Source organism: Parus major, chromosome 14 (genome assembly GCF_001522545.3).
Source record: "Parus major isolate Abel chromosome 14, Parus_major1.1, whole genome shotgun sequence".
Lineage (NCBI taxonomy): Eukaryota > Metazoa > Chordata > Aves > Passeriformes > Paridae > Parus > Parus major.
This window is the reverse complement of record NC_031783.1, coordinates 381,467-450,802: the sequence shown is the minus strand read 5'-3', so window position 1 is coordinate 450,802 and position 69,336 is coordinate 381,467. Positions and strand designations below refer to the sequence as shown.

The 69,336-nt window shown below is 48.5% G+C and overlaps 3 protein-coding genes across 30 annotated transcripts in view; 2 read left to right on the top strand and 1 right to left on the bottom strand.

Annotated features, from left to right (window-relative positions):
- Positions 1 to 5,242, top strand: part of ATP6V0C (ATPase H+ transporting V0 subunit c) — a 10,618-nt gene extending 5,376 nt beyond the window's left edge. Inside the window, exons 2-3 of the mRNA XM_015642871.1 lie at positions 3,141 to 3,324; positions 4,410 to 5,242. Of these exons, the coding sequence (XP_015498357.1) occupies positions 3,141 to 3,324; positions 4,410 to 4,614 (389 nt within the window). The 3' untranslated portion in view covers positions 4,615 to 5,242. The remainder of the gene's footprint in view (positions 1 to 3,140; positions 3,325 to 4,409) is intronic.
- A 5,578-nt stretch (positions 5,243 to 10,820) lies between these two features.
- Positions 10,821 to 45,468, top strand: AMDHD2 (amidohydrolase domain containing 2). Of its 24 annotated transcripts, XR_004499461.1 has the most exons (21): positions 10,845 to 11,232; positions 11,824 to 11,960; positions 12,638 to 12,777; positions 13,123 to 13,177; positions 13,594 to 13,806; positions 14,840 to 14,928; positions 15,859 to 16,003; positions 16,246 to 16,353; positions 17,045 to 17,113; positions 17,553 to 17,654; positions 23,485 to 23,616; positions 23,802 to 24,484; positions 25,925 to 26,012; positions 26,124 to 26,270; positions 26,390 to 27,139; positions 31,726 to 31,908; positions 32,074 to 32,771; positions 35,549 to 35,857; positions 36,303 to 36,528; positions 41,533 to 41,778; positions 44,970 to 45,468. XR_004499461.1 is itself a non-coding variant. In XM_015642864.3 (15 exons), the coding sequence occupies exons 1-15, from the start codon at positions 11,150 to 11,152 to the stop codon at positions 26,581 to 26,583; spliced, it is 2,385 nt and encodes a 794-aa protein (XP_015498350.2). In that variant the 5' UTR covers positions 10,845 to 11,149; the 3' UTR covers positions 26,584 to 27,791. The 24 variants fall into 24 exon arrangements, 13 of the variants coding, with proteins under 13 accessions (XP_033373878.1, XP_033373874.1, XP_015498355.2 ...); XR_004499465.1 differs by lacking the exon at positions 41,533 to 41,778 and having other exon boundaries at positions 32,074 to 32,581; XR_004499467.1 differs by lacking the exon at positions 36,303 to 36,528.
- Positions 45,469 to 54,723: 9,255 nt separating this feature from the next.
- Positions 54,724 to 67,711, bottom strand: LOC107211363. Of its 5 annotated transcripts, XM_015643320.3 has the most exons (6): positions 67,493 to 67,711; positions 67,074 to 67,113; positions 59,202 to 59,276; positions 57,839 to 58,858; positions 57,538 to 57,707; positions 54,724 to 56,807 (listed from the first exon to the last, which is right to left on the bottom strand). In XM_015643320.3, exons 4-6 carry the CDS (start codon positions 58,245 to 58,247, stop codon positions 56,430 to 56,432), a joined length of 957 nt encoding a protein of 318 aa, XP_015498806.1. In that variant the 5' UTR covers positions 58,248 to 58,858; positions 59,202 to 59,276; positions 67,074 to 67,113; positions 67,493 to 67,711; the 3' UTR covers positions 54,724 to 56,429. The 5 variants fall into 5 exon arrangements, with proteins under 5 accessions (XP_015498806.1, XP_015498807.1, XP_015498804.1 ...); XM_015643321.3 differs by lacking the exon at positions 59,202 to 59,276; XM_015643318.3 differs by lacking the exon at positions 67,074 to 67,113.
- Between the last annotated feature and the right edge of the window lie 1,625 nt (positions 67,712 to 69,336).

Sequence of the window (69,336 nt, the reverse complement as noted above, 5' to 3'; positions counted from 1 at the left end):
GTATTGTGACACCATTGAACTTCCAAATAGCATAATTCCTGGTTAGAGACCAGCATGGATTCCTTTTCTGGTGAACTCAATAGGTGGAGTGCATCTCCACCTGCCAGGTATATGTTTTGACAGGTCTGCCTCTTTAAAAGTAGTGTTTGGAGCTTGCTTGGTCTGTACGTTAGAGGTGAGGGATCTGGATGAACTGACACAAAAAAAAAAAGAAACTTGGTGAGTAGTAGAGGTACAGCTCTTGCCCCATTTCCAGTGTGTGTCACAGACCTCCTCAAATCCTGTTCACTGAGACTTTGGAAAACATGCCCTTCCAATCAATCAGGAATATTTAAATGTAGCATATGAAATACATGTGCTTCAGTTTTTCAGAGCTGCTGCAAGGTAGAGGTGAAGGTGTGCAAGAACATTGTCAAGGGTGCCCATGGCCCAAAACTGAGTGGCTGTACCACTAGAGGCTGGGTCATGGTGGGAAGCAGGTACTGTCTTTGACACCTTGCTTGTAATACTGGGATAATGTCAAAGACCCAACTTGCCAGGCTAGTGAAGTGCTGTAAAGCTGCCTTGTAAGGTGCTGGAGATGTCTCTTGGTTGGGGTGGGGGTAAAGGCTTCCTTGGGAGAAGATGTCCCAAGCTCTGAAGCTCTGTGTGGCCACCAGTGGGAGTTCAGTAGAGGTTCAGTGGCATCTAAGGCTATCATGTGAAGACTGGTAAACAGTTCTTTTGAACTGTGTCTAAAACAAGTTCAAGGCATAAGATCTGGCCTCTTCTGGGCTTTTGACATGAAGCTCACAAACTTGTGCTGCACTGCCCTTCCACAGAAGCTTGAACAAGCTGACTTTCTGTAAGTGGGGTTACAAAATCACCTTCTCTAATACTTAGCTGCATTAATTGCAACACCCCTGAGTAGCTTAATGCTTGGAGGGGGTGACAACTGGTATAACTTTAAATAGTGAACTTCCGTCATGAGCCTCTGCATTTTTCCAGAGATCTGTAAAATATTGCAGACAGAAGTGGTTTCTGCTAAATTCTGTACCCGGGGTAGATGGTGGAACCAGGATTCAGACTTAGTCCCAGCCATTAGAAGATGCTTCATCCAACAAAAATGGTTCCTAGTTCAAGTCAGTAGTTTCTTTTTAGACTTTGTAAGGGCTAGACTCTAAACAGAGCCTTCACTGAAATGGCTGATTAAGTCTATGTGCTAATTTCCAGGTTCATCTTATATTTGCAGGTAGAACATGCTCATTGCTCAAGCTTCCTAACTTGAGTTCTAGTTCTGAACTGTCCAAAATAGCCCTTCCCATCCCGTGGTGCCAGTCAAGGTTCAAGAGCTTTGCTAGCACAGAGCAAATTGGTAGTTAATGAGACTTTCCCCTCAAGTTTTTGTAAATAAAACTGAACTTCCTTCTAAGAATGAACCTTGTGTTAGTGTAGTGGTGCTGTTTGTATGAATGGTCTGGTGCCAAGCCAGGAGGATGACTGCTCCAAAGATGGGCTTTATGGGAGTACTAAGTGAGAAGCAGGAAAGTATATATCCAAACTCCTCCAAATAAATTCCAGGAACTCTTGTTGTGACTAGGTGCACAATCTCACACTTGGATACCAGTGCAAGGCATTTATAGATCTTTGTGGAACAATCGGGTCTCCCTTGGAGAAACCTTAGTTTTCTGTGGGTGGAGCAAACTCAACTATTAAGTCTCAGAACAGTACAAAGACTTTAAATGTCTGTGGTTTAAATACACTCCAGCAGTCTTTTAGAACAGATGCAAGAACATTTTCTTGCCAGATAGGGCTGACCTCTGAAGACAATCTTGATGGTGTCAGAAAAGGAGACTGCCTGCCCTTCCATATGCCTATCTCTGCTGCTTCAGGGACTTATTCCTGGCTGGCAGTTGACATCCATGTCATCTCTGGGTGATGGTGAATGAAGTAGGAAGCCGGGAAGGAATTTCCAGAATACTCCCGAGTAAGACTGGAAGGAAAGGTGTCTTTTCAAGTACTGCAGAATCAAAGAATGAGGCATTTGAGGAAGCTTCTGTGTGACTAATAAAAAGTTTTCAAGGCAGAAATTACTTTGGGGTGTTGCTAAAGGACATGGAATGATTCGCACAAACGTCTCAGTGGTATGACAGGAAAAGAAGTAACTTTATTTTCTGACTTCAGTATTTATAGATTCTTCACAATGACCAGGGATTAGATAACTAAGTTACCACCTTCCCAATCACACTGGTCATGTGAAATGTCCATCAAAGGACGTTTCTTAGAAGGAATCTGTAAACACTTATGTTTACAGTTACTTTCCTGGGAAAGTAATTAAAACTATCAAAACAAGATCAAAAGGCTTAATTTTCAGGGTGACATCAGGTGTAGTGCTTTGTTCTCTTCCAGCTGGTCTCAGGTACAGGTGATAGAGCCCATCATCCTATGCAGGTCTCTGTGTTGATAGACATGAGTAAACCTTAGGTGTAAGGTGGTTGTGGTCCTCTCTAACCTACAAGCCAAACTATTCTTTGTGATTGGATTGACAAATGTTTGGGCCCAAGGTGAGGTCACCCTCTCCATGTGCCAGAATCTTTCTCCAAGAAATGACATGGAACAGTAGTATTTGAGCTTGTTTCTATGTCTGATGTGTGTCTGATGAAGCTGCAGTGGCACGTTTAACTCCAGGGCCAAAGCAGAGGCAAATGAGTTTTGTGGGAGAACAAGCCCCATGAAGATCTGTGCATTTGAACTCAGTTCAGGTGGCCCAGCTCTCAGCTGTGTTCTGCTGGGGTAGACAGATGTGCTTTGTTGAGCCTTGCATTGTGGACTCTGGGAGGTCACAACACTGGAGCTCCCCTTGAGACTGGGTTTTGGCCCCTAAGCAGGGGCATAGATGGCTGCTAGGGTGTGCCCTGCTGTGAAGCTGGCCTGGTAAGATATTCTGCTATCAGTAGTGTTTGAACATCACTTCTTACTCATCTTTGGAATAGGACTCTGGGTAGGTCACTTCCCCATCCCTTAAGGGAGTATTCCTGGCTGTCACATGACCATGTTCGTTTTGCACAATCCTTCCTTGCGCTGACTTAGCTGTTCTAACTGCAGCCTAGTGAAAGAAATGGTATTTGGGGATGTCTAATGCATTTTTTTTTCTCTTCCAGCCTTGGGAGCTGCATATGGAACTGCAAAGAGTGGCACAGGTATTGCAGCCATGTCTGTCATGAGGCCTGAGCTGATCATGAAGTCCATCATCCCTGTGGTCATGGCTGGTATTATAGCAATCTATGGCCTCGTAGTGGCAGTGCTCATTGCCAATGCCCTCTCACCTGACATCACACTATTCAAGTAAGTTGGTGCATCCGGTGGGTCTGTTTCAGACTGTCCTGTCACTGTTTGATGCTTTGTGTGGGGGTGGTTTTGGCTCAAGGCCCCCGGAAGGGCTGGCAGTGCTAAATGCTGCTGGGCTAGGCTTAGGAGCACAGGCTAGATTCCAGTTGTCCTGCTGGATGCCTCAGCCCCAGTGGAGCCACCTGCTCAGTTGGTTGTACTGGCTGTCACAGATCAATCGGGCATCCCACTGCTCATGTGGGGGGGCTGTGGCTTAAAAGAAGCTTTGTGCAGGCAGCGCTGGAATAGGAGGCAAAGCTTTGGTCATGATGCCAGACTCTAGACCTGGATGCACAGTTGTTTCCAGTACTGTCTAAATAGTTCTGCTGTTGCCTGGGAGATGTAAGTGAATAATTAATATTGCTTTATGTGCTGGTAAATCAATCCTTGAGCTATACATCAGGCCTCTATAGCAGCTACAGTCTGAAACTTAATCTCCTTTCGGCTTCTCAGAACAGCTGGAACTGGTGTGATTGAGCCATCTTAGAATTAAACAGTGCTGCTTAAGTGTGACAAGTATCTGTTGCTGTACAGGCTGTACCTATAAGCAGTGTGCTTGGCATAACATGACATGGTCTAAAACAGCAGATACAAATGGCCCTTTGCAATTACCAGGTGGGCAGACACTAATAGGGACTGCTCTCCTTCTTGGAAAACCAGACCATTCCTGCCCAGCTCCTGCTGTGCAAGACGCCTGGATGTGCTGTGGCTGTGTAAGGTTGCTAAAGGTTGGAAATGAGCAGCTACTAACAGGCTGCACAGCACCACGGGACAGGCATTGCTGCAAGTGCTAGTAAGTGCTGCTCTGACACCATGCTGAGCCTGCTGGTGGCCAGATGAGCCCAGTAACTCAGTTTGATGTATGAGCCAAACACATGAACATCAGGTGAAAATCATTCACTGCTGCCTGTTTCTTTAAGTATTAGAGTCTGGAGTGTCAGTAAGCTTCTGCTTTGAGACATTTGGCTTGTTGAAAGAGTTAGGGGCTTGAGGCTGGGTATCCTGTTCTTTGCCACTGAAACTCTTGCGTCTCTGTCCCACAGGAGCTTCCTTCAGCTGGGTGCTGGCTTGAGCGTGGGTCTCAGCGGTCTGGCTGCTGGCTTTGCCATCGGCATTGTGGGCGATGCAGGTGTCCGGGGCACAGCACAGCAGCCCAGGTTATTTGTGGGGATGATCCTCATTTTGATCTTCGCTGAAGTCTTGGGTCTCTACGGCCTCATTGTTGCCCTTATCCTCTCCACGAAGTAAATGTTGCGGTATGATGTAAAGAGATGTAACAAATCTACGTTTAACAAAAAAAAAGCTCCAGAATGAAAATGGTTTCTCCAATGTGTACAGTTGTCCCGATTTGGTAGTTGATCTCTTGTAAATGCGCAATATCTGTTAGTGACTCGTCTGTCCTGTGTGTACTTCAATATTAACTTGGATGGGCTGCTCCAAGCCTGCTGCATGGCTTGGAGTGGCCTGTGTGCAATTTTCCACCCATTGCTGTTAGTATTTTATGTATAAATATGAACTAGAAATGTAATTTTTTCTCTTCACTGGATGTTTATTTATAAAAGACTTGACATTCATACATCTATGGAGCAAGGATTTTCAATTTCCCATGCTATATATATTAATCTTATATATAGGTAGATTACACTGTGGGGTCAATTGTAAGTGCAGAGAATTCCTTGGATGTAATTTTGATTCTAAAGATTGCTGTAGTGTCCTGGTATTGGAGTATGAGAATTTTGTGTTTTATTACAGCAATTGTCCGAAACACTCCTGTGTTTCAATAGTAACTGCGTATGCTCCGGCATCAGTTGTGCACCCAGTGTTGGGTTACAAACTTCTACCATGTTTCCAAATAAAACTTCCTCACTACATTGCTGTAATGAGTCCCTGGCTCTGATTTCCAGCTGTTGCCCCTCCTTTGGGAAGAGGGTGAGGTCCCTCAAGGGAGGGAGGTTCCTGAAGTGAGTGGTCAGCATGCCAGAGTGATGCTGCCAGCTCTGCCACAACTTTCCCTTTCTCCTGGGCTGTGGCAGTGTGGTTCCCAGCTGCTGCCATGAGCCATATTTGTGGTGAGCAGGGATGCAGGGCTGTGCTCACGCTGACCACATCTGGCTCAGTGTGGTGCTCTGTAAGCAGGGGTCAGGGAGAAAGGGTACAGGCTGCAGCCTGTGACCAGGAGAGGAGCGCCATTGTCAGGAAAGAAGCAGCCTATCCTTGTGCTGGCCCTGCAGAAGCTGAGCTGCTTGGAAGCTGTACTGTGAACAGTAATTGCCTCTGAAGTACCTCAACAATAGTCTCATCAACAAAATGGCTTCAGTCAAGAACTTGTATTTTTATCTTTTAAATCACAGGACCATTTGAGCTGAGAGATACTGCTGCTGCAGCCGCTGAGTGTGGGAGCAGCCTTCTCTGGCCTGAGGATTTGAGTACTGCCAAGCTTATATGGGAAATACGTGTTGGACCCTTTCAGTGGTAAAGCTTGGTCCCAGTTAGCACTGGCAAGTCTGCAGCTTAGCAGAGCCAAATGTTCAAGCCAAATTGTTACTACTCACCCCTGGTGCTAGCCTTTGGCATCAAACCAAGCTGATGCATGTGGAGGGATGTGTCACCTAGTTGGGAATGAAAATGCGTGTGTTTCACCAAGGTACCTGTCCAGTGAATGGTGCAGGTACCATGGAGAGATGTGGCCAGAACATAAGGAATTCACTGAAGCTGTTCAGAGCTTCTAACCTGGCAAGGGTGTTGCCCAGCCCAGGCCTGGTGCCACCCTGTCCACCTTCTAAGCATTCAGGAGACTGTAGCTATGAGCCAATCATCCTGTCTGGGTCATCAACAGTTAATACCAAAGGAATGGGTTTATTTTTTTACTGTTTGCTAAAACACTGATCTCTCTGCAGTTCCTCTCAGTGGACTGAGTGGCTCAGTGGACTCAGTGGCTGGGCTGGTTTTGTTTGGGAAGGGCTTAGCCTTATGGCAGTGTGAGCAGAGGTGGTGGTGGGAGTGTACAGAGGCATAAGGTGACTAAAGGAAAATCCTATATGCCTGCTGAAGCAGTGGCCAGGGGAAGGAAAAATTAGTGATCTGAATTATTTTGGTCATTCTTTTCATCAGCAAAAGTAGTAGACTAAACCTCTGAATTAGGCTTCCCCAGGGTGGTCATAAAGGTTTATGGAATCTGTAGGTTAATTGTGTCTCACACTGGCTGCAGAGGGAGCCTTCCTGGTGCAGCTGGGAGATGAATCCCAAACGCAGGCTCTGGAGAGGATGCTGCATCCAGCTTGTCATTCTGGTGAGAGGAATTTAATCTGGCAAGTCAAATTGCGTAGGAGGAGAGGAGAAGGGTCCTAGCTGAGGCTGCAAATATGCTTAACATCTGCTTTTACCTCCTGTAAGGAGACACCACTGCCAGTCTTCATGCCAGCTGACAAGAACATGAGTGAAATTGCATTAAAGAGAACAGCATCTCCAACTGATTGAAAGGCCCCCTGTTCTAATCACCCCTAAGGTCCCTTGTAGGTTGGCGACATTGTGCAAAGACAGTTACTAGGTACTTGTAGAACCAATGCAGGGAAAATCCCTTCAATAGCATTTTGCTTCATGACTCAGAACATGAAGCCTTTGTCATTAGTATATAAACTCATGCAAGAAGAGCAGAGCTGGGGTGAGCATGGACTGGGGGAAGATCACTTTGTGGCAAGGACATACAAATTAACCCAGAGTCAAATTAACAGTCTGCACATGTTGTCTCAGCCATGACAGTGATGCTCTGAATCCTCTGTGAAGACTCCTGGCTGAAAACCCACATTTCAAGTCCTTCACTGGTACTATTGCATCAGCACATTTCTCAAGTGATTTGGGGCATTAAGAATATGAGGGACCTTTGGGGTTTTTGAAATTCCTTTACTGCCAGGAGCATGGCAGCTCAGAGGGCAGTCTCATCTGGCAAGGACTGACTCAGTAGTCGATTTAGAAGAGGGGAAGGGGGTGGCAATGCCAGCACAGCCACGGTGCTTTGGTGCTCTGTGCGTGGCTGGGAGAGCTGCAGTGAGTCAGCCCTGCAGAGAGGAGAGGAGAGGAGCGGGGCTCTGCAGCAGTGCAGGGACAGGGCCTTCTGCAGTCAGTGCAGACTTGGGGAGGTTCAAGACCCACTGCCAGAGCTGCCAGCACAGACAATGCCTCCACGGAGCCTGCTGACCTTGTTCTTTGTTAACCCTTTCACACTTGTTTTTTTCCAAAGGCTGCAAATTTTTTTTCACTGCTGTTGGAGAAGTATTTTTAAGTTATCAGGATTTTATCTGTGATTGCTCAGAGATTGGCTTTCCTGGGGAGATTTGGCTTACAGAAAAGCATAGGAACCTGGAAAAGTAAATAAACTTTGGGGAAATACAAATCTTGTTATGACAAACTGATCCCAGAAACCAAGTTGCTATTTCAAATTATAGAGTAACAGCAGAACTAACAACTACAGGTCTCAGTAAACCTTGTTTCCTGGCTGACCACAGGGATACTGATTGTAGGGTATTCTGCTGTTTCCAGCCCACTGTACTGTCCAAACCATCACTGTGCTCAGGTGCGAGTTACTTGCTTCTGATGCACAGGACTTGCAACCTCTAGCCTTAGTTTTACAGCTATTAACCATCTTTTTCCCTTGTCATGATTAAATTGAACCCAGAGCAAGTCTTTGCAATGCCACTTGCCTTGGAGTGGGAATTTTCTGTCTCTGGGTCAAAGGATTGTGTCCCAAAATGCTTCTCCATTTTTGTTCCTGTTAAAGCTAATAAATGCTGTTATTTTTTCTGCAAGACACACTTCAGTGAGCTGACAGCCACAGCTTTGCAACTCATATCAGTGGTTTTCAGCCAAGTTGGTTCTTGTGTCACAACACAAAAGCACACGGGCAAAAATCATGCCCTGATCTTACAGTGTTTAGGGGCCAAGGCCTTATTTAGGGGCCCACACTGTACCCACAAGGTACCTGACAGCTCTCTCTGACCCAAGAGAGCACAAGCTGGGCAGGACAACTCCTGGGGAACTGGTGGCTTGTCTTTGCCATTTTCTTTTTGCTGAGGGACAAGCTGCCCTCACCACAGGATCAGGTCTGTCTCTTCAGGATTCACCAAGGGGATGCCAGGGACTGTGTGTTCTGGAGCCTTTTCTGGCACTTTGCACTGTCCTGTCTATGCTGTTACACCTGTGCTTTCTGCCTTTGGCAGAGATTAAAAGGGTGACTTAAAAGTGGCAGAGAGTGAATTCAGCCACCCTTTCCTAATAGCTGTCCGCATGAGGTAGGCTGAGGACAAATCTTGGGAAATTGTGTATATTCCCAAGACTGGCAGTTTGTTCTAAGCAGCCTCCATGGCTCCTGTGTGCCTTGGAACAATTTCTTACACATCTTTGTGAGTGCTTGTGAAAATCAGAAGACAAGGCTATATTTCAACAGCCCCTCATGCAGCAGTAGTTCTGGGCCCAGCCCTGCTCCTGTAGCTGCTCCATGGGCTCCCAAGCTCCTCCCTAGTGCGCAGGTACAATTGCTCTTGCTGCCAGGCAATGTATCTAATTTGGGAATTGAGCCAGGTTAAAAATAACTCGTCCTGAAGGAAAAAAAATCCACATTTGCTAAGGAAAATGCAAGCAAAACTACAGCCTGTGATTCCCTCCACCTATTTCTGGGGCAGTGGGGAGAAAGAATATGTAACTATTATTAGAGGAGTGTGTGCAGTATTGGCAATGCAAGACAGGGTTCATTTAATGCTGAGAAATAGAAGGAGAACATCCAAAGGAGTAAGACTTAGCAGTACATGCCATAAGCTGGGCTGGACGACATACCTGCAGCCTCAAGGAGCAGATTCCTATTGCTTGACACAGGCTGTTCAGTTCTCCCAGTAGTGCAGACAGGAGATCCCAGTGCTCTGATCCAGGCTGGGGACTGGCAGCCTGAAGAAGCCTTGGATCTGTGTGGCTGGGCAGGGTTCTCAGGTGAAGCTCTGTCACTGCTCTGGGTGGCCTGAAGCAGGAAATTTATGGTGGATGTTCCTATCTGTGCAGTCAGTATTTGTCTTTACCTCAGCATCTCTTCCACTGCCAGCTAATGTTACTCTCACAGCCCTGTTAGCTTATGTGTTCCTGGAGAAGAGACCTATTTTGACCACAGGCATTTTGGGTGCCATATATGCCTTCTGACATCCAAATTTGATTTAGCAGCTTGGATGGGTCCTTTCTTCTTCACAGACAGATAAGCAGGTGTAGTGGTTCTAGTTCAAAAATTGGGCAGAACTGAGCAGGACTGAGAGCTGTTTTTAGGATTCATCTTCTCAATTTCTAATTTTGGGGTCTCCTCATCTCCACCTGTATGAAGATAAAAATAATTCCCAGCAATACAGTGCTGGGTGTCCCAGATGTCCATAATTTAATGAGGAAAACCTTACAGCTCATCCAGTTCCACCCCGTGCCATGGGCAGGGACACCTTCCACTATCCCAGGTTGCTCCAAGCCCCATCCAGCCTGGCCTTGGACATTGCCAGGGATCCAAGGGCAGCCACAGTTTCTCTGGGCACCCTGTGCCAGGGCCTCTCCACTCTCATAGCCAAGAAATTCTTCCCAGTATCCCATCTAACCCTGCCCTCTGGCAGTGGGCCCCTCGTCCTGCCCCTCCAGGCCCTTGTTCACAATTCCTCCCCAGCTCTCCTGGAGCCCCTTTAAGCCCTGGAATGGGCTCTAAAGTTTCCATGGAGCCTTCTCCAGGTGAACACCCCACCCCCAGCTCTACCAGTCTGGCTCCAGAGCAGAGGGGCTCCAGTCTTTGGAACATCTCTGTGACCTGAAACCATTCTTAGCCTCAAATTCCCTAAACAGTTTCCCAGCCTCAACCAGCATCATTCCCATCTCTCCCTTTCAGGCCTCTTTCCCAGCATCCTGCTGACCATAGAAGCAGCTTGTAATGTGGACAAAAACTGACATCATGGAACTATTAAGTGCAGCTCAAAACCTAATTAAAATCCAATTGCAGGCCGGACAGGGATATTACATTCATTGACAATTGCATTCCCCATAATTTTGCTTTCCTGGGAGAGATTCATCAGCAGTGCCAGAGCCCACAGTTGCTAGGTGGAGCCACATCTCCTCAGCTTTCCTCGGGTACACGGGGGCTAGTGGTGTCACGATGGGGGTCTCAGCATGAGGTCTCCTGATGGAGTTCAGGATGGGGTCTTATGATGAGGTTTCACAATGGGGTCTCACGATGGGGTTCAGGATAGGATCTCACAATGGGGGTTCAGGAGGGGGGTCTCACGAGGAGGGTTTCTGCCGCCGACCTTCTCAAGATGGCGGAGCCCTTCCCGTGATGGCGGCAGCTCAGGGCTGGTCACGTGCCGCAGGGCGGGTGGGGAATCCCGGCACGTGCCGAGCGCGTTCACGTGACCAGGAGCAGGCGGTGCTGCGGGGCGGGGCATCGCCCAGGCCCCGCCCCCGGGTCCCGGTGCCCCCGGAGTGGGGACAGCGCCCCGGACTCGGCGCTCATCGGGCACAGCAGTGGGGCTCGGTCGCACGGCCCCGCGGGGCTTGTTTCTTACAGCGTTGGCTCAGAGCGCTGGGCACCGGAGGAAGCTCACCCTCCGCCTGCCCCCGGGGCGGTGCTTCGGTGCCTCCGCCCCTCACCGGCTACCCAGTCCCGCGGCAGCGGCTCGCACCGGAGCCGCGGCCTGGCCTTGCTTCGCCACGCCCGCTTCCCGCCCTCTGCGCCGGCCACCGCGGGGTTCGCGGTTCCCGCGGCTCCCGCTGCCCCGCGATGCCGTCCAACAAATCCGTCTCGGACGCGCCCATTGTCCAGTTCACCAACTGCCGCATCCTGAGGGACCACCAGCTCCAGAGGTGAGGCGGGGGTACCGGCGCTAGCGGAGTGCCTGGGGGTACCAGGGCTGTTGGGGGTACCGTGATGTCTGGCGGTACCAGGGCTGTCCGGGGATATGTCCGGGGATATCGTCCGTGGGCACCAAGGCTGCGGGGGTACGAAGGGTGTGGGGGTTCCCAGACGGGCTGACCTGACACCTGCAGTGCCGTGGGACGGGCTCCAGTTCCCCCTGTGCACTGTCGGTTCTCACCCCGCCGCGCTCCCACCATCCCGTGTCACCTTTGCCAGGTTTTGGAGGGAAGATGGGACGGGTGTGGTGCACGGTCCCTGCCGTTTTGTCTCTCTGCCAGCTCTCTGGCGCTTTGGCTATCATCACCACCACCTTTGAGGGGCAGCCCATGAAAATCCCGTTCCCATGAGTTTTGTAGAGCCAGGCAGAGAGGGTCGCCGTGTCCCGAAGAGCAGCTGTGCTATGGCAGACATCGCAGAGGCCCTGGCAGGAGGTGCTGGTGGGATCCACTCTGCCCAGGATCACTGTCACTGGGGCACGGCAATCTGCTCCAGGTGCTGCAGATGGCACCAGAGCTTGGTGTGTGTGACTGTCCCTCCAGGGAGGACCTGTGGGTACGAGAGGGGAAGATCCTCAACCCAGAGAAACTCTTCTTTGATGAGAAAGGCTCTGCTGATGTCCAGCTGGACTGCAAGGACAGCATCATCGCCCCAGGTTTCATCGATGTCCAGATCAATGGTACAGTGAAGCTACATGCACTCACGGACTGGGGGTGTCCCGGGTTTTTCCATCCCTGACCCCCAGCCCCACTGCAGGTGTCCTGCCCATGACCATGTTTCAGCTGCTCAAGGCAGGTGTGAGTCACCCAACCAATGGCAAAGAGCAACTTTGCCTGTGGTTGCTGCTGTCGTGCAAGTGATCCCCTTTGGCCAGGTGAGAGTTTCCACTGAACTAATTTTTATCTATATTTTATCCTGTGCTGGCAGGATGCCTGCCCTACCCTTTCCAGGATGTGGGAGGAGAGGGCAAGACTTCCCAAGGGAACAATAACAATTAACTGCAATAGCTCTCTTCAGAAGGAAATAGGGGCTTGTTCTATGGTAGCTAAAGTTGGAAGTCAGATCCCTTTTCAGCTGGGAATTGTAACATTTTGCCCTGCATCAAAATAAAAAGGTTGTGCTTGCAGAACACTGGGATGCTGTGGGGAAGAGCACTTCAGGGTGGCAGTGATGGTGAGATTTGTACTTGTGGAACCTTGGAATGTAGGACAGAAGTGCTGGTGGAGCCCTCTGTGTCAGCACCCTACAAATGGAACATTTCCCTCCAGTCGCACAAAGTCTTTCTTTGGTGTTCCTGGATGGAACACACCCACTGGGGAAGCTGCAGTTTTCACTCCTGTTTTGTTTGTGGTGCAGGAGGCTTTGGGGTGGACTTCTCTCTGGCAACAGATGACTTCAAATCAGGTATTGACCTGGTCAGCCAGAAAATCCTTTCCCATGGAGTGACCTCTTTCTGTCCCACCCTGGTGACCTCTCCTCCATCTGTGTACCACCAGGTAAGGGGTCTTCTCCCCTCCCATCTGCAGGGTGATCAGGGATTGAGGTTGGTATCAGAAGGAGGGTGGGCCAGCCCTGGGATAGCCCAGGACAGAAAAGCTGTCGGCATGAGGAGCTGGACTCTACCCTGGGTTTCTTGCCCTCAGCCTTTACAATGCTGAGACAGCCATGTCTCCCGAGTGAGCTCTGTGTTCCAAGGCTTGGACATAGCTTTTCCTTTGTGGGCTGTGATGGTCCCAAGTGCTCCATCTACAAATCTCCCTGCGGGCCTGACATTTGGGTCTGATTTGGCAGACTGGGGGGCTGTGTCTGGGTTGCTATTTCTGACAAACCCCTTTCTCTAGGTTCTCCCTCAGATCAGTGTAAGAAACGGTGGAGGCCATGGAGCAGGAATCCTGGGTAAGTGGATTTGTCCCTCTGTGGTACTACTGTTTGTCGGAAATTATCTTGTTCACAGTTGAAGTGAAAGAGGTTACAGAGCACAGACAGGGGCTGGAACTTTCAGTGGGAGGGATGCACAGGGGGGCACAGACCTTGTCCCTCAGGCTGTGCCTGGCCTTTGCTGTACTTTCTGTCATTGTACACACACTGCTCCAGCTCCATTGAGGGCTCCTGGGGCAATGGCAGTAGGGTATCTTGACTTGGCCAGGGGCTAGCACTGCATCCTCACTGTGCTGAGCTCACAGTTGCCTGAGCCATGTGTTTTGCTGCAGAAAAGTGGCAAGAGTGTAACTGGAGCAGAGTAGACAATAGCAGGTTTCTTGGTCCTTGTCAGGAAGAGGAAGGGTCATGGTTCTTTGTTCCTGTTTGGACAGGAGCCCACCTGGAAGGGCCATTCATCAGCAAGGAGAAGAAGGGTGCCCACCCAGAGCACTGCCTCCGCACCTTTGAGGCAGGTGCCTTCCAGGACCTGCTTGCTACCTACGGCTCCCTGGACTGTGTCCAGATAGTGACCCTGGCCCCTGAAATGAAGAGGAGCAGTGAGGTGATCCGGGAGCTCACCAAGAGGGGTATCTGCGTCTCCCTGGGTAAGGGCTGGGGCACCCAGGTCTTAGGGGGCCTCTGGCGACCCCTCCACTGGGGCTGTGGTATCTCTAACAGTGTCCTAGTCCAACTGGACGGTGTGGGATTCTCTTTTGCCTGGCCTGTATGGAGATGACAGACCTGTCACAAATGGGGACCTCAATGCTGTCAATCTGTCATGGCAAGGGCCAAAGTTTGTATTGACTGAGGAGCCCCTGCAGTAAACACAAGGTGCTGTTCTAATACAGGGAAGAATGGCAGTCTTAGTTGGATGCTTGATGATGTGGAAGGGTTCAAACTCTGAAGTTCCACAGGTGAAAAATTTTCCAAAGGTTACTGTTAGTTTGATAACTCTGTTTTTCAACTGGAAGTGCTTTAGGAACTTCTCCCTCCAACATCTGTCTGGCCTCTGACTTAAAACTGGCTGTGTTTTTCTTTTCCTTTGCTTCACAAACTCTTCTTTGTCTCAGATCACTGAAGAAGTCTTTTTTTATTAAAAAAAAAAAAAGTGTGGGGAAGTTATTGAGGGTGAAATTAAACCTCAAGTGACAAGGGCTTTCATACAACAGACTATCTCTTATCTCACAGATAAAGAACTCCAGAAAGACAAGGTTAGCCCACAGAGCTGCTGTCCTGTTGGGGAAACAGTTTATTTCTGGATAGTTTAATTCCCATATGCTTACCTGGCAAAGTCCCCACTGTTGTGAGGGTATCCTCTGATACCTCTCTACAAAACATTTAAGTTTCTGAGTCCAGCAAAGTCTGTCATTGGACCTCAAACCCAGCCTGAAAACAACATGCTGTGAGCAAGATAGCATTTGTGACAGCTGTGATGTGAACACTGAAGGAGTTCAGATGAAACACCCACCCCCAGAGTCCCCCCCAGGTCATGATCAGACAAATCTGTGTCAAGGCTGCACCTCAGAGCTCAGGCCAGGGTGGCATTAGAGCATAGTCCAGTGATGGCGTGTCTTTGCTTCTGTAGAGAAATCAGTGGAGAGATGGGCAGAGGAATCAGGCATTGGTCTGTGTTCCCAGGTCACTCAGTGGCTAATCTGTCCCAGGCCGAGGAGGCTGTGCAGCACGGAGCAACCTTCATCACTCACCTCTTCAATGCCATGCTGCCGGTGAGTCCCCAGAGGCACCTGCCCTGCTCCAAGGCTGCTTTTGGGCTTTCTCTCCCACTCCCCATGGGTCTGTGTTCTCCCCAGCTGGTTTTGTACCATGCTTAGCAATGAGGTTTTCCCATTGAACATCCTCCTTTTTGGCTTCACATTCCTACTGCTGGATCTGAGATTCAAGGCTGTAGCAGAACTTTTGGAGTTCATCTCCCAGAAGGACTAGGAAGTGTTGGTGGGTGAGAGTTGAACATGCCCTTGCTGTGTGCACCCAGACCCCCTCCTGTGTGTCGGCAGCAGGGTAGGGGAGGGTTTTGCCCCACTCAAGTGAGACCCCACCTGCAGAGCTGCTTCCAGCCCTAGGGCAAACATCAGAAGGAGGTGGAGCTTCTGGAGAGAATATAGAGGAATTCCTCCAAGGGCTGAAGCCCCTCTGCTCTGGAGCCAGGCTGGGAGAGCTGGGGGTGCTCACCTGGAGAAGAGAAGGCTCCAGGGAGACCTCAGAGCCTAAAGGGGCTCCAGGAGAGCTGGAGAAATTCTTTGGACAAGGGCCTAAAGTGGCAGGACAAGGAAGAATGTCTTCTCACTGCTGGAGGGCAGGGTTAGTTGGAATACTGGGAAGAAATTCTTGGCTGTGAGAGTACTGAGAACCTAGCACAGGTTGCCTAGAGGAGCGGTGGCTGTCCCATCCCTGGAAGCATTCAAGGTCAGTTGAATGGGGATTGGAGCACGCTGGGATAGTGGAAGGTGTCACTACCCATGGCAGGGGTTGGGACAAGGTAATTTATGGTCCCTTGCAAACCATTCTGTGATGGGAAGCAATGCCCAGGTTTGGCTGGTAAAGCTGCTAGGCACTGTGTGATAGAGACGGCAGCTGCATCCCCTGCAGCCAGTGCATCCTGATCCTCCACAGCTTGTCACCTCTCTCCCCTTGAGCAGTTCCACCACCGTGACCCTGGAATTGTGGGGCTGCTGACAAGTGACAAGATTCCTGCTGGGCGGAGGGTCTTCTATGGCATGATTTCTGATGGCATCCACACCAACCCCGCTGCCCTGCGCATCGCTCACCGAGCCCACCCCAAAGGTGAGCTATGGCAGTCCCCACAGTGTCACCAGCCACTGCACCATCTCCCAAAAGACATTCATGCTGCCCTTGCTGTCTGGAAGGTCACAGCCACACGTGCTGATCCCTCAGTCCTCTTGCTTTGGTGGGAGGTGGGTGGAGACATGTGGTCTCTCTCTGGTAGGGTCAACAGGGCACAGCACTTGGAGCCTCAGCAAAATCAGATGCAGCGTTGACAGGGCCCCTTTCCTTGTGTTCTGCAGGGCTGGTGCTGGTGACAGATGCGATGGCTGGCATGGGGCTGGCACCAGGTCGGCACACGCTGGGTCAGCAGGTGGTGGAGATCGATGGGCTGAACACCTACATCGCAGGCAAGTGCTGTCCCTATTGCTGAAGAGCTGGGGACAGTGCTGCCACTGGCTCAATTTCTGAGGAGCTGAGCATACCTTGCTGTCCCCGTTGGCGTGTGGCAGCATTTGTGCTGTTCTCTTGGGTTTTCATGCCTGGTGGATCTGCAGTGACTTGGCCATAGGGATATTGAAACTCCTGGTAAAGAGATGTGTGCCACCCTTGTGGAGGAATCTGTCCAGCTGTAGCTGTCTGCAACACTTTTGAAAGCCTCATTGCCCAGTGTCAAGGGTGCCAGAGGTTCAGGGTGTCAGTAAGGACAGAGAAATCGTAGAGATATTTATTGTCCCTTTTCTTTATTATAACACTACCACTTCTTGCTAGCTAAATCACCTTAGTTTCAAATTCCCAAGCAGATGACGACTGGAAAGGTATTTCAGAGAGGGAGCATTCCTTTCTCCATTCCCATCCTCTGGTAGCAGATGCCTGTATTGTGAGCTGGTTTCACCCAGTCCAGCTGGTCTGATAGTGGAGCTGGGGGTTACACCCACGTACTTCTTCCTGTCCTCCAGCAAGAAGTGCCTGCAGGCCCTTCAGCTTGCTCCTCCTGCCACCCAGGACTTCTGCACTTCTGGTCCCATTATGCTTCCCTAGTGCCCTGCTTCTTGCTGTGATCTATGGGCACTGCTCAGTGCCATCCTGTTTCTTGCCCAGGCACAAAGACCCTGAGTGGCAGTGTGGCGACCATGGACACCTGCGTGCGACACTTCCAAGAAGCCACAGGTAAGAGAGCCTTGTCCACAAGCTGCTACTCCTTGTGTTGACATGAGAGGAGGTCTTGCTTTTGCCATGTGTCCATTCCAACAGGAACTTTCGCTCTCACCTGAAGCAAGGCAGGGGCTGGGATCAGTGCCCTCAGATGAGGCCCTTCTTTAGGGGAAGTTTCATTTTAACCCATAGAATTAATGAGAGGTGAACTCTCCTGCTTCTTCCTCACTAAAGTGAATGTTTTTCTCTTCTCCATACCCTATGTATTCAGTCTTCCTATGCCTGCTCTCTCCTGTAGGGACATTTCCATTCCCAGCTCCAGCTGGCTGTGCTGAGGGTGTTCCAGCTAGGGTCTGTCACTGCCTGGTTGACAGTTGCCTTGTCCCGGGGGATTTGGGCTGCTCTGGCAATGGGGCTCTGGCTGCCCTAACGTCTCCCCAATTCTCTGTCCAAGGGTGCTCGGCAGAGACCGCGTTGGAGGCGGCATCTCTGCATCCTGCTCAGCTCCTGGGGATTGAACATAAAAAGGGGACACTGAATTATGACTCCGATGCAGGTACTGGTGTGGGCACAGCATGTACTGGTTATGGAGACAATGGTGTCAGAGCTCATAAGTGCTGGAGTAAAGCAGGGGCTGCTGTAAGCACATGCTCATCCCATTTCAGTGGGAGCTGCAGGGTGACTTGCTCCACCTGGGCTTTTGCTCCAGAGGATTTTCCCTTGGATGCTGGTGGTGTTTGGGAAACCCTTTGGAGTGCCCCCCACATCTCAGCCAAGCAAAAAGCAGAGCTGCCATTGCCAGGATTGCACTGCAGTGCCATCCTAGGGTGGGGAGAAGCCCTTCCCTACTGAGGTCAGCTCTCCCCAGCCCCCTCCAGCAGCTCCATTCTGACAGCTGCTTTCTTTCTCTCTTGTCTAACACAGATTTCCTAATGCTGAATGACAGCCTATATGTGCAAGCCACATACATTGCCGGTGAGGAAGTCTGGCGACAGGATGTGTCGGGCATGTGACGCTGGGCTGTCCCAGTGCCCTCCAAGGCTCCCTGGCACTGTGGTTAGCAGCTCTGGCAACCACTCCACTTCTCTCTTTTGTTTTTTTTCCTCCCAATTCCTTACTGCAACTCCATCAAAGGAGCCTCATACCAAAGAGTTGCATTTTCCAGCTTCCAGTTACAGCCATGCCTGTCACGAATTTGTTGGTGCTCAGTTGGTGGCATGGGGAAAGAAGGCAGCTTTGTGCTGGCAAGGAATGCCAGTCCTGGAGTGACCTACAGGACTGCACAGCTGTCCTGCCACCAGACAGGTGCTCCTGCCACCATCTGACAGCAGTGAGGAACTGTCCCAGCCTTTGCATGGTTTATACAGCACACACTAACCTGCTCTGCACCTGAGGCAGGTTCAAGCCATTCCCATTCCTCTGCCTGTTGTTTGCTTTGCTCCCAGGAAGCCATGACTTGTTAGACATCAGCTTCCACCAGCTCAGCTCACAGCTCTTCTCGTGACAAGGTTTCTGTTGTATCAGCAGGAGCTGAGGATCACATTCAGATCTCCCGACAGCCCTTCTGTTGTGTGTCCTCAGAGCAAGGCTGCCACAGCTTGCTGACTCGGTGTCCTTGTGGGGCTGAATCCTCAGGGCAGAGATCAAACCCAGGAATACCAAGGCAGCACTGGTCCTTTGTGCCTTTTCCCTGCATGGGCATTGAGTCCACAGAGCTGGAGATATGAACAGCGTCCTGCCACATAAAACAATGTTCCTTTCACTCCTTGCTCTGTCTGGATGGGTTCTGCAGGCTGTGCCAGCCATACCAAGAAGAGCCTTTGCATTACCTGATGGGTTTGTGCATTCCTTAGGCCGTGCATGGGGAGCTTTTGCTTTAGGGGATGCATCCAGACTGGTGGTGACAGGCTCATGAGCCCTCAGTCCAGCTCAGGTACTGAGGGAGAGGAAAACTGCGGTGGGATTCTGGCCTTTCAAGATAGATACGATAGCTCTTTATTTTGTGCTCATTATCTTCTCCAATACTTGACTGTCAGACTTTTTTCTGACACATGGACATATGTGAGGACTGATGCTGATTTCGACCTGACTCAACCATAAGCCTCGAGATAAAGTCTCAAGACAACCTTGGAAAAGGCTCAAACCACTGAGGTGGTTTTTGTAATGAAGGGAGGGCTCAGACAACGGCTAAGTCTCAGCGAGGGTGGAGACTGTAAGGCAGACTGAAGTCTGGTTGCAATTGGCAAAAGTGTACTGATTTTTTCAGTACCATTTTATAATCTTTACCAGCAACATTTGGAAGTGCTTTCCCAGCACTTTAGAGCCCTTCTGTCAGCCTTGGAGAATTTCTAACATCAGCTGTCAATGTCAAGAGAAATTATAACCTCCATGGTTTGAAGTATTTGAGAGACACAAAATTCTGTGCTGTGACTCGCTGTGCTGCTGCAGTACTGACCTCATGGGGATCTTCTGGCTGTTGTTGGAAACAATCCAAGGGGGGAAAAAATGCCCGTGAAACAAGGTGTCTAGATTTTTATTTACAAAATTAAATAATCAAAAGGAAACCTAAAATAGAAATGGGATTAGACAGTACCTGTAGGCGTGTATTAACCTTTTTTGTCTGCCCATGGTGGTGCGTGCTGGCGTGGCTTGTGTCAGGCTGTCATGTGAGGGGCCAGGGCTGGTGCGGAAGCTCCTGCGGGGATTTGGCCCAGGAAAGGCGGCGCCGCCGGGTACCCGCGGCCCGGCCCGGTCGTGGGCACATGTGTGTCGGGCAGGTCCTCAGGGGGCTCAGGGGAGCAGGAGGGAGGAGCAGGATTCACAAATGTGCTCCCAAAGTGGGTTCCGAGGTCTCCGCCCGCTCTCGGGCGGAACGGCAGCGCGGGACGCGGCCGGAGCGCTGAGGGCGGCGCACCCCGGCCCGGCCCGGCCACCCGGAGCGCTGAGGGCGGCGCACACCGGCCGGCGGCGGGGGGGAGGCCGCGCGGAGGTTCCGGGGGGTACCGGGGAGGCCCCGAGCAGGCCCCGAGCTCCAGTTGGCGGTGCTGGCCCGGCCTGGGCGGGGCTGCTCCCGGAGCCCACACGAGGCCCGTGACCGGAGGTGGGCGGTGAGGTGGAGCCGTTTCCTGCGGCGGCGGCGCGGGAGTTCGGCCTGGAGCGGGTAAGGCTCTGCTGCTCGACCCGCACCGACCCCCTCTCATCGCGCCGGGCCCAGATCTCGCAGGTTATCCCTAAAGGCCTTCCCAGCGCTGGTGCCTTTCTCAATCCCTGCTGATCTCCTTATCCTGAACGTTCTTTTCGTTCCCAGTGTTTTAGTGTGTCTTGTCCTCAGGGGGGCTGTAAACCTTAAGTTCACCTGTTTAGCAGGAGGCAGCCAGCGTAGAAGTACAGTACATGGGGCTCAAGGGCTTGTATTTAGCCTAAAGATAAATTCTCTGTGTTGCCAGAGCTATGCTAAAGGGAAATTTTCTGTTTTGGAGACATTATGCCATTGCCTAAGCTTCAGGAAAAATGAGAACTCTTCCATTTGGGGCTTTTAAAAAGGGAGGGGTAGAGAAAAATATGAAAAAAAAATAAAACTGTGGGAAGTCCTGGCTTGCCAGTAATGCTAAGAGCTGTAATTTTTGTAATGCAGAGGGCTCATTTGGTGTTCTCCACACAGGACACATGTTCCCCTGTGCTGTGTTGATTTATGGTATAAATTAACTGTTACACAGCACACATCCAGTGTAAAGCCTGATCTCTTGTGAGAGAAGGCCTCAGAAAACTCAGTTTTGGAGTCAGTATTGGAGATGAGAGATTTGTGCTTCTAAACATTCTGCCTTCTCCACACAAAGTCTAAGGCTTCCCAAGGTGTGTTCCAGGAGGAGCTGGAGTGGTGCATTTCACAACTGGAGGCAGATCTCCACCTCACTCCACACCCCAAAAGAGGTATGTTCCTCTTTCCCATCCCACACCCCCCATATTCTGGTCTTGGGTGTGATTTCGCAGATCTGGGTGTTTTTCTGGTTTTTCTCTCCTTTATGTTCCCTGTTCTTGTGTTATTTAGGATTTTTTCTAAACACAGAACAACACAAAGCATTGGGCTTTAAGGACTGTGTTTCTGGCAGCAGTTTTGCCTTTCATTCATTTAGTATTTGTTCTCCCTGTTTTCTGTATTCTTCGTTGTGTATTCGTTTTCCCATGTAATGGCTTGGTTGGTTCTGCTACAGCTCTGCCTTTGTTTTCCATCTTAAGGAAATACTGTGCCAGTGTGTCTGGACCTTAAACACCAGTAGGTTTATTTTTGTGCAGCTTGTTCCAGGGAAAAATTTCATAGAAGGTAAAATCCTGTAAGGTCATAGTTTGATCTCATCAGTCCAATTTGTAGAGCTGCAGACACACATCCTGCTGCTGGTCAGTACCTAACCTTGGGAGAGGGCTGTGAACCCTGTGTAAGATGCTCAGATGAGTGTTTGCTGGTGCACCTGAGGATGGAGCGGTAATTGATAGGTGCCCACACCCTTATCTTGAGCATCAGGCTCCAAAAAGAATTAAGGCTGAGAGGGTTGAGGTTGTTTAGCCTGGAGAAGAGAGGGCTCTGGGGAGACCTCAAAGCCCCTTCCAGGGCCTAAAGGAGCTCCAGGAGAGTTGGAGAGGGACTTGGGACAAGGGTCTGGAGTGACAGGACAAGGGGGAACGGCTTCCCACTGACAAAGGTTATGCTTAGATCAGATACTAGGAAGCAATTGTTCCCTCTGAGGAGGAGGGGAGGCCCTGGCACACAGTGCCCAGAGAAACTGTGGCTGCCCCTGGACCCCTGGAAGTGTCCAAGGTCAGGTTGGATGGAGCTTGGAGTAACGTGGGATAGTGGAAAGTGTCCCTGCCCATGGCATGGGTGAATGAGCTTTAAAGTTTCTGCCCAACCTGTTCTGTGATCAGACCGTTTTGTTACACACATTTCCTTGCTGGTGGTCCCTAGTGCCCAGCAGCAGGGAAGGCAGCTCCTGGAGGGGAGGCAGGAGCTGAGCACAGGAATGGGCCAACAGGAGCAGGGCCCTTTTGCACCGTACATGAGCCAGGAGAGCTGAGCAGGTGCTACTGATGGTACCCAGGCTTTCCCTGAAGTCACAGTCACTGGAGAAGTCTGGTGAGGAGGCACATTCAAGCCCTAAACAGGAATTCAGGGTCTGGATCAATGAGTTATTTGGCTGTAGCACTTGTATGCATGAGGTACTCAGCTTAGAGTAGCTCCCAGGTGAGGGAGGGGAGCAGCTCACTGGAGCGTTCTCTATCTCTTGTGTAACTGGGTTACAGCTAGCCAAATCTCTTGAAATAAGGGTACATGTGCTCAGGACCCTGACACACCGATGCTGTGAAGGTACATCGCACTTCTATCCCACCACAGGGGTCAGGGGTGCATCCAGCCCAGCATCACTGGCCGAGATGGGGAGGGGATTGTCCGACTCTGCTCTGCCCTTCCCTGGGGTAGCCTCAGTTCAAGTGCTGGGGGTACTTGGGGGCATCGCAATATAAGGAGGATCTAAAACTGTTAGAGAGGTCCAGGGGAGGGACACGAGGATGGGGAAGGGTCTTGAGGGGAAGCCATAGGAGGAGCAGTTGAGGGCACTTGGTTTGTTCAGCTGGAGAAGAGGAGATGGAGCACAGAGCTCACCAGGGCTGCAGCTCCTCCTGTGGGGCAACTCCAATCTCTGTTCTCTGTGACAGGGGCAGGACCTGAGGGAATGGCTGGAGCTATGTTAGGGGGTGATTATTAGGCTGGATGTTAGGGAAAGGTTCTTTCTCTGATTGGGCGTTGCAGCCGGAGAGGTAGGATGTTCCCATTCCACAGTACTACTCTCAGATTGTTCTGTGGCCTAAAATAAGTAAGGCAAACACTACAACACTGTATTGTAGTGGGGACCACTGTCACAGAACAATTATGGTTTTTGGAGAATTTGTTTTAACACAAAAGCTTTGGATTCCTGTTGTAGTCAGGCTGGTTTGTAAGAGAGTCAAGCAAGAGTCCTGCCTTCCAGGGTATGCTTTCTACTCAGATTCATTCCAGTTTTCCAGAGAAGAGACACTGAGCTAGGTTCTGGGATTTGTCTTCACCTTGAGGGAAAGATTGCTAAGCCCTCTGTAGCATCTGTGCCGTGAGCAGTGGACTTGCTGCAGTGTAAGATAAGCACTTAAGATTTTTTTTTCCCTCTGTAGGAACATCTCACAGTATTTGAGCTTCTAGAAGCACATGGAGTTCCCTTTCAACTGAATGCTAGTTATAGATTAGTCAGGGGTGCTATGAGCACAGAGGATATTCAGAGAAGAGTCAGTTATCAGCACACCACAGTGTGGATTTTAAGGCCCACCGTAAACTGTTTCTTGTTTCTCTTGTTTTCTGAGTGCAGCAGAAGAGACCCAACACATTTTCAAGGTACTGCGTTCACCTGAGACTGCTCTTTCAGAGAAGCAACAAGTGAGCAATGTGTTTGGAGATTGTCATCTCAAGATGGATGAGGGTCAGAAGAGTATAGAGAAAGGTGAGCTTGAGCTGTCCCTTGGGGGGTGGTGAGATTTGGTTCTTTTCTGTAGATTTCTTAGGTTACAGCATTGAGTCACCTCTCTGGGCAGTGCCTTAGAGTGGAAGCTAGAGTGGCACCCCCATGGCAGGAAACTGGTGCACTGAGAACACCATTATTGAAACAATATTCTTTGTCTTTTCTAGGCATGAACCCTGATGTTGTACAAGTACAGCCAAGCAAGAGGCAGGCTACAGATGGTGTGAAACAGTCTGACCCAACCCCTGAGGCAAAGCCAGAGTTGTTCACATCATCTGGCAGCAGGTTCCAGTTTGATTTTACACTTTCTGAGACTGACCCAGAAGCTGACCCTGGTGACAGTGTTGCTGAGCATGTACAAAACAATGTCAGAGCCACCAAGCAGGAGAACTGGAATGGAGCCTTGATGTTTGCTGCCTCTGGGCAAGAACCCAGGTTTGCTTTCAACTTTGCCATCACAGATGAAGACTGTCCTCATCTTCAGTTACTTCCAGCAAGCCAACATACAGAGCACGTAGCAGATCCTTCACTGCCTACTGAATCAGCAGCTCTGCCACAGGCTACAGCCTTGCAGGAGCCTGAGGTGACTCAAGTGACTGGGAATGCATCCAAAGAGGATAGAAGCCATGTCACATCAAAGATCCCCGAAACAGAGACAGCCCCTGCAGATGAGGCAGTGACAGAGAAATCGACAGGAGGTGGAGCTGCCCAGAAGAAGAAAAAGAAGAAACAAAAACCACCTGTCAGTAGAAACAAAACAGAAGAAACTGAGACCAACAGGAAGGCAATGGCAGAAGCTAACAGCTGTCAAAATACAAATACTTCCCATCAGGACGAGAAGACCTCTCAGGTAGTTAATTACTGGTGGGATCCCATAATTTTTAAGCCCTTGAGCTAAAGAGACATTTTATCTCTTTGCATAGATGAACAATGTGCATACTGCCTTGAGATGGAAGCTGAAAGACCGTGCTTGCTGCTTACATGTTCTAGCAGCTGATTGCTTTCTCTGCTACACAGCTGAGAAAGCAAACCAGCGCAAAGGACATTAATGGTCCTTCAAATTTGTGCTGAAAGATTTCATATTTAGGCTTGTGACAGCTAATCCTGGGGAACTGGATGCCATGTTTTTTAAAATAAAAATAGGAAATGGAGGTATCTGTCTTCAGCTGGTGCCAAGCTGGTGCCTGTGCATGCTGAGCCAGGCCCTGTAGCTCTGGTCTGCATGTTGCAGGATGAATTGCTTTCGTAGTGTAACGAGCAAAGCCATGACAGAACTGCCACTTGGTGTAGCCAAGGACCTGTGGTAAAGCTCAAGGGTGCTTCCAAGAGGGTTCCTCTGTAGGGCATGGCCCAGAAATCAACTGAAGTTGCAAGTTATGTGTAAACACAACATTAAGGCACACTCTGAGGTTTTCTGTTCTGCTAAGGTCCAGGTCTTCATTTTATTTTACTTTCCAGCACTGGTGCAGGTGTTATTAACAGTGCCAGCTGAGCAATACTGTAATACAAGATTGCACAAAACCTTCCTTTTCTTAATATTTTACAAGGAAATTGCACTGAGTGTTCACCTGCCTCTGGAGCATGCCATCCAAAGGTCTGCTTCACCTGCAGTCCTGCCAATAAACACTGTTGAGAGACATTGGAAGAGTTGAAGGTCAGGTAAAGTCCTTCCAGTCCTTTGGAAGGACGCTGTAGTAGGTAAAAGGAGACAGCGTGAGGGCATTTGTATTTACATGTACATAACAGTTAAGAATTGCCTCAGTCCCAGGGTGCAGCCCTGTTTCCCTGTCCCACTGCTGAGTTAGCCAGCTGGCTTTCCTCAGTGGTGCTTGGCTTCCTCCATCTCCATGGGCTTCATCTTCCTTCTCCTCGTGCATTTCTGGTTGAGCAAGCACAGAAGAGCTGAGAAGAAAGGCTCAGTTTCTGATTTTGTCCATTTTTTTGATCTTGTGCAGGTTTGAGGATAGGGGTTTTTTATTGTTTATTTCTCCCATCTTTTTTTATTTGAAAGCTGAACAATTTTCCAGAAAACAGCACCTTCTGAATGGCAGCCACATATTAAATACATCTAATAGAGACAGTGAGTTGCAGCTAAACATTTGCACAGTGCTTTATCTGATGAAAAACACTAGAGGGAAAATGCCATGAAGTCTATAAAGTGATCACCAGAACATGATATTTGGAATACTTCTGACTGTATGGAGTTCACTTTCATCCTGTATAACAACTGCTGCTGTAATTTTTGAGTGACTTATTTCCTCTTGCTCACTGTGCCTCATGTTGATAACAGTCAGATGAGCAGCTGCAGAAAGAGGTGGACTGGTGTGTGAACCAGCTGGAACTTGGCTTGAAGACACAGAAACCCACTCCAAAGCAGGGTAAGCACTGAAGTAAAGAAGAGCTTTCTCCTGGGGGGGGGCATTGGCAGGAATGCAGGGGCAGAGCCAGCAGGGAGCCTTAACCTGTGTGTTGTTTCTCCTTTGCTGTAGCTGAGGAGGCTCTCAGGGCAATCAGGACACTGCGCAGTGACAAAGCTCCACTGGTGAAGAAGCGTCAGCTCATGAGAGCCATGTTTGGAGACTACAGGAAAAAGATGCAGGAGGAGCTGTGCAGAGAGCTGAAACTTATGGAAACAGGTAAGAGAACTTTGCATGGTGAGGAGGAGAAGAAAGGGATTCAGTCCTGCCCTATGCTTTGCAGACTGAGTCCTCACTATATGAGATGACTGATTCTTATTTTTTCTCCCCCCTTTAAGCTGCAAAATCTGCCAGGATTGTGGAGTTGAAGGGAAGCATCTGCAAGAAAAATGGCCAGTTCATCCGGAAGTGCTTGGGAGCTTGCAGGAAAAGCCAAGGTTCAGCAGAATCCCCTTCAGAGTCACATGGGACACTTAACAGAGGTTTATTCAATTGCACAACTCCCCAAGAATTTCACTTTAATTTCTTCTAGAAAAGTCACTTTGACTAAAACTGTGCCAGATCTCCTGTAAACTGAAGAACAGTGGAAAGACACTGTGCAATAGGAAATGTAATGCATGAATCTCTGGATCCTCTTTCAGGGTGCCTTAACTAGAAGTTTAAACCAGACCTGCCTACTATGCATATGACTCTAAAACTCAGCCTACATTACTGCTCCTCTGTGCTCACACTGGAGAGAGGCACCTTTGAAAGGGTCAGCAGTGTGGAAGGATCTGCTTTCTTTCCTGTAGAATTGACATTAACTGTAGAATCTGTCTTTTATATGAGATTTTCCCTTTCTCCTGTTGCTTTTAAATAGAGCAATGCCTTTCTAGCAGCTGAGGATGCATACAGCAGGGGATGGTTTGGAATCAAGATCCAGCAGTGGATAGCTGGATGCTTCCACTCTGAGTCTGTGTGAATGCAGTGTCTGGCATCCAGCAAACACCAGCAGTGTGTCATCCCTGACATGGAGGTGCATCAGCTCACAGTCTTTGAGGGAAAGTGAGCGAGAACTATTTTTGTTCATTCATCTCTGTCACAGACAGGTACAGTGAAATAGAAAAAAATGCACATCATTATTTAATACAGCCTAGGGATGTAAGGACAGTTGTTTCTAGAAAAACAGGGAAAATTTTTGTTGCTGAAGCTAGGTTCTGGACAGCTAGGCAGGATATGCAATCAGCTCTTAAATAAAGTTTCCTTTATAAGTTCAGTTACAACTACTAGTGCATCAGAGGGAAAATTAGCTGCATGTTAGCCTTGGGTAGTGGTAAAATCAAATGTCATAGCCAAAGACTCTGTCCCATTCGATTTGTATTAAATTTTGGCTTTTGGCATTTGTGTTTCCAGTCAATTCTGCTTGAGTCACTGAGCCCATCTCTTAAGTTCATGCAGAAAATCTTCCCACCAGGCCTAAAAAATGCTGAAGGAAGAGAAGTACTGTGAAAGGTTACATGGTATCAGGTGTCCCTAGGGAGCAGTGCTTTCCTCCCTTTTGTAGTCCAGTCAGCTTGTGTGACAAGTGAGAAATGGGAGTATAAGCAGATTGAAGGGAATCTGGAGACTCTTGAGAACAGTGGAGAGATGGTGAAAAACATTGGCTGTGAAGGACTAAACACCTGATTGTGACTCTAAAAAATTAATTTTATTACTAAGGTCTGGTGCAGGCAGTTGCATCTGCGAGACTTTTTTTTTTCTTTTGTGCCAAGGAGCACAGCTGTTACTTTGAATGATCTTAGACAGTATTTTTTTTTTATTTCCAGGATTTTACACTAAACATACAAAAGCTGTGTCCTTATCACACTTTTTGTGTTTCAAGATTCATGATGCAAGAGCATCATTTACATGACCTTGGAGCTACAGCTGTTTGCTTCCCTGGCTGATTATGCAGGAGGTGTCTGAGAAATAAGTTATTTTTTTCCTTGTCATGTCTCAGGTAAAGCTAGAGCTGCTAAAACATTATAAAATCCTTTCTGCAGAAGTATTCTGGAAAGCTGTCATGGGGTAGCTTTACCTTTAAGGTGGTTTTGAGAGCTAAGGAAGTTGAAACTGCTGGTGGCTGATGGGAGTCTTTTCTCCTGACCAATTATCAGTCATTTCTAAAATTGACAGCAGTTTCGACCATTAAAAAGTGAAGTCAACCTGTGAACACCTCCTTAAGATGTACAGTCAGAGCTCTCTTGCTCTTTTGTTGTTGGCTTTTGAGAAGGTAACAAGGCCCTGTCGTATCCTCGGCCGGATAAGGCCACAGAGGATGAAAAGTGGGGGGGAGGAAAAGAAAGCAGAGCTGCTCAGTTACTGCTGCTGCTGGACTGAAACCTGACACCATGAACTCTTGCAGCTTTTCTAAAGCTTTTAATTCTTTTACTACCTGGATAAAACGTACAGATTACTCCTTTTCTCAGAAAGACAGAGAAAGAGAGACAATCAACATGAAAAAGACATCATAGAACCATTAAAAACAGTGAAGAAAAGAGTTAAGTTTTAAATAAGAAAGAATAAGGAGAATGCTTTACAGCTGAAATATCTTTCTGTTAAAGCTATAGAGATAGATAATAGTAGTTTAAAAAGACTCCTTTAATTCATGACAGAGTATTGGGAGGAGTACTTGTGATACTGCGAGTTGCTGGAACTGGGTAAAGTGAAGATTTTGAAGCCTTGGGGGGCAAAAAGCAAACTGTTTTTCCAGGAAAGCTCACAGAGACAGATGAAGACTTTTGCCTTTGAATAACTCATCCTTAAAATGCCATCCCTAAACTCATGGCCCATACACACCTCAGAGTGATGTGAAATGGGAGGAGAAGATCTGATGACAGATTTCCGGGCAGCTGACATCAGAGCAATAGAAACTATAACAGCAATAGTTTTCTTGTGAGAAACTCCATAGGTTAGCAGAAAGAGACTTCTGTTTCTCTACAAAGACTGATGAAAAGACTCTAGCAAGAATTGGGACTGGTTTTGACCACCAAAGTTCTAAAGTTTTTTGTCTCTATGTTGTCATGTGTACAAAGAAAAGGTCAAGTGGTGGGAGATAAAAGGGTTTTCTGGAAGTTTGTTCTGGTGTTCTTGTAGTTTGTTAATAAACTGTCTTTATTCCTTTTAAGTTTTAAGTCTGTTTTGCTCTTGTTCTAATCCATATCTCACAGCAAGAAATAAGTCATTTTTTTAGTTATTAGTTTAAAACCATGACAAAAGCATTCTTACATAATCAGCTCATATACATGCTATTCATTAGGCATTCACAATTAGGCTAAAGGTAGCAGTGTAACTCAATCCAGCAGTCATCTTCAAAGGGGTCAGAGAAAAATCCATTCAAATATGAGAACAACTCTTGTGGGTTTTCTAGAGGAATGCTGACCTGCAAAGCCGGTTCCTTTTTCTGTACTTCATTACTGGAGGACTTATCCATGTGTGTGGGAAGGCAGATGTTCATCAGTGTGATACTTGTGTCACTGAGTGTCAGTGTAGGGTCTGTTCAGTTCCACAAGTCAGCCATGGGATCTTGGACAAAGGATTTTGCCTTTTTCTGTCTACTCCCTGGTTTTATAGTCAAGGTGATGTCTCCTGAGTTTTTGATGGATGTGCCCAAATTATTTCATTGGTGATTTTATCTTGAAGAGGTGTCTGGAACTACAGCAGTCCGTACTTCACTTTTAAGCTTTGCTGTATTATATTTGTTTGAAAGGAAACAAGCAATGGTATTAGAAGTTAGGAAATGCCGTGGCTGCTCCATCCATCCTTTCCTCTTTAGAGGGGCCACAGAGCAGTCTTAATGATATTTTTTAAAACATTGTGTTCTCCCCTTTTAACATTTCTTTAGAATTTCAGTGCTGTTCAGGGTTTCAGTGATGTATCCTATTACAGCAGGGGCAGGTTTGGATCGGGGTTTGCTCTAATAGTAATAGGCTAGTAAGACTAGACTTAATAGACTGTAATACCTGTGGCTGGAGGTTTGGTCTATTCCCCAAGGCATTAATGATGTACAGCAGTGAGGGAGAAGAGATATTCTGATCCACCTGGACATCTCTGATGCACTGTTCTTGCTTTAAGGAAATGTATCTCAGTTTTGATAGAAAGTTGAGCTCAATTCTGACCAGTCTGTTTCTTCATCCTCTCCTCAGCTTTGTGCCTGGCATTTGAGTTTGGTGCCAGCAGGGAGACTGGACTGGGGGTACTGTATCACTTTGCTGACTGCCAACCTAAATGTAGGGCAGCAGTGCCAGGCCCAGGCTTGTAGGCAGCAAACTGCTTACAGGAGTATCCAGCACAACTGTGACCTCTGGAATGAATTAAAGACAAGGGAAAAGGGGATTGGAAGTACCACAGTGCTTCTAGAGCAAAACTTGCCTCACAGCATCAGTCTTGGAAATCTAAAAGCTGAGGATCAGCTACTAAAGAGAATGAAGGGTTACAGGGACACCGTAACTTGTCTCAGATAATTCACTGTAGCAAAGCAGGGGAAATGTCTCACTTTTGGGAACAAAGTGAATTATAGGGTTCTTTCTGTGGCAGGGTGAGGCCAAGAGTGTTTGCACACAGAGAAAGCAGAAATCTGTGTGTGATCTTGGCACCTTTTAGGCTTGGCACCCTCCTGTGTATACAGATTCCCCAGGCAAAGGTTAGGAAATGCAGTTCCATTCCATAGGCCTTCAGATGGAGACCCTGCTTTCAGGGGATGGCCTGCCTGCCCCTTTGTCTCGTTAAGGACTTTTGGGTTTGGGTTCTTTTTCCCTTTGAACTGAAGATTGATGAGAGGGAGGCAGATTTCTCTCGTTCGGTCTCAGTTGTTTATTCTTTTCTTATCAGCATTACAAGGTACAGGAGCTATGTGCACTATGATAGAAAAGGGGTAAAATGGCCAACAAAGATCTTCTTCAAGGTCTTTTATATGTCCATTTACCCAATTAACAGATGCCAAGTAAATTATTTTTCTTACTGACCCAATGACCTAACACCTCTGTGATGCACTACGGTATTTTTTATCCAATCACTTACCCTAAAACCCCTAGGAGAAGAACATGAAGAAGAAAGAAGAAGGACAAGAGACAACACCCTAAATCCTCCATCTTGTCTCCTGTTCTCTAAACTATTTTTTCACCCAGTGATTTAAGAAACTTTCTAATCTATACACACTTTTAGCTTTTTCCATCTAACTTTAACATTTGTTTTCATGCATCACCATGAAAACATGCTCATGAATTTCATATTATATGAAATTCAGTGTTTCTTTGAATCCTAGAACTAAGTATTAGAAACAAGAGCACACACTCTGTATCTCAGACTCCAACACCCCCTCACAGGCTGGCCCTCATCCCTGGCATTTTGGCTACCTTGGACACTGGGCACTAATCAGACATTTGTCCGACCCCTCCTCCTGAGCTTGGTCAGTAGAAATGCATTTATTGGTCCTTGGGCTGTCCATCTCCGAGTAATCGGGGCAGAGACACTGAGGAAAAGCTCACAAAGAATCTCCAAGGGGTCCCTACAGAGTTCAGCTGGAATTACTTCCAGAGTCCCAGCAGGACTCTAGAGGGACTTCCTCTCCCAAGACCAGAAAGAAGCCAATAAATTGGTCCTACTGATCCTGTGTTTCAGGTGACTGATACTACCTTGTCTCACTTTGATTTTCTAGATGCTGAGACTGTGGACTTAGCATCCAATCACTAATTGCATCCAATTACATCCAGTCAAGAGTAACACATTATCTTCATTTGGGGAGAGAAATCCTAACTTTTCTTTGAATTAGAAAGAGGAAGAACTTACCACTTCAGGAAAGATATCAACTGAAGCATTCTAACAGAAGGAAGGTTAAAGAGTAAGAATAATTTAACCTGCAGTTCCTAACAGAAAAATAGGAGAGATGCTGCTATTTTAAGACCATACAAGCTATTTAGATTCATAAGATCTGTGACAGATGATCTTGTATCTTTATGCTGCCTAAAATTTTTCTGCTCACTGTTTCTGCTGCTTTCATCTTTAGAACTGTGGAAGGTTTGTAAGACACACTGCTTTAGAAAATCCACCTGTGACATCCCCAGTGGTTTGATTCCTGGCACCCATCCTGTGTGTGCTGGCAGCTGGGGAGTTCTGACCACTGGCAGTGTTTAGTCCATTTGGCTTCTTCCCTGTGAGTACATCAATATGCACGACCAGCTCCTGATATCTCACCTCCAAAATGGAAGAAATCTGGGTTGTGTTTCTCTGATCTTGATTATCATCGTGCATGTTCTAATGAAACAAAACCCACATGTGGAAGAAGCCAGGAAGGAGAGGAAAAGCAAGCTGTCCCTGCTATCCTCTTCTTTTTCTCCCAGTAATGTTGGCAAACAACTGGAGTATACCCAGGAAGAGCTTGCTAGTATCTGGAGAAGCTAAATCGTGTCTTCTTTGACAGAAGCCAGAAAAAGGGATAGCCACCATGATCAGAATTCTGCCATCACAGAAGTGCTGGTGTTGTGTCATAAACTAAGGAACACTCAGGAAAGGAGGTAGGACACTCAGCATCTGTCAGGCTACACAAAGTTCAGGTAGGAGACTTAGAATGCCTATCAGACTCAACCAAAGATAGAGCTCCTGGCTAAGGTGGTGAATCCTGGCTGATAGAGTGAATCCTGATGAGATGCATAGTCCATGAACTTGGAGGGGGAAGAGGTGGGAGGAAGTCTTGTCATTTTGAAGGTAATGCATTCTTATTTTTGCATTGCTTATTTCAACATTACGCAGTGTTCCAGAGAGAGCTCTGTGACTCACGTGGTGTATATGTTATATGTGAAAGATGTAAATGCTGGCATTAGCATCTATGCATGTGTGTAGCTATTAAGTAAATTACTCCTTCCCATAGAAACAGTTGTCATTTCTTACTTCAAGAAATTATTGTGCAGCTCTTCAGCTGTTATAAATCTCCCACTTTCACCTCATACATCAGTGTTTTACCAGTTTTCCCAGCTAAGGGTCTGGCCCAGTAAGGTACATCTAGAGGCCATTGCATGATATTGAGCCATGGGAAAGACTTCTGGAATTTTTCTTCTGTGCACAATGATCATGCACAGTTGTACTCTGTAAACATGAAAGGCACTATTGGGTACCTACAAAATTCTCTTTGTCTTGACCAAGGCCCTATTTTAGGGGCTGAAACAATGCAGGTCTTTATATTTTTATCATTAGCCTTGTTTCAATACATCAGATTTTGCCCTTGAGATGACACTTTTCATGGCAGCTCCACAAGGCTGTGTCACTTTATGCCAGCAGCCGTTTCTCCCACTTTCCTGCCATCCAGCAGATGTTTCTATTCTTCATTCCTGAGACATCGATCTCTTAGTACCAGTGGCCCACTGTGTCATGGAGCACATCCTGGGTCCAGGTGGGAGCTCCAGCATGAAGCCTTCACCACAGAGGAGACCTTGCTAACCATAATGGTGCCCTGCCCAAGAATCAAGAGACAGATGTGAACAGCCTTTGCAGTGAACCAGGACATTTTAACTTCCAAAGTGTTTCAGAGCTGCTTGAGCTATCTGAGGGAATAAATACAGCCAGTTGAAGGCAGAGGGACAGATACATGTCTGAAAAATGCATGGCTGTTTTTCAGAGTGCATAGGCTGGAAGAGTAATTCAAGTTTACTTAGCAATTCAAATTTATTTAGCAGCCAATATAATTTACTGAAGAAGATGATATTGTATTAGGTCTGCTACAGATCAAAAAATAGCAATGATTTTTCATCATGTTGCAAAGTAACAAAGCTTATTTTTCTGCAATGGTTAAAGATGTTGCCAGAATACAGACTACGGAGTAAAGTGCTGTGATCACTTTTCACAGTTTAATCTAGTGCTAACTAGCTTCAGGGCACATTCACTTGCTTAGAAAAAGGAAGTACACTGTTTTCAAACAAATCATGGTACAGTTCACATTGGAAGGGCCCACAGTGGCTCATCTGGTCCCACCGCCCTGCTCAAGCAGGGTCATCCCAGAGCACATGACACAGGATTGTGTCCAAATGGTTCTGGGATATCTCCAGTGAGGGAGAGTCCATCCCCTCTCTGGGTAACCTGTTCCTCATGTTCAGGTGAAACTTCCTGTGCAACAGTTTCTGCCTTTGCAGCTGATGCCACTGCTGGGCCCCCAGGGCAGAGCCTGGTTCCTGTTCAGAGCCCTCCCTGCAGACAGGGACAGACAGGGACAGACAGGGACAGACAGGGACAGACAGGGACAGACAGGGACAGACAGGGACAGACAGGGACAGACAGGGATGAGGGCCCCTCAAGGCTGTGTCTCCTCTTGAGGCTGACTGAACAGCCCCAGCTCCCTCAGCCTTTCCTTGGTAGGGAGATGCTCCAGTCCCTTCCTCTTTGCCACAGCCTCTGGTGATCCTGCTGCAGGAGCTCCAACAAGTGAAATGGGGAACTTCAGCTTTGTTTGGAGTAGTGTTGGGAGGGTAGGCGTTGATTGCTCAGCAAAGGCCAAGAGTTAAGATAGTTTTGTGAGCTGTGTTTGTGCTGTTACTTGGGTGAAAGGCATGAGGAAGATAAATCTAACTCAGAATGTACTGTCGGGATATGTCAGTATGTCCAAAGGCTTTTGTATCTCTCCCAGGTCAACTACATTGATTCTTTTGTTCAGGGAAGGGAGAGCATTCTCTTCCTTCTTCTGAGAATTCAATTTCTTTTGAGTGATGTAGATTGTTGGGATGGGCCAAGTTAGGAACTCTGGAAGGTGAAATCATTGTCCAGCAGAGGCAGGATGGGTTGTAGCAAAAGCCAGTCTTCTCATCCAGCCACACCAGGAATCTGCTTCCTGTTCCTGCTGAGTTATGCAGCAGCCTGCAGCTCTGCTGGCACTGCTGTGCAGGAAGGAACAATGCAAAACTGGTGATGGATGGAGAGAGAGAAACCACCGTGCTGGAGAAAGGATATTCAGGAGCAATATCTGTGGAAATGCAGAGTACTGCAACTAGTGTTGGCAAGAGTCAGGACTAGTTGCAGATTCCTTAGGGAACATTGGAATTACTCTGTGAACTTTGGTCACAGTTGATCAGCTATCAATTTAGACACCTTCAATTATTCTATTTTCCACTGGAAGAAGCTGTTCAGTCTTAAAAATATGTTTTGAAGGAGTGAGGGATTTTTTTTCTCATTCATTGCACTCATTGAAGCTTTTGCTTAGCAGGATAGAATCCATATTTTCTTAAGAATTCCTATTTGTTGCTATACCTTATGATCTAAAAATCCTTTCTAGATTTCCCCCATTTCCCACTTCTTCCCTGTTCTTGGAACAGTGGAAACTGGGCAGACCACTCATTAGAGCCAAAACAGGAGCAAATGAATGGATTCAGAAGTGCAGGAAGGATAAAATGGGTGTCTGTCACACGCAAGTGTGATAGAGCAGTAAGCAGATTATTTGAGAAATAAATGTACTCAGAGGGTTTCCTGCTTCATTAAATTTAATCAGAGTTATTTTTCAGGTTGCTTCAGAAGCGACAAGAAATGAATGGTGGCAGATGGCAGAGAGGTGTGGGCCTCCCACATGCTGGAAAAACAGATTGCCAGCCAGTCTGCAGGACATGCTATGGGTGGCAGAACACCACTGGGACAAGGCAAATGCCACAGAGCCAGCTTTGAGCCCCACAGGAGTAGGAGGTCTGTGCAATACTCCAGCTGAAGAGAGTCAGGAGTCATTTCCAAAGGGTTTGTATCCTGTCACAGCGAGAACTGGAGTTCAGAAGAAGCATACCTGGGGTGTTTGTCCTCAGAGACTGTGAGATACCTACTGGGTAAGTTGATGGTGGCTTGCCCAACTCTGATGGGCCTGTAATTGTATATGCAGGGTATGACATGGGTCAGCCTCTGCTGGAAGTACTTCATAGTCAGCAGTCTCCAGTGCTGTCCTTAACCCAAATATAAAAGCACAGAATAGTTTGGGTTGAAAGGGATCTTAAAGTCCATCTTGTTCCAAACCCCTGCCATGGGCAGGGACACCTTCCACTAAACCAGGTTGCTCTCAGCCCCATCCGACATGGCCTTTTAACACTTCCAAGAATGGGGCAGCTGCAGCTTCTTTGAGTTGTACCCATGGAAATCCTCATGGTGATGTGTCAGTATCAGCACAGATTCATGTGAGCACAGCAGAATGAACAGAGTTGTGAGGGGAAAAAAAGATTATTCACCTGCACAAGGTTGACTTCTGTTGTGTAGTATGGGGTCTTCTCACTTCTCCAGGTCTGACAAGAGTAGCAGACTTTCTGCAGTGCCTTCCTGGTGGATTTTGTGTGGTTTTCTTGATGCTCCAAGAGCCTGTACACCTTCAGTCCATCACCTGATTCAGTTTGCTTCTTCAGCCCATCGTAGGCCCTGAAAACTATCTGGATGACTAAGACAGTCATATGATTAAATCTCTGTGGATCTCATGCTGCAGTGATAAACACCTTAAATGACATTGCCCAAGGTAATACTGTTAAGATGTTTCTGTAATCCTCTCAAGCCCTGCCATTGCACTGCTCTGGGAGGTCAGTGTTGCAGCTGTTGTGTTGCAAAGCAGAGAGGTTTGTAGAGACAGGATACTTGTCATTATCCCTTTGCAGCTTCTCTGCCTGAAAGGTATCATTTGCTCTCAGGAAAGATCATCTGTTTGCCACATGAGTGTTTCAGAGTGCCTCTGATCTATGTATAGAATGGAATATCCTGAGCTGGAAGGGACCCACAGGCATCATCAAGTCCAGCTCCAGCCCTGCACAGACACCCCAACAATCCCACCCTGAGCGTGCCTGAGAGCGCTGTCCAAGCACCTCTGGAGCTCTGGCAGCCTCAGGGCTCTGCCCATTCCTGGAGAGCCTGGGCAGTGACAGCACCCTCTGGGAGAAGAACCTTTCCCTGATATCCAGTCTAAACCTCCCCTGACACAGCTTCATCTTGTGCTATCTCTTGTAAAACCACAGAGGGGAATGAGGTGCGAAGGATGAGATCAGCTAGCCAAGCCCACCGGGTCAATGCACAGTCAGCTAAAGCATTTTTGCCCAGGGATACATCCTAGTCAGATTTTTAGTGTATCCATCTGGATACTGGATGTCCTCTAACATATGAAAAATTGAGAATTTGTGCAGGAAAAATAAAACACCGTTTCTTTTGAAGTCTGCTTCTCTTCAGGTCCTCCATCTCTGTACTGCATCTAGATGTTTCCCACTCTCTAACTCTTTAGCACACATGAACCTCAGAGAAGTAATCTAGGCAGATAACTAGATGTGTACCTGGAAAGTGAAGTTTCATGTTGTGTCTGAACCCTGACTTTTAATAAGATATATTCCAAGCAGAATGAGCTTCTAATTGTCTCTTTTAACATGAGGAGACATTCTTCCCCTCTTTTTCTTGCTTGTGAGAAAACCTAGAGCCTTCCAGCGAAATGATCAGAGGCTCAATAGGTTTGGAGCCCATCATCAGCAACAAACATTTATTTACAGGTACAGAATTTCCTTCTCCTCGAATCTTTCCTACCTCAGCAGCTGGTGACACTGCTAGGAGCTGTGCAATGGTGTAACTGCTGTATTTGTAGTCTAGAAGATTAGGATTTATTTTACTTGCAAGATTTAGCTTCCAGTTGGCTGAACAGTTAATTGTGTCTTAGTCTTCAATGATCCAGAAGCTCTGTAAGGACCCAGCTCGTCCCAGCAGTCTGTAATGTGAGCCAGCACTCAGTGATGTGTGTGTGGATCCACCTCATGCATTCAGAGAGAAGGACTGATACAGACTGGAGAGGAGCACTTGATTGTTTGTGCTTTGTTAGTCATCATGTGGGAGGTTTTTGTGGACTTGCTTTCAGGAGCTGATAAAAGAATATTCAGAGAAAAAGTGAGTCAATATTGTCATCCTATACACATTTCCATTTTTAGGCTTCTTGAATTGATTTCCCATTTCAGAGTGAATGTAAGATTCAGATTAAGAGAGATAAAAGGAGGGGTATAAAGTCACACATTACTAGAAATATTAAAATGGCAAAGGATGGATATTTACAGCCCTCTGTGGACTTTTGCTCTCAAAAGGCTCCAAGAGCTCTGGCCCTGCATGTTACTTGTTCAAGGACATTGTGCAAAAAGTTTCAGCCTCCAAGTTATTCATATGCTGACTGTATTGCATATGTTGCCCATTTGGTATGACTGTGGGGTTTTGTGATGAGGTATTTTTACTTGTGTGGCGTGTGCTCATAGAGCTGGGTGAGTCAAAGTGAAGGAAGAGAAAAAGAACGTATCTACTCAAGAAGATGGTTGGTTCTTTGGAGAAAAGAGTGGAAAGAGTTGATGTTATTTTAGGGGAAATGATAAACAAGAGTTCATTGGAAGAGTCTTGCCAGCTCTTGTTTTTTTTCCTGACTCTTTGAATCAGGCAGTGTTGGTGCACATCCCCTGCAGCTGAGATAGTGCTGAGCCATCACCTTAAGTTTTGCCACCTGCTTATGGTGCCACCATTTATGCCACTACCTGTTTATTCTATTCCAGCTGTGCCATGTCTGCCATGTTGTCATCTATAAAACCTTAGATTGGCTTTTGCATGTGGAATTGGTTGTTGTTGTTGTTTAGAAATTGTTCATTGAAGAATTGTACTGGTTGTGTTTTTGTGTTCCGGTTGAATGTTTAATAGTCATAAGCATTATCCCTATTTTTATAGTCCCTTACTCATTTGTTTGTTGCTATTGATGCAACAAACAAATGAGTTGTTTGTAAGTTTAATAATCTCTTTTAAGTTTGTTACTTTCGAGGTTTTCAAAGCAAATCCCCTCACCAGCAGCATCTTACAAAGAATTTTAACCTGCAACGGTGTACACTAATGAGGAACTTTCCCTCCAAAACCTCAGTGTCTCGGTTCTAGGAGACAGGTGTCTGCTAGGGAGAGCAGGAGCCTCCCTTGGGATGAACGAATGTAGACCCCCTTCCCTCCGAATTATTATAGATGTGAAACCAAGGGGCTTTCAGGCAGAGATCTGGGGATAGGAATAACAGTTCTTTACTAGTATAACCAGGCAAACAAACAACAATAACTACAGCAATAACAAGAACACAGAACCAGGGACCCCGGGACAGCTTTCTCGGCTGAGATGGGATGGAGGAGAGGCTTTGTTTTCACAAACCCCTCGGGCAGTCCTGGTGCTCCTGCAGGGCTCCGAGGAACAGTCAGCTGGAAACAGCAGGGATGAGCTGAGATCCTGGGCTGGTGGCTGAGGTGGATCAGCAGCTCCGCGGTGGTGGCTGGCACTGCCACACGTCCCGGCAGGACAGGGGGTGCGAGGCCACCAACAAAGAGGGGAGAAGGAGAAGAAGCAGCCGCTCTGTCTGGGTGATGGCGAAATTCCCTTCTCTCCACTGCAGCAGCTTCGCGACCAGCACACCAACGTCCTTCCCCGAAGCCAAAGAAGGCCCAGCTAAAAACACTGTCCCCACCCTCTTTTTCTGCCCCTTTCCCTCCCCCCCTGGGCCCGGCCACTCTTTGTCTGTTGTGAGCACCCTTAAATACCGGTAGTTAGGTTGTCTCAGCACATAATGGGTAAAAAATTCCCCGGGCAGGCCAGAAGGACAAAACAAAAAAAAAAGGACACCTAACCCTCAACACTCAGTTACCCCAAGGACAGCAAACTGTTGGAGGAGAAGATGTTACCAGCACCAGTCAACAACAGCTATAGGGGTGGGACTGCCAGCAACAAGCTGAGGGGACAGAGATTATAAAAGGACCTGTGAAGTTTGAAGAACTGCCCTCTAACTGTGGATTAGCTGCAGCTGAGGACCCGACACTGCAGACTTCGGTCTACATCTCTTTTAGAGACTTCTTATATAAATTTGAGTGTAGATTAGCTGCATTCACTGCAGTGCCGCTGAGTTCTTGCTTTGGGCCCAAAAACGCCGGTTCGGCCAGAGGATTCCTCAATCCTCAGACCTGGGACTTTTTTTAATTTCTTTTCTTTTTTTCTCCCTCACCCATTATCCCTTCCTCCCCTTGTTCTTTTCCCTTAATAAACACCCTAGTTTATTTGAACCCCCAAAGTTGTGTCTTTTTCCTCACACATGTCAAATCTGGGGATCATTTCAGTGCTCCTGTCTTTGACTCCGGTTGTTAAATAGGACTTAGTAATGTGCTTTAGAAACCTCCAAAAGGCTAGTTAAATTAAGAGCAGCAGGAGAAAATAAACATAAACAAGCAAGTGACCTCTTAGTATAAGCAAAATCAACCTGGTTTCATCCTCACAGCTGGTCATGCCCACCAGTGTACCCTGCTAGTTCTCATGTCAGCAGTCTGCTCCACAGTGATAGCATCCCAGCCCTTGGCAAATAGGAATTTGTTTAACTGTGAGGAATTTTTGATCACTGTGTTCTCTTGTACTCTGCTCCAAGTATTACTAGATCTGGAGCTGTATCCCTGCCAGCATCTTATGGTGAGCAGAAGTGGCTTCAGCCATGTTTACACTACCTAACTGTAGTCATTTAATGTAGGTGCCCTGGAAGAGGGGTGTGGTTTGGAGCACTGAAGGTAGGAGCAAAAGTAAAATGCCTAAAATTACCTCAATTAATTAACCATACACCAACTCCCTTCCATTAGCTGGCCCCTGGCCTGTACTCCAACAAGCCATGGCATTGAGACTGGAAGAGTTGTGAGTGCAGATGTGCAGCTCAGGGCTGACAGTCTTCAACAGTGAACAGCCTGCAAGTGCTTTTAAGAGATGAGCCTAAACCTTTTATTTGTCTGATGCAAGACATACATGGAAGGAGAATTCCTGTGTGCAAACTTAGGCACCTAGAAGTTAGCTATCCAAACCCTGAGCTGCCCCTGTGCTGCTGCTTGGAAGCATATTGAAGAGCTCAAGGAGGTCATGGAGGTCTCCTCCACTCTCAACACACCAAGTGCCCTCAGATGCTCCTCATATGGCTCCTCCAGACCCTTCCCCATCCTTGTCACCTCCTTTAGATGCTCTCCAATGGCTTAATGTCTTTTTTATATTGCACACAGAACTCGAGGTGAGGCCACCCCAGTGCAGAGGAGAGCAGGAAAATCCCCTCCCTGGCCCACCAGCAGTGCTGGGCCTGGTGCCCCCCAGGACAGTTCTGTCTTGGCTTCACTGCTGGTGGAGCATTCAGGTGCAGTGTGATCTTTTGGAGTAAGTCTGAGGAAGGATGGACCAAATCACCACTTACATTTGGTTGCTCTAAGCTCCATCCAGCATGGCCTTGAACACTTCCAGGGATCCAGGGGCAGTCATAGCTTCCCTGGGCAACCTGTGGCTGGGCCTCCCCACCTCACAACCAATAATTTCTTCCTAATACCCCATCCCTATTCACCCTTTTTCAGCTTAAACCCATTTTCCCTTGTCCTGTCACTCCAGGCCCTTGTCCTAAGTCACTCTCCAGCTCTCTTGGAGCCCCTTTAAGGCACTGGAAGAGGCTCTAAATTCTCCCTGGATCCTTCTTTTCTCCAGGTGAACACCCCCAGCTCTCCCAGCCTGTCTCCAGAGCAGAGGGACTCCAGCCCTTGGAGCATCTCCCTGACTCCCTTCCTTCTGCTCCTGTTCAGCTTCTGGCCTCAAGCTGTGGGCATCTCCACTGAATGGTGTTCCCAGGAAACCCACAGCTCTTGTTTGGAAAAATCTTGGAAAACCTGTTGTTTAAAACCTGTCTCTGCCCAAGCAATGTTTTCATGCTGCTGCTGCCTACCCTCTCCAAAGGTCTGTTCATGGCACACCTGGCTCTGAGCAGGAGCCATTACTTGGATCCTGCTCCCAAAGGCAGGCTGCTGCAGGGTATGGACTGCCTGGTATAGGCAGTATTGAGTTACAGTCCTGCAGGAATGCAGGACTGTGCCAGTATGACCAGTTCAGATACCTCAGCTGAAAGCAGGAGTCCTTGGCAGTCTTTTAAGCAGAGTGGTCAAGTTAATGTCACAGCACACCTTTGCCAGAAGGAAGGTTCCGGAAAGTGCAGTCTGGGAGCTAACTGGATATGATTTTCCTATCTTTTTTATATTTTTCTATTCCTTTGTTTGTTCTGTCTCACCAGTTGGGCCTAACCTGCTGGAGGAACATCAGGGTTTGGATGCTGGAGGGTGAGAGTGAAGCCCAGATGAGCCAGCATTTCCCTGGGGCGGCTCAGATGGTCTGTTTGGTTGATTTAAAGCCCTTGGATGGGTGATGAAGTTCAAATACCCCTCTGGAGGGAAGGCATTGCTCAACAAAGAGCCCACATAACAGGTCCCCAGCAAGTGTTGCCTTCAGGGAGCCTGCATGCTGAACAGGAGTTCTTGCAGCTCAAGGGTCAGGTCCTGTTCAGCTGCTCAGACTGACCATTCCAGTAAGAAACATAAATCCTTGCACCAGCTCACGTACAAGGAAACCTGGTGAATTCCAGAAGCTCCTCTGAGTTCAAAAAGGGTCATTTCACAGGCATGCAAAGAGAGATCCCTAAGGGTACCTGCTCACAAGAAAGCCTTGTCTGTGATGCAAAATGCTATTAGCTGTTTGCAGCAGCAGTGCCAGGGTGTAGAATCACAGAACAGAGAAGGGTTTGAGTTTGAAAGGACATTAAAGCTCATCTCATTTCATGACCCAGTAGGATCCTGCCACATGGGATGTGGTTGCTCCTAGCCCCATCCAATCTGAATCTTCCAGAGATGAGGCAACCACGGCTTCTCTGGGCAACCTGTGCTGGGGCCTCACCACACTCAGGGAGGAATTTCCTCCTAATACCCAATCTAAATCTTTCCTGGCTTAGTTTAAAAACATTTCCTTTGTCCTGTCACTGTTTGCCCATGTAAACAGTCACCCTGCCTCTCTTTTATATTCCCCCTTTAGGCACTGGAAGGGGCTTTAAGGTCTTCCTGGAGCTTTCTCTTCCCCAGGCTGAGCAGCCCCAGCTCCCCCAACCTGTCTCCAGAGCAGAGGGGCTCCAGCCCTTGAAGCATCTCCATGGTCTCCTCTGGATCTGTTTGGACTGGGGCACATGCTTCTTGTGCTGAGGACCCCAGAGCTAAAGGCAGCTCTGCAGGTGGGATCTCACAGAGATGAGGGCAGAGTAGAGAGTCCCCTCCTCTAAACTGCAGTCTGAACTCAGTCCATTCCGTATAATCAAAACGAACAAACCAATCAAAAACAACCTTAACATGGATGTTCCCATGTGACCTTAGCATGAGAGCTCCAAAGTCACTTGTGTCCAGTTCCTGGTGTATAGCTCAGGTGTTTAGACAAACCACAGGATGCTGTGCTGTCAGTGCTACCTGCAGTTGCTGAGAAGGAGCAAAGCAAAGTTCAGCTCTCAGACCTGCAAACTGACTTCCACTGCTTGGATCTTGCTCCAGCTCAGCTCTCCTCCCTCACTCATCCTCATTTGCCAGGTTAAGTACATGCAGGATGAATACAGGACATGTGAGACAACATCTCAACTATTCCTATATTCCTATTCCCATCAGACTTGTGCTCCAGACCCTTCCCCATTCTCTTCTCTGGACACGCTCCAGCTGCTCAAGGCCTTTCACATCATGAGGGATTCATTTGATGTCATTAGCCTTTCTGCCTGTGTTCCATGACCTGGCAGAGCTGGAAGCAGAGCCTTCCCAAAAGCTGGTACAGTGATCCTCCTTCAAGAGGAATGTGGAGGCTTTAGTCTGTACTGTGGCCCCTGAATATCCTTGGTTTTCTGGGCTAATGTGTGAGTTCTGTGGGAGTCCCACCCTTAGCACAGGTGGATGGGAGGCGAGAACTCCTCACAGCTAGACTGGGGCACTCAGCCAGGTAAAAGTTTCTGCAGCTGGGTTAGCAGAAAGGTGCTCAAAGGAGCATCCACTGTCCTTTCCATGGTACAAGTGCCAGGAAGAACCTGTGGGAAGCACAGTACCAATAAGTGTTGTCTGCTGAGAGAAGAAAACAACTCCCAGCAGAGCTCTCAGTTCATGGCTGGGGAAGGAAGAAGGTTGAAGTGGATAAATAATAAGGATTTCCTCAGGATTTCATCTAGAATAGATGCAGGTGAGCAGCATAAAGATGCTGAAAATAACTTTCAGGCAGACAATAACAGCTCACCCTCAAGAGCTCTTGGATTAGGAGGGGTGGGTTCAACAGGAAGGAAGGGTATGGGCCACACTTCCACCTGGGGCAACAGATCCTGCTGGAGGGACTGTATTCCCCCCAAATCGGGCTGATCAGCTTGGGAGTATTTCCTGTGTTCCATGGGACATGATCAGTCCCATGTTTTCATTTGTTGCCTCCTCTAAACCCAGCGCCAGTGGCAGAGCCGGCCCGTGGTGGGTGCTGCTGCTCTGGGCAGGATGCCGTGCTGTTTGCAGCACCCAGCAATCCGGCAGTCCCTCGTAGAAGGGGAAGGAGACAAGGGAACGCTGAAGCTCATGGACCTCTGCCCCTGCAGGCTCCCTGACAGCTGATCACAGGGGTGGGAGCATCTCCTGGCGGGTGCTGTAAAACCCCACCTGGGACCTCACACCTCAGCTCCCTCACTGGTGAATGGCCCTGTCCCAGCTGTAAGAGCCCAGGCTTTTCCAGCCTGCAGGGGACAGGTCAGTGGCCCCCCAGGTGCTTTGCTGTAGGCAGCAAGAGCGTCTCTGGGCATGGGAGGGCAGCACATGTGGGACTCGCTTTGCAGAGCAGCCATGGTGGTGGCACTCACTAATTGAGACGCGTCGTGCAGTGTAGGGCAGCCGTAGGATGAAACCGTCCCGTAACTGCAGGGCTGGAGCTCAGAGGTGGCTCTGTCGTGACAATGGAGGGGAGACTGGGCAGTGCTGTCCCAGCTGCCCACGAAGACATTTGCTGGGTGTTGTGAATTAATATTGTGATATTGGCTTTTTCACAAGTATTAGGATAAATGTTATATGTTATATGCTTTTGCTATATTTTTTTTTCTCTCTTAGCAAGTTTTAGGCATAGAAGAATTTCAAACATTAGGGCTATGTCTCATCTGGACAAAGCAAGATAACCCCAGCAGGCAAGACAATGGGGGCCAGGCTGTTATCAGCAGCAGGGCAATGGAGACCAAGCTGTTAACAGCAGAAGAACAATGAAGCCCAGACTGACATCAGCAGCTGGACGAGAGGGCCCAGACTGTTATCAGCACTGACCGCTTGCAGAGAAAGGAACCCCAGCCCAAATAAAATGATGATCAGAAGAAATTAAATCTCCATGGAGCATGCTCTAAAAAGGTGGAACCAGAGAGTGGCCATGCAAAATACTTCTTGGAAAAGTTTGAATATGCATTAAACCCTCACAGCAGGATGGGATAAAAGGAGTGTTCCAAAGATGCCAGGTGTGTTCCTGGCAACGCGCCAGGGCATCTGGCCATTTTAACCCGTTGCTTTATTATCTTTGTCTCCTAATTGTCTTTTTGTTTATATTAAACCTTTTATAATTTAATAAGCGAGTGAACCTCATTTTTCACATGGGGCACTGCAGGAGCACACAGGCACCAGGCAGCAATGGCCGAAGGGCTTTACTGCAGCCCCGCTCTGCAAGGACAAGTCCCATTGCCAGGGTGGCAGGAATGTGTGTCCTCTGTATCTGTGTGTGCAGAGGAGTCGACTTATTCCTTGTAAAAAATGATTGGAGCAAACCCAATAAACACTGAGCTCTCTGTCTGCACCCCTCACTGAGCTGAGCTCCCCATGCCCTGTCCTGTGTGCCACCGGCAGTTCTCTTGTGGCCACCACCACCACAGTCACAGCTGACCATCTGGATATAACATGGACACAAGGAGCCCTCCACACCCCTTGGTGCTGCTGAGCAGTGGGGAGTACCCACAGCCAAGCACCCACCCCAGGCAGGCTCATGGTGGTTGCTGTCACCACAGGCATTGTCATGCCTTGTGCTGGGTCTGAGCTCACCCCTGCCATCTCCTGAGCCCAGGAGTGACCCATATGCCCAGTCTGGTCCAGGGGTAAGAGTGTAGGGAAAGCACAGTGCACCTTGCTGAACACAGACTTGGCCCCCAGGGGCTTTGCTGGAGATGGTTCTGCTGTGGTTGGTCCTGTACAGGTCCCTTCAGTACCCCCCAGCCTCAGCAGCACCATCAGGTGCTCCTGCTTCTCCCCTGTGCACTCAGAATCAGCCATCTCTGATCTCCCCACAATAAGACCCTCCACCCCAGTACCTGAACAAAGCAGCTTCCTCTGATGAGGGGGTATTTCTGTGATGAGAAAAATCTTCCTTCTTACAGCATTTTCCTGGATTTCCTGTTTTTAACAGGCTGACCAGCAGAGCTTGTTCAGAACACAGGTAAGATACATATTCCAGCAGTGAGATGTGTTATCCTGCTAAAGAGGTTAAAGGTTTGGCAGGACTGTACATGCTTGATCCTCTGAGTCCCGCTTGCCCTGGAGGTTGGAGAGCACAGTTAGGACTGCCCAGCCCACCCAGCACACACAGACCCCACAAAGCAGTGAGACCTGCAGCTTTTCTCCTGGTGCCTGTATGGCCCAGAGCCACCCTGCATTGCAGACCCACCTCCCAGCCAGACTGGACACAAGGGGAATTTTGGCATCAGCCCACGTGTCTGAGCACAGTAGCCATGGACAGGAGGTGCTGCCCATCACATCTGCTCTTCTCTGGGGGCCCAGTTCTCCCTCACCAGTCCCTACTCATTGCATGAGCAGCAGCCACACTCAGTGGCAGCTCCACAGAGGCTCCTTTCACCTCCTGGCAGGATGTTTGGTCTCTCCAAAGCACACCTGGCTCTGCCTCTCCACAGGCTGCTGGGCTATGGTGTGGGTGGAGAAGGCATAGATGAGAGGAAGAAGCTTTCTGGGGATCCAGGAGCTCCCCACCAGGATGTGAATCTGTTGGCACAGAGCACCAGTGAGTGAAGCAAGTAGAACACAAGGACTAGAGCAGGTCTGAGACCCACCACAGTCATGACAGGGAGTCAATGAGTCCTGACTGCACCATGTGGATCCAGCAAGGGATGAGTCAGGGCCCTTGCTGGGATGAGCCTGGGCAAGGGTGTTTCCTTTCCTCTACCCTTTGTAATTCCAAAGCCTCATCTCCTTGTGCTCAGGGAGTTCATTTTGCTGAAGTTTGGGGTGGGAACTGCCCCAGCACCACTCAGCAGAGTCCACACTGCCTGAAACTGTACCTAGGCCACTGGGAAAGCTCATCTTGCCCCTCCCTCCCTAGAGACAGATGTCATTGCAGTGTTTTACACTCCAAGGAGCACTGTAGGGGAATAACTGTGGATCCCATGAAGACACTGAGGCTGTGGGCACTCAGCCCAGCTGGCAAGACCAGGGACAAATATGTCCCCTCTGGAAGAGTTTCTCACTTGCTCTGAAACAAATAGAAGAGGAAGTCACCAAGCTGCTGAGTCATGAGTAGGAGTTGGATCTGGGATAGCAGTAGGAGCAGCTGCTGCATCGAGTGTTCAGAACCAAGTCCAGCCTCAAGTGGGATCTCCATGAACAGATCTAGGCAAGCAGGACCTGAGAATTGATAGGGAGAGGAGGACCAGACCCTCCCTTCCCCCATCTCCCAGGGAACAGGATGCCAGTGCAACCCAGAGGGGCTTCAAGCTCCACCCGGCCAGACCTGGCCAGACCTTCTGGGAGCTGTGCAATGGTGTTTGCTCTTCCCTCTGCACCTGGACAAGTTGGGCACTGGATCCCACACAGCAGGAACAGCACAGTGGCTCCTGGAGGCTGCTGGGACAGTCCCATTGGAAAGCTCTACCACCAGTCCCTACTCATTGCGTGAGTAATGAAGGGCTGTGCTGCCCTTCAGCTCCTGACTCAGCCTCTGAGGCTGGTGCAAAGAACAGACAAAATGTCATCCAGGAAGCTGTGCTAGTTCTGACTGGGGAGTCTGGTGGAGTGAGGGAATGGATATGAAACCAGTGAATATCCCTTTGTCCATCCATCCATAAAACCACAGAATCACAGACTGGTTTGGGTGGGAAGGGACCTTAAAGACCATCTTGTTCCAAAAGCCTCCACAGGCAGGGACACTTTCCACTATCCCAGGTTGTTCCAAGCCCCATCCACTCTGGCCTTGAACACTTCCAGGGATGGGGAAGCCACAGCTTCTCTGGGCACCCTGTGCCAGGGCCTCACCACTCTCATAGGGAAGAATTTCTTCCTAATATACCATCTGAATATCCTCTTTTTCAGTTTAAAGCCATTCCTTCTTGTTCTGTCCCTCCAAGCTCTTGTCCACAGTCTTTCTCCAGCTTTCCTGGAGCTCCTTTAGTCACTGGAAAGGGCTCTAAGTTCTCCTCAGGGCCTCCTCTTCTCCAGACTGAAGACAGCTCTCTCAGTCTGGCTCCAGAGCAGAGGGGCTCCAGACCTCGGAGCATCTCCATGGCCTCCTGACTTGCTCTAGCAGCTCCATGTCCTTCTGATGTTGGGACTCCAGAGCTAGAAGCAGCTCTGCAGGTGGGAATTCTCCAGAGTGGAGCAGAGGGTGCTGTTGCCCTGCTGCCCACGCAGCCAGGGACACAGCCGGGATGCGGTTGGCTTTCTGGGAGCACATCCATTCGTCCATCTATTCATCCACCCCACCTCGGGAAAAGAGCTGGGAAAAGACAGAGTGGGATCTCCTGGGACACGGCGACGAGTGAACTCACAGAAGAAATGGAGCCCATGAATGGCTCCCTGTTCACCGCCTCCTCCTCCCCTTCCTCAAGGGAAGCCTCCCCGGACCAGCCCCAACGGCAGCAGCGAGCGGCGGTGAGTGCAGAGGTGGTGGGGCCGAGCAACCCCCAGAGTCTTATCCCATCCCATCCCATCCCATCCCATCCCATCCCATCCCATCCCATCCCATCCCATCCCATCCCTGTCCCCATTCCTTCTCACCCGCTTCGGCTGCTGCCCCCTCCTCTTGGGAGTCCCATCCCTATCATTCCAGCACAGCAGCCCTGTTTTTTAGCAGCTGGAGGGTTGGGTACCTTCTTGACCTGTCCCCCTCACATGGAAGTGGCCCCACAGCACAGGAAGGCAGTAGGTTCTTACTGTGCTGGTACCATTGCATGGGCTGGAACCCTCCCCAGGTTTGATGTCTACTGGCCAAGGGCTGCAGGGTGGTCACCAAAACTCAGCACATGATGATAAAGATGTTTGGGGGAAAGCTCTGAAAATGGGAGGACAAATCTCACTATTTTCCCAAACATCTAATGTTCTTGTTTCGTCCTGACTGCATATTCTGCAGCCTCAGCATCTGCAGGAGCTGCAGCTGGGTTGTTTGGTGTGGAAGTCAGTCGACCTGCTCTGCCATGTGTGTGATAGGACCTGTGACCTGTACTCTCCTTCCCCACCTTCACCTTGATGAAGATAATTACTATCACCTTTAACTCTGCAGACTTCTGGGTTTGCCCCATTGCATCTTGATAAACCTCTGAAGAAACATGGAGGGGAAATTATGGGGCTTTAAGGCTGTTAAATGTCACTGGTGTGTTCCTATGTTTCCTAACACAATTTTTCTTTCTTCCCATACTCTCCCCTCAGATTTTAAAAGACCTGAGCTGGGAAATCTCTTGTTTAAGCCATACCCTTCAGGTGTGTGTGGGATTGATGTTTTATTTGGCAAACCTAAACTCCATGAAAAAGGGTGCCTGCCTCTGCCAGTGCCTCTGCCTGTGAACACCCAGGTCAGAGGCTGCATATTCTTGTCCTGCACAGCCTGTGGTAGCTTCCTGCTGTGCCCTGTTTGTGGCTATGAGAACAGGCTCTCTCTCTAGACTTGAACTGTAACAAAAATCCCAGCCTTCACCTTGGGAGACAACTGGCACATTGGATTCATGGTACTTGTGTACCTCTGCTTTTCCAAGGGTGCTGTTCAAAATCTCATAAAACCCACCAGGGGCCGGGAAACCAAGCACACCCTCCTGATCAGTGAAGTCAATGCTGACAGCCCAGCAGTGGTTGCTGCTGAATTTGTGGAGCTCTATCACACCAGTGGCCAAACAGCCCACCTGGATGGATACTACCCAGTCCTGCACAAGGGCAATGGGAACCGAGCATACATGGTGCTGAACCTCCAGGGAAAAGTCACCAATAGCCAAGAGTTCTTTCTCATTGGCTCCTCCTCCCTGAACCCTGCCCTGGTTATCTCTAAGAACAACATCTGGAATGGCCCTGATGCCATTTCTCTCTACTATGGAAAAGGGAACGACAGAGAGGACATGAGTGATAGGAGCTACGGATTGGTGGGTGCCATAGGTGTCTTGTCAGGGTGCTGACCCCTGACAGAGAGGCCTTTCTGGAGGACCCCACCTGCAGGGCTGTGGATGAGTCAATAGAGAGGTGCCATGGGGCAGATTCTCAGTGGATCTTCCAAGTGGCCATGCCCATGCCAGGCAGGGACAACTACTGCATCCTGACTCCTCAGCTGAACTCATCTGCTGTTCTGATCAGTGAGGTGTTGTAGTAGACAATGACACCTATTTCTTCTTCCATCATAGCCCCATCTTTATAGCACACAGCCTATATTTCTATGGTTATCAGAAGGCATCGTGTTTAATGCCAGTTGGTTAGGAACTCTGTTCACTGGTTGGTAATGGTGAGTGTACATGTCAATCAAAACTTTTCGCTCTAACAATGTTTACATACTTTTTCTACTGATTCTCATGATACAGATCCCTTGTTACTACAGGTGGACTTGTTTTTCTCCCCAAGGATAGTTTGTTATGTTAACAAACTTTTCATTCTCAAGATGTTTTTGCATGGGAAGTTATCAGGCTAGCTGCTAGCTATACTTAGCTGGAGTAACAAAGCCTGAACCATGATTTTACAAGGCCTTTCTTTTGTAAGGTTTTACCTATATTTTACAGTGAGGTCTTTCCCTTTGCTCCTTCTGATGAGTTTGAGTTCATAGATCTCAGGGGGCCCCACTCCACTGTGATCAGGGACATTGTCCTGGTGCTGATTGATGGTTGGACCAAAAACATCTATTTCACTATAGCTGTCTGTGGCCAAAGCTGTCTAGGTGGACTTCTTCTGATTGTCCCAGCACACAGCAAAGTCCCAGGAAAGGACTGTATGTGGATGATGACCTCAGGGCTGGAGGAGAGATCAGCCAGGCTGGGGGGTGGGGGATTGCTGTTGTGTTTACTGTTGTTTGGCATTCTGAGAAAGCAGTGAAAATGATGAAAATGAGCAGTGAAAATAACTCAGAACTTAGTGGCAAATAAAAGAGCAAATCAAAATGTTAGAAATTATTGAAAAAGTAATTATATAAAGCAAAGCAAATATCAGAAATTTTTAGGAGAAGAGGAAAGAATGGAGGACAGCTTTTATGCCTCTGTATAAATTCAAGGTTTGCTTGGATGTTTAATTGTGCCTTGTGTGGTTCAATATATCAGTCTCAAAAAGGATGTATTAGGATTAGAGGCATTCAGACAGATCAGCTAGGATGGGTAGTGGTGTGGAAATGCTTCCACAGAAGAAATAACTTAGAGCACCAAGAGAAGGGAAAGCTGAGGAGGGCCCTGGCAAAGGTTTTAGAGATTTGAGCAGCCTAAAGAAAGTGAACAGGGTTTGATTGCTTACCCTTCCACCTGGCACAAATGGGGCTGCAAAAGAAGGCAGAAGGAGGCAGTTTCAGGGCAAACAAGAGGAGGTAGTGTAGCAGTGGGAGACCTGCAGAGCCCCAGGTTAGGGACCTGATGGAGGTCCAGAGCCCATGTGTTCTTTGCTTTGTGGAAGACACAGTTCTGCTCTCAGCACTGCAGCCACTCCACCACCACCCCTTAGTTGTGTCACATCTCCTTGTTATAGATACATATTATATTGTTGGCTTTTTGCAAATATTGGAGTGAATGTTACATGTATAAGATTAGAAAATTTTGTTGTATTAATATAGTTTCCTTTATTTTTGTTATTGATGAAACTTAGAAATAGTGGTATAATACATATATGTTAGGTTATGGCATAGTATTAAAATAAAAACTGCATTTGTTTGTATAACCCAAAGACTGAAAAACTAAAAATAATTAGAGAACTCCTGCATCTGTAAACTATCTTATCTAGATGAAGACAGCAGTGACCAGAACTCTGGGGGAGGAATTTATTGCATTTCTGGTATCAGGGAATGTAAATCTCGATAGTGCCAACAAGATTGATCTATTGGGAAAGAGGCAAGAGAAAACTAAACAGAAGAACACCAAAGATCCTAGAAAGAATGTATGAATATGTATGAGAATTTATGAACATGTAGTAGGGTTCTGTTTTTAAGGGACAATCCTTTTTTAGTAAGGTGTGCTTTCTTGGCTGAATGCAGAGACACCTGGCTGTATCTGTATACTTTATTTTTATCTCCTAATTGTCTTTTTATTAAACTTTCAAATTGTATAAAAAATATGTGAGCCTCGTTCTTCACATCCTCTTCTCTGAAGTGTCCCTCTTCTCTGTGTGGAACATGGTGGTCACCCACAGCAAATACACACACTCTCCTAGAAAAACCACAAGGGCTTTACTTCCATGGCACCAGCTACAAGCACAGGTCATGTGTGCCAGCTGTGTGTAGCTGCCCTCTGAACTTCCTCCCAGTGTGTTCCAAATTTCTTCCAGGCCACCAGAGAAGGAAGAAATATTTTGTTATTTGGGGCACTTCAAAAGAAGATTTTGGGGATGCTGACTCTGCAGATGTCTTGTGTAATACACTGTCTCTGCTGATGCTAGTGGTGTCTGCCAGACAAACCTAAACCCACAAAGCAAACAGCCCTTTGCAGTCCAGAGGACTCTGGTTCCCAACTCCTATATCTATTCAAAGTACCCAGACCAAATAGTCACTTTTGGAAGCCTTAGGGACTACAGCTTTTGAGGGATAGGAAAAATGTTTCCTGGATTTTGGCTGGTTTTGTAAGGAAGAGAAGACTTTGCTGCTATGCTCTGTCTCCCTCACCCAAATGCCTTTTTGACCAGTTGAACAATTTCAGCCAATTCTGACCAGTGACAAGAGGTAAAAAGTATAGTAAAAAGTATTCTGTTGGGCAGGATGACAACCTCAAGTCTCTTTTGTCACCAAAAGAAAGGTTGAGCATGTGCTTAAGTTACCTGTGATGCAGCATGGCAGCATGATTTCAGAGCAGTGGGGAAGAGAAAGGTGAAGAGCATGAGAGCAGGAGGGCACAGAGTCATGGGAGCAATGTGATCCCTGATACCAGAGGGTTTCTGACCACCCAAAATGCACTGTTTTTTCTTGGCAGAGCTTAACCTCATATGTGTGGGCTTACCAGTTAAGGTCTGGGGCCAGGTGTGGGCTCAGCAGCCAGAGCAGGAGCAGTATATCAAAACCTATCTCCAGGGATTCCTGGCCAGCCCCCATCCCTTCTCCATGGATGAGGAAGTTCTGCAAACCAGTCCTGAGTGTGTCACCCCCAAAAATATGCTATTCATGTCACATGGGAGCGGTAAATAGGAAGGACTCTGCTTCCAGCAGTGAGCAGGGCTGGGACCAGGGTCAGGCCACATCTCCACGGGAGAGGGCATGTCTGGGCAAGCCACTGGGCTTCAGCAGGAAGCTTCTTGCCAGGAAGCCCTGAGGCCCAGTTGCTGGGAGCAGCTACTGGCACCCAGGCTGGAACTGTCCAGAGCTGGGATGTCACAGGGGGTATAGCAGGGGAAAAAAGAGTGGGAGGCTGTGACAGTCCAACTGTTGCCCAGAGGAGCTGTGGCTGCCCCATCCCTCTAAGTGTTCCAGACCAGGTTGGGTGGGGCTTGGAGCAACCTGGGATAGTGGAAGGTACGCCTGTCCATGGCAGGGGGTTGGACTAGATGGCCTTTAAAGATTCCTTCAACTCAACCCAACCCAACCCATTCTGTGACTCTGACTGTGTGACCTCCTAGGCCTCCCCCTGTGCTGGGAAAGGTCATGGCTATAATGCCTCTTCTCTGCCTTTGTTCCCTCAGCTTCCTTCCAGAGCTGGGAAATTGCCCTGTTTGTCATGGGATTTCTCATGTTCCTGTTATTGTTGGTTGGCCTGGCTTTTTATTGCATCAAAAGGTGAGAAACCACCGTTGTAACTGCTGTACATCCCTCACCCTTTCCCTCCCCAGGGCCTCCTCTCCAACTGCTGCAGAGACCTGCTCCTTCCCTCAGGTGAACACCTACACTGCCTTCAGACCATTCAATATGCTGCTCCTCATCTTTCCAGCAAAGTCCCTTCCATTTTGCAAAGCCCTTTGTTTCTGACATAGCACTGCAGGTTCTGCAGGAAGTTGACGTAACACCAGTAAATCCTAGATGATGCTGGGCATGTCAACAGGTGCAGTGTAAGGGCCATCAGTGGTACTGACATGTTGTGGGGGGAGAGTAGAAAGCTGAAGGCATGTGGCACAAAAGACAATGCTGTGGCCAGAGGGAGGAGCTCCTCCTTGGAGCAGAGTGGAAGTGACAGACACCTTAGCATTACCTTGGTGGGAAACACCTTCCATGTTATAATGTGACACCACTTTAAATAACTTAGTGTTCCCTAATGTGGTCAGGAGGCAAACTGCAGCTGAACATTCAGGCTGTACATCTGTCTGAAACAAATGTTATAGTGGATGGGTTATTTAACCAGTCCAGGTGATTTATTTTTATTAATTTTTACTGGGTTTTTAAGCACTGGATAAGGGGATGATGTGCAAGAGTTAGAAATGAGGAAGTTCTTAGAATACATTTAGGGAATAAAAAACCCAGTGTATATATATATGTATATATATATTTTATTTTTTAATTTATTTTTTAAAAATAATTTAAGAAATAGTCTAAAGCAGATTTAGGGAAGCTCTTTCAGAAACCAGGGTGGTTTTAAGTACATGTGCCAAGGTATAGCAGTTGTTACACTTCTGTTTTTCTCCAAAATGTTGACAGAGACATTAGGAAACTGTGCCTGCTGAGTGCTGGTCATCCAGCTTCGTCTTCTCAAACCTGAGATGCAGATTAGCTGCCTTGTGTGCTGAAGAGCAGAGCAACTGATCATGTGTTTTTCTTCATCTGTTGCTTTTAAGATATGACCAAAATGACACCAACATCGAAATGAATGACCGCAGGCAGATGGCAGCAGACTCCTAGTGCTGCTGGGCACAGCTGGGTCTGACAGCCCTGGGGCCAGTGATGTGTCTCAGGGAAGCACAGGGGGTGTCCAGCACTGTGACTGCTGCACAGACCTGCCACATGCATCTATATCTGTGTGTGCACATACAGCTCTGTGTGTGGGTGTCTGTGTAGAAACACCTGAATTGGTTTTTACCCTTCTTTATTTTGACCTTGGACTCAAGGAGACCTCAGAAACAGGCTGGGGACTTCTCATAGGCACAGGTTCTGCCAAGTGTGGTGCCTACTCAGACAGAAGCCTGCTTGGCTGATGTGGAGGAAAGACACATGCTCTGCCTCCTCTCAGGATTCATTGCTGGGTGCTAAGCCAAGGCCACCCCCATCAGACCTTTCCCCCTGGCAGGTAAGGCCAGTCTCTGGTCCTTCTGGACTCCATTGCTCAGTTAGGGCCCATCAACCTCCCCTGTGCCCTTCTTGTCTAGGCAAGGGGGTTCTCAGCATCATGCGCTGCTCTGCTAGAGCAGCTCTGCACCACCAGCAGCTTGCTCTAGGGACAGCCCTTGCAACTGGGGATCACAACCAGGAGGGTGTCCTGCCCAGGAAAATGGGTTAGAGGAGAGCTGAACATCCAGTTAGTCCACTCCTGCCAAGGTGCAACTCTTATTGTTACGGTCCTGCCCATTTCTCACCAGACAGTGGGCAACAGTAGTACCACACTCCAGATCTGCTGAGTTTGTGGGGTGAGGAGGGTGGAATCTGCTCAGTAAAAGATTGTTTCCTACAGTCTGATCTATCCCTAATGGTGCAGTAGCTTATACCAGGCTCCAACAACATCATGTGTGGAGCACTGGTCTCACCTCATGGGTTTCTGCATCCTGTGCAGTTCCACATATGGTGATAGTAACCCAGACAGACCCAGCCTGCTCACTGTCCAGGTAAGGGGTAGGGAAAATGTAGATACTGATCCCACACTGGTTCTGAATTGTGGCGCAGAGAGATTTTTACCGAAAAAGGTTCTGTGGAGGGGAGGGCAAGATCATCATTGACCCTCATGAGAAGGAAGCCTCCTTTATCCTTGGAGTTTCACGTCCCTGCTGTGTCTGTCTTAGCTGCATCTTCTTGCAGGCAACTGCCTTCTGTTGAGGTCTATGGGTCCCAGCCAGCTCCAGTGGCAGCCAGGATGAAGCACAGGAGAAGCAAGGCCTCAGCCTTCCACTATTCAGCCTCTTGTGCCAGGTAGCCCCTTCCAGTCAGCGGGACTGGGAACACAAGGCACCAGGGACCGATGGTTCTTCCTCCCAGCTCCATCCTGCCATTAGCACAACAATGCTGGCACATGCAGGCATTGCAGGAGCTCAGATCAGCTCCATCTTGAACTGGCTGAAGTTTGGCATGGTGGGCAAGGGCTCGGCCACACTGCTGAAGGGGCCACAGGGCTGGGTGGCTGGCACAGAGCCATGGCTCACAGTGGAGCTGAGCTGCTGCAGTGTCATCAGCACCTCCTGCTGCAGCCGCTGTTGGTGCTCCTGCTGGCGTTCCAGGTGGCACTGCCGCTCCAATACTGTATGCAGGGCCTGGCTCAGCTTCTGCACCTCCCTCTGTACAGCATCCAGCTTCTCAGTGATGCTGGGGAAGCTGGGAGCAGTGGGGGGCACAGTTCCACCCCAAGCAAGGTTGTGATGTCCTGGACCCACAGGGTTTGGCAAGCCAGTCTGAGTGCTGGCATCTTTGACCTGGAATAGTGGGAGGCAGGAGAGAAGGGAATGTGACTTGTTATGAGCTGCCCGTTCAATGGCATTTAACAAGAGATTTATTCTGCACTTAGCTACAAGGCTCAGAGAAGAGCTCTCAGAGAAAGCCATCACCTCATTTTGGACCACTAGACCTCACCACAAGCTGTGCTATAGCCCCACTGAGCCCCTAAGCTGCTGCTCCATCGGAGCCCCTGGTGCACCATGTTGTTAGCACATGTTGATCCATCCTGGGTGAGTGCTCCTGAATGGCAGTGGGGCTGCCCATGCTGATGCTAGGCTTGTGTTTGCTCTCTGCAGGGACAGAAACAGCAACATCTCCCAGGTTTTGCTTTCCAGCCCTGGGTGGCTGGAAGAACCTCCTGAGATGCTACTGACATCAAGCCTTAAAAAGAGGTTTGTGAGCTGCTGGTTGAAGGCCAAGCCTGGCAGTGACTGGCATCTCCATGGCCAGCAGTGAGTAGTGGCTGAATGTGGGTGGGCCCATGGCCTCACCCTCACCCAGAGGGGCTTCCAGACACATTTGCCAAGTGCCAGGGTTAGCATTGCTGGGGAGTGCAGCTAGCAGAGGCTGGGGGCACTTTGGGAGCCTTTCACCCCTAGAAGCCTGTCCCACCACATGGTGTAGATGCAGCAGGGTGCTGTGCAGGGCTGCCCAGATGGCAGCAGCTCCTGGCCAGAGCACATGGACTCTCCCATCCTGTCATCCTACCTTTTTCTGCAGGATAGCCCTGTCCAGAGTCTTCTTTTTCACCATCAGGGCTGAGTTCTGGGTCGGGGGTGTGACCAGCTGCACTCGGCCTGGCAGTATCTGGGGCAGGGGGGCCGGGCCCCCCAGAGCAGTCCCTGGAGTCAGGGCTTTGCCTGTGGAACTGTCATCACCTGCAACAATGGAGAGAGAAACACCTCAAAAGGAGGCCCTTGGCAGGTCTCCAGCAGGGAATGGGGCACTTTCATGAGCCCAGCAGTGCCGGGAAGTGGCCACGGTGAACCCCAGTGGGGCCAGGCCTTACCATTCCCAGGGGCCAGCCCCAGAGGCAGAGTGTCCCCAAGCTGCCCACCGTCCTTGCAGAGCGAGGCCACACCGACAATCTGGATGCCTTCCTTGGTGTCCTGGCTGCCAGCAGAGCAGGGCACCTGGCTGCCCATAGGATCCCCAGTGGGCAGTGCAGGGTGCCGGGTACCCAGCAGCCTGGGGGGCTCAGCCTCATGCCCCTGCAGTGGGGGCCAGGGCTGATCCCCATCCCAGCCAGCTGCCACTGACCCTGGTTCCACGCTCTTCCTCTTGAGGAAGAGGTACACGGCCTGCGGCGTCACCCGGATGTCATCCAGCTCCAGCACCTTCTTGATCTTGCGGAAGCTCAGCCCAGCCCTGCGCAGCTCCACAATCCTCCTCTTGGCATGGTCATCCAGACGGCCCATTGCTGACAGGACCTCTCCTGTGCCCAGAACCTACATGCCTGGAGTGCAGCCGTGCTGGGGATGCTGGCACCCCCTAAGGCAGCTCTGTGCCCTGCGATAGTGCTCAGGCTCAGCTAGTGCCTTGATGCCAGGCCGTTGGCCCTGCATCCATGTGGTGTCATCCCCAGCAGTTACACAGTTCCCAGGTGGAAAGGGTGAAGGAGGTGGCTTTTCCCACCAGAATAAATATGGACAGCACCAAGCCTGTCCCTTGCTCACCTGGAACCCCTCTAGAGAGAGGGGTCTAGCTTGGTTCCCCAGTCTGCCAAGGGCACAGAGGATGGTTATGGGCTTGGCTCTGCCCAATGTGCCAAACTGGACATCAATCCCATCCTGCCAGCAGCACAGTGAGCAAGCAGAAGCAATCAGGATTCCAAGCAGCAACACAGCATCCCAGGAAGCCTGGTGTGAATCCTGGCAAGTGATGGTTCATCGCACGAGGCTGGCAGGACCCCGTTGTGTTTCCCTGATGGCCCAGAAGGTCACAGCAAGCAGAACTGTAGAAACTCCATGTGAGAACTGCTGGTGCTGCAGAGCATGCCCTTGGGTCTGGAGACAACACTGTCCTGTACCTTTGGGAGAAGCAAATGCAACCACTGATACACTCATAAAGAAGGCACAACTATATATATAATAGCTGCAATTCCTGTGCTTCCCCTCTCACACTAGGTATGTGTCTGTACCACAAAGGGATATACCTGTATATGTCTACACATGCACATGTATGTGTCTACACAAATGTGTTGGAGAGTTTTTTCCACTTTCTACCAAATTCCTGAATCTGCAGGCATTTCCTGGACCCTCAGTGCTGCAGTTGCTCCCTGAAGGACAAACTTTTAGGTATCACTTCACTAAAATAAGTATCTTCCAAGAATTTCCAGAAAGTAGCAAAACATTTTTCCAATTAAAGATTACCTCAAGTGGCTGCTGCCAAGCAAACACAATATAAGAACCTTTTCCAGACCACACTTCCCAAGGCACATGTGGATCCTAAAAAAGACAATAATGTGTATGCCAAGGAGGCACAGAGACTATTTGACATCAGCCTCAGTGAGAAATGGAGTCACTTAATTTGAGAGAGGAGTTTTTCTCCTCTGCGACTTACTTGTTCCATGGTAAAAGAAAGACATATTAGCTCCAGAGATGGAGGCTGCACTTTGATCCAGCTCTGTTTATATCTAAAGGCCACTCCATGCCTTGCTGTGTGCATTAGGGACCTTGTAGATAAGAGCTGGGGCAGTGGACATTGGAAAACAGACATCCTTGGATGCAGACACTACAATTGCAGAGCAAGAGCAAAAGGTTGGAAATTCTCAACCTTCCCCATGTCAAGGAAAGATGCTCCAAGGAGGCCACCATCTTGAAGCTGCAGGTATGAGGAGCTTGAGCTGTGGCAATATACTCTGCCCTCCTCCCAGAGTGTCTCCAGACAAGGCCAGAGAACACTGGAGTACTGGAGCAGCTGGTGACAGAAACATATAATTTGCATAAATGCCAGGAAAGCCAACAGCCATGGCTGCAGCTTTCACCCAGCCTCCACAGGGAAGATGAGAAGACCAGCTTGGAGAAGCACCAACTCCACACTGCATCTTCTCCAGCTTCCTCTCCACTGAAGATGTTGCTCTCTGTGTACCATCACCATGTCCCAAATCCCTCCTTCATCACATGCTCATGCCCTTCAGCCCTTCCCCAGCCCTCAGCTGAGGTCCCACCATCCTGCCCTGCTTTCCTGGACTTAGGGAAAGTTCACAGGAGGCACAGACCATCCCTGCTCCCCTAACCCCACATAATCTCAGGATTCCAAATTCACAGTGTTCCCCCAGAAGCACACCCCCCACCCCCCCCGTTCAGTTTGCTGGAAGGGCAGCAGGATGAGGAGTTTGGCCAGGATGGCTTCAGGGCAGCAGGGCATTGCTGTAGAGAGCAGCTCCATGGAGATACCATCAATGCTCAGTGCTTCACCAGGCTCCTTATCCTTCAAGAACAGCACTTGCCTCTGTGTCAAGGCTTTAAAAAAATACCTATTTACTGATCAGAGGTAGACCACGACCTGGAAAACCATTTCAGAGAAGACACTGCAAAGCAGGCTGGGGGTCAGAATCCAGCAGGTGAGCAGAAGATGCAGGAGGTAAGTGCAGGCAGAAGTGCAGGTCAAAATCTAGCTCCAATCCTGCTCACTTACATCTTGAGGGCAGACAAAGTGCATAACAGCTACTTTACCCCTGTCAGGTACGGCAAAAGGTTACCAGTGAAAGCAATATGAGTCTATTCCATAAAATACAGTATTCCAGCAATTTCCTCCAAGATCACAGGAATCAACTAAGCTGGAAAAGACCTCTGAGTGCAACTTTTGACTGATCAACACCTTGCCAATTAGACCATGGCACTAAGTCTGTCTTATCCACATCCATATTTTCTTGAACACCTCCAGGGACGGTGACTCCATCATGTCCCTGGGCAACCCATTCCAATGCCTGACAACCCTTCCTGTGAAGTAATTTTTCCTGATGTCCAACCAGACTCCTCCCCTGGCTCAGCCTGGGGCTATGTCCTTGTCCTGTTACTAGTTCACTGGGAAAAGAAGCCTTTTAGGTAATTGTAGACAGTGGTAAGAGTCTCACTTTCTCCAAGCTAAACAACCCCAGCTCCTTTAGGAATTTCTCATAAGATTTATCCTCTAGAACCTTCCTCAGCTTCATTGTCATTCTCTGGATTCACTCCAGCACCTCACTGTCTCTCCGGATTTGAGGAACTTTGGGTGGGCAGGGACCTTAGAGTTCATCTTGTTCCACTCCCCTGACACAGGCAGAGAAACCTTCCATTATCCCAGGTTCATCCAAGCCCTGTCCAACTTGGCCATGAACACTTCCAGGGGCAACAACAGCTTCTCCAAGCAACTTGTACCAGGGCCTCACCATCCTCACAGGGAAGGCTTTCTTCCAAATATCTCATCTAAACCAACTCTATGACAATTTAAAGCCATTTCCCCTTGTCCTGTCTCTAGATGCACTTGTAAAAAGTACCTCTTCATATTCCTTGTAAGCTCCCTCAACTACTGGAAGGCCAAGTCGTAAGATCCCACAGTCAGCCTTTGCAACAGCCTGGCCTGTCTCCATCTCTACTTATAACTTTATTTATCCAGGTCTTGCTGCAAAGTTACAGTTTTCCTGTACTAAATGTGCTCCCCATTTTCACACTGAGTCCATCACCTTCTCCTCTTTCTCCTTCTCCAGAGGGTATTTTCCCCAGGGAGCTTCAGCCTATGCTATGCACACACCATATCAACTTACGCATTCACAGAGATGAGAGCTTTACATTCACCTGGCCTTCAAGGCATCAAATAATGTTTGCACAAGGAAAACCAAAAATCAATTCAATGAGAGGAAAAGATTCAAGGATTTTTCTAGACCTGTGACTGATGGATTTCACTTTCCAGGGCCAGGCAGTGAGTGACATGGTTCCTCTAATGGTTTCTTACACCACTTGGGAAAAGTTAATTCCAGTGGTGTTTTTAAAGAGGATAGGAAAAGGGAGCACATCTGTGTAAGAAAATTCACAGCAATTATGTGAGCTTACCCCCTGCCTCTAACACTTTCTCTTTCTGTAGACATCAAGAATACAGAGAGGGCTCATCTCCTTCAGAAAATCCTGAAACAGTCTCACCTGGACTGACTCAACCTTTGCTATTTCTAAAATAGAGCAGCACCACAAAGTTGGCTTGGCATTTTCATATAGAGACCAGGTACCATGAGCTGAGTGTGGGCAATAAAAATCCCCTGTTCTGAAATCCTGGTTGCCTCCACCTCTCCAGCTGTCACACTGTGTTCCAGCCACAGCTGCAAGTCCTTTGGCAAACCCAGATTCTGCAGCCACACATTATTCCCATGCAAGCTTCAATGGCTCCTCATGGTCTGAAAGTGTCTTCCTCCCACACATACCCCTTGTGTTTTGCAGTGGGATGGAGATACCAGGGGGAAGATGTGGTGACTGGAACACTCAGTTTACTTAGTTCCAATCAGAGAGGAATGTCATGCAGCACCACAGGCTACAAGTTTTTCCCTTTGGTAGGCTGGCTTTGAGAGCTTACACAGCCAGCTGGACATACACATTTATATACATTTGTATATGCATGCCTCATTACACCACCACACCTGCAACAGGAATTTTACTGCAGACTGCCAATGTAGGTGTCTGTCCAAATTTCAGATTAGCCACCCTTTCTTCAGCTGCTGCTGAATGCTTGCAATGCCTGAAGTCTTTATGTACATAGTTATAGCTGGGGAAGCTCCTTTACCCCGGTATTACTGTTGATAATGCTCTATTCCATAACTCTGCAGGCAGCTATATCCACAGAAACACAGCCCAGAGCCTGCAGCAGCCTTCCCATCAGCAGGGTTGTTTCCTTAGTTCCCATACTCTCTGGCCCATATAATATTACATACAAAATGAAACAACCTTAAGAGAAAAGGAGAAAGAAGGCAGCGTGCCCCAGACTTCCTTTCAGAGCAGAGTGGATTTAAGGTCTAAAAAACAGGAAGAGCATTAATTCAGGTTTCCTACAACTCAAGTGATGTATCCACTAGCCTTGAGCTAAGCAGGCTCTTCCTCCGTACAACTTGTTCCTGTGCTTGTGCAAGCCCCCACTCCAGGAGGTGAACCTGAGAGAGAGGACCTCCCCAACATCCATCCTGCAAGTCTTTGGAGTAGAGCTCTCTCACTAGGCTAAACAAATATCCACACCAGCCACTGCCACTTGTCTCTCTCACAGTTCTTCTGAAGCCCTGATTACCTGGCTTTGAATGCCAAATTCCCCAAGAGTGAAACATTAGTTGTGTGACCACAGAATTGGCTCATGTCTGGGAAGAATGACTTCTCCCATTCATCTCACAGCTGCTCTTGGACACAGGCAGTTTTTGTCCTTGGGGGGTACAAGCAAAGCTGCTTCCAGAATTCATGCTGGGGTGAAGCAAGGAAGAGTTAATCCTTCAACAGACATGGCACAGGTAGCTGTGCAACTCTGGGGCTGTGTTTTTTCAATGGCTGTTTCAGCTGCACCACAGCACACCCGTAGCCAGCCTGGTCCACAAGTTTTAACAGCCTTGGAGAGATGGAGACATTTATGTACAGATGGTCTTAATCAGAGCAACAAGCTCCCATCCACCATTTCAGAACCAAAACAGTCATGGGGCACCAGGTACAGAGGTGGAGCAACAGGTTTCACCAGAGAGACAAATCGCTGATGCTGAGAACAGATGTGATTGAAAGAGGGGAAGGAGAGAAGCAAAAGCTGTGTCCCACAGGGAGCATGAAGATGCAGAGCAAGAAGATACAGCTCATTTTGTCTGGTCTCAGCAACTGAAAACAGACACTTGATGTTGTTTACATCCCAAAGCATGTTGAGCTCAAGGGCTTCCTGTACTGCAGAGAGAGCAAAACACTCCTGTCCTAGGAAGATGTAAGATCATGAAGAACAAAGTTGGATGTGGATATGTCTCTTTCCTTTAAATTCTCTTTGTACAGTGCAATGCCAGTATACTAGGGCATTGGAAACAGTCTACCTCATTCACAATGGATTCAGTGTTGCCAAAAGGGGATCGATCTTCATGGACCTTGTAAGAAGACACAAGCCAAATCTCTCAGATCTGGGCCTCGTGATTAGCTTAACAAGGTTCTGCTCACACTTTCCTTTGTGTCTGATTTCCAGACCTTCTCAGATACCCAGAGTGCACCCTGGGAAGCTGGAGCAGCTGCAAGCAGATGGGGAGGGACACTCATCCATCTTGTTTATTTTGTTGCTTTCCCACAGTGTTCTGAGCAGGTGCTGCTGCAAAACCTGGCAAGACAAGTCCTTTTCCACACTGCATCATCTTGGAAGGGAAAAAAATTATTAAAAACATCTCCCAGAAGCACAGGGAAGACAGTGCTGGCTTACATGGGATTCAGATATGGATTCAAACAGCAAGAAGTATATCAAGTAGAGCAAAGGAATTGTGGAAGGAGCGAGTCTGCTAGGAATGCCCAGATCCTCACCCTGCAGAGAACTGCGCTCTGAACACAGCCATGTGTCCATGGGCAAGACAATCCTCCAGTGAGCTTCCTGCCCTCTGGGTCCTGTTCCAGAGCCTGCCTGGCACAGCTTGGAAGGGACATGGATAGTTCTTGGCTATTCATACAGAGAACAGTTTCACTGATGTAGGGACAGATGGGGAAGTCTTAGCTCTGTGGAGACCAGTAATCAGAAAGGGCTCACAGAATCACCTGAGTTGGAAGGGACCCACAAGGACCACTGAGTTTAGCTCCTGGCCCCACACAGGACAGCCCTAAGAATGGCAATGATCTGGCCAAGGTGGTTCAGTGGAATTTTGCTTGGAAGATGATTAACAGTATTAGGTGTCCAATGCTGAAATGCTGTCAAAGCAGGAAGATCTGGGCCAGGGAAAAATGGTCACTTCTCCTACGTTGCAATTTTACTCAGTGCCACTGTTCTGTGGGATTTTAGAAGCCTTATGGAAGCAATAATATTATCTAACAGTGCTGAGTGTAGTAAGGCTGCATCCTACCCTACACAGCCCTTTCTTTGTAAAACTGGTGAAGGAGCAGCTCTGTTACAGGTTTTATCAAAAGGTGATGGCTCAGATAAGTTTAGATGGTGCTGCTGCTACCTGAGCTGCTCCCCTCTGAAGGGATAACCTCAGAAGATTTTGATCAAGCTGTACTTCAGACATCAGAATGGCAAAGAAAAGCTTACGTGTCTGGCCCAGGACTTGACATGAACTGTTTAGAGCCCACAGCTCTATCACCTGCTCTGACAACTGCTTCATTCATTTAGGCTGTGCTTTCAGAGCAGTTGAGGAGCTACCCCTGCCTGGCCACACTTTAAGAAATCAGATCTTCACATGGAAAACACAAAAATTTATGGTTATACTTTAAGATTTGCAGAATGTGAACACTGAAGAAAGTTGGATTTCCACAAGGTTTCTTTAACGATTTTGGGGGTTGCAAAAAAAATCGTGAGTACAGTGATACATATAGTTTGCTCCTGCCTCCGAGAATGCCACAACAGCCTGGAGCTCATTGGGGAATAGAGGTGTAGAGATATGGTGGGAAGATAAAGAGGAGTGTGTTGGGATGTTTAGGGGGCACAGGGTAACAACACTGTTAGTGTTTTTAGTACTGTTACCTCATGTTTGAAGAGAGAAAGGGAACAGTATCAGGAATACTGGAAAATCCTCCCTAATGGTGAAAGGGTCAGAGGCCACAGACCACAAAGCAGAGACACTGTATAAAATCACACTTTGATAGCCTTGAAAAAAAAGGCTTTGCACTGGATTGACTCTCCCACAGCCCAAAACCCAGAGGTCACCCTCAACATTACCTGGTCTGACAAACTCAGCATCGTTGAGATGCTGTGTCTGGTAAAGGTCAGGTATGTATTAAGACATGATTTGGAGCATCCAAACATGATATCAAGAACTGTGGAACCACAGCATGAAGGAACAAGATGCTTTCACAGAGCACCTGGGAAGGCCTGTGGAAGAGGAGCAGACTAGATTTCACATCCTGGCTCCAAAATCTATCTCTGCCCTCAACACTGAACAAATTGATCAAGGTTCAGACAAGAATACTAAATGCCAAGTATCTCACTGCCCTGCCTTTACCCGTGCCTCTCTGTAAAGCATTATGCACTTTGAGTCACTGCTCTCCAGAGATACAGCCATTCCAGCAGAGAGAGCTACACTGGGTAAACCACAAACACACCTTGAATTTCCAGTCTTTCACATTCCTGAAGAGGAAACAAATAAATCACTGCAAAGTGTAACCTGGTATTTATTCATTGTGGTAAAACCAGGATGTTTGACTAAGCTTAGCATTGAGCAGGTATATTCCTACAGCATTGGGGCACAAGAGTGTTGCAGGAAAACCAGCATCATGGCACAGTTTTTAAGCTAAAAGCCCCAAAATACACAAATGTATGCACTGTCACGTCCAGGGGCAGTCAGTAATGAAGTACTAAACCTGTTCATGGTGTAGCTACCAGAGTGCACTGCAAGAATAGCCTTAGACCTCGAGAGAGGGCCAGATATTCAGAAACTGTGGCAGATGATTTCATAGGCCTGTAAGTATTTCAGCTAAATTCCTAAATTCACACCCTTCTACAGATTAGAGAGGAACTCCCAAAATTTCCTAATTTTGTTCCAAATCTATATAGCTACTTAACAATGCAGCCATTGGAAACTCTCTCAACTCCCTGCAATGAAAACCAAGGCTCTTTCTACACATTTGGATGCAAAGTTTCCAAGTCCTCAGAAGACAAATGTCTCACCCTGCAATTCCTCTAAGAAAACCACACAAACTGTGTCCTCTGGAGCCAGACACACATCTATCTCTGCTCTCACAGAGGTGCAGGAGAGACAGACTGAACAGGGAGGCAGATCAAAGATCTTCCAGCACAGGGAAAACACCAGCATGCAGAGGCTGTGGGCTAAGCCAGTGCTGCAGTGCAATCCCCACAAATGCTAAGCAATGCCTGGTACAGGGCACTCACACCTCACCATGATAAAGGAATGCCAGTGTTGCTGTGGGTAGTGACCCACTGATCACCTGGAGCCCGGGGCCTCAAGGAGGGCTCGGCAGTCACCCACCACAACGCAAAGCCAATGAATAGGAAGGACAAATAAAACACCAATTGCAAGTCGGTGCAACAAACGGGACAAGCGCACTCAGGCTCCGGGAGAGTTTAGATACAATTAGCCCCAATCCCACCGTCAGCGGAGCAGAGCAGTTCACCTGCAGAGGTGGCTGGAAATCGCCTGTCTTCAGCAGCAGCCTGGGAGTGCAGGAGGGAAGGGAGAGAAAAACACTGAAGAGCCAAACACACAGCTCTGTTATTTCATTTCCTGCTCGTTCAGCAACTTATGGGCAGTATCTAAAGGAACCTGCACTTGGCTGGAAGATTGCTGGTGAGGCTTCTGAGTTCAAGAAGTGGTTGGAGGACAGCACTTCAGATCGGGCCTGCCACTCCCAGCTCCGACACGGAACCTCAGCACCGCACCAGGCTCCGCGCGGCGCGGGCGGCGGAGTCCTGTCCTGCGGCACCCTCCTGTGCTCGCACCACTGCCAGGAGTTCCTCTCATCCTTCCCCGCGCCACTCCCAGCACCCAAACCAGCTCAATGCACAGAAGCAAATGGGCAGAGCACCCACGTACAGGGACTCCCGACGGCTACTGGGGTCCTCTCAGGCGACGGCACCAACTCGCTGCCACGTTCTCCAGTGGCCGGGACCAGGCAGGTGCCAGCACAGCCCGGCTCTCCTGCAGCCAACTTTCAGGGAAGCGGCTGTTTGAAAACCTCCTGCCGTCTTTGTTTGGTTGGGGCAGAGCCAGCAAGGGCTGCCGGGAAGGTCACCCAAGAGGACACCAATGTACAGGGAGGGCGGAGCCCTTCTCGTAACCCTTTCGGGGCAGCCGCGCTGCAGGGCCGCCAGGAACCGCGTCACCTTAGGGCACAGACTCGTCTGTCCCGTCCCGGAGCACAGCCCAGGCGTGGCTGGTCACACCCGTGCCAGAGAAACCTCACAGAATGCAGCGTTGCCATCCCTAGAGGTCCTTTCCAGCCCTGGAAGCACCAGCTCCATCCCTGCGTGAGGATGGTGGCTGCGATGTGCCAGCCGGGCTGCCAGTGTGGGGCAGAGGCCACAGCGGAGCCATTCGCTCTGAAACTGAAGCAAACACGTGCTTTGAGCTGTTCTCATCTGTGCTAGTGCCCCTGAGACGTTCCAGTGTCTCTCCTCGTTCAGGCTTGGCTTTAAAGGCTCAGTCCTGCCAGCTGCTGGCAGCCCCTGGAAGCGGATCAGGCCCCCCACACGCTGCCCCGGGCTGGCCCTGCGGCTCACAACTCTGCAAGACCTGCTTCAGCTAACGGCTGGCAGGAAACGGTTTTCACAGTACTATTATTTTTCTGCTGGTTCAGTGACCTTACCTGCCCACCCCTGGAGAGATGATTATTGTGTTATGAGAATAAGGGTGTGCAGGGGACTTTGGGATCAGTTAGCCTTTATGTTGTTGCCATAACTGAGAGAGAAAAAAATAAACACTGTGGGTGCAGACAGGTGGGCACTGGGCTCTGCTCCCCAGGAATAAGGGACAAGGTAAGAGGAAATGGCCTCAAGTTTCACCAGGGATGGTTTTGTTTGTGTATTAGGGAAATACTCCTTGCAGAACGGGTAGTCAGGCATTAGAATAGGCTGCCCAGGACAGTGGTAGAATTGCCATCTCTGGAAGTGTTCAAAAAAATATGTAGATGTGGCACCTGGGGACGTGGTTTAGTGGTAGCCTTGGCAGTGCTGTGGGGATAGCATTGGAATTAGACTCAATGATCATAGAAGGCTTTTCCAACCTAAATGATCCCATGATTCTAAGCTCGTCATGACAGTCTACTAATATTCCTCATTTGACATAATGCCATAGGACATAATAATAGTTTCTCATTGAACCCATGTGAAATTTCAGTAGACTACAAGATAGCTGTTGCTGAAGGACACGAAGTATTGAGGGTTCCCCAGACAATCAGACACACAGCCACTTGTACATGAGGCAAAGAAGCCTTTTTTTCCAGGGGTTATTAACCCCTTTTATAAGGTGTTTCGATCCAAGTTACATGATTGGACAATAAACCAACACCCACTTTATTCCCATTGGTGGGACCAGAGAAAACACACCAAGAACATCTGTTCAGTATTGTTTTGAGAAATGTAATCTATTTACAATAAAACAATCCTTGAGAGAAAACTGTTCCCGGGAACTTTTCCCCTGGGAAGCAGATGAGCCCCTGGCAGGCTGAAACTCTCTCAGGCTCAGAAAATCATGTCCATAGATAGCCTGTGAGGGAAATCTGCCCTTTAACAAGATGTTGTGTGAAGAACATCTTACTTTTTGCTTACTTTGGGGTTTTCTTTGTTTTCTGAACCTGTTCCATGGCAGGTTTTATGCAATACCCCTTGGTTTTGCAGCAGAACAGAATATAAGCCTGTTTTCCTTCTTGCCACACATGG

Excerpts from the sequence above, each read along its gene's own strand:
- LOC107211363 (XM_015643320.3), bottom strand. The coding sequence starts at position 58,247 with ATGGGCCGTCTGGATGACCATGCCAAGAGGAGGATTGTGGAGCTGCGC. Across the intron at positions 57,708-57,838 it reads GGGGCTGGCCCCTGGGAATG|GTGATGACAGTTCCACAGGC; the intron begins GTAAGGCCTGGC and ends CCATTGTTGCAG. Across the intron at positions 56,808-57,537 it reads GGGCTATCCTGCAGAAAAAG|GTCAAAGATGCCAGCACTCA; the intron begins GTAGGATGACAG and ends CCACTATTCCAG.
- AMDHD2 (XM_015642864.3), top strand. The coding sequence starts at position 11,150 with ATGCCGTCCAACAAATCCGTCTCGGACGCGCCCATTGTCCAGTTCACC. Across the intron at positions 11,961-12,637 it reads CATCGATGTCCAGATCAATG|GAGGCTTTGGGGTGGACTTC; the intron begins GTACAGTGAAGC and ends TTTGTGGTGCAG. Across the intron at positions 12,778-13,122 it reads CTCCATCTGTGTACCACCAG|GTTCTCCCTCAGATCAGTGT; the intron begins GTAAGGGGTCTT and ends CCCTTTCTCTAG.